This window comes from Polyodon spathula, chromosome 1 (genome assembly GCF_017654505.1).
Source record: "Polyodon spathula isolate WHYD16114869_AA chromosome 1, ASM1765450v1, whole genome shotgun sequence".
Taxonomy (NCBI): Eukaryota; Metazoa; Chordata; class Actinopteri; order Acipenseriformes; family Polyodontidae; genus Polyodon; species Polyodon spathula.
Window position 1 is genome coordinate 65286939 of NC_054534.1, and position 72089 is coordinate 65359027.

Sequence of the window (72089 nt, forward strand, 5' to 3'; positions counted from 1 at the left end):
GTTCTAATTTGAGCAGTCACTTCTTGGGCCTAGCGGATTGTGTCTGAAGTTCTGTTAATTAAGATAAAAACAGTGCACAACACATAACAGTGCATTAGCAACCTCATTAACTCAATTTCAAAGCATTAACAGATTGATTTAATGAACACATTTCACCACTAAGCCACACAATAAATAAATAAATAAATAAATAAATAAATAAACCCCACTAGTCATTTGCTGTCATTCAGGGGATATATTGCCACAGCTTACTAGATACAACTATTTTAATGTAACCATTTTGAAATCTTGTTTTGGTTAACATCTAATTCTGTTGACAGCTAATTTTGTATGTGTTTTAGCGTGTATGATTGTAGGCTATAGATAAACACGTTTGAAGTGCCATTGGTGTTTGTAATTGTTAGTTATATTATACACGTACACCATGTGTGTAACACTTCATTATATATTTATGAAGCTTTTAAAATTTACTACAGAACTCCCAGCCTAACCCAAAACACAATTTTTTTTATAAATAAACTCATCATGAATTAGAAGTAGCCACCGAACACTTACAGTATTAGAAGAACGTTTCATATGCATACAGACGTGTGAAGGTGAAAGTGTACGTTGTACATAAAGTGTGGAGGGAGTCTGACAACATAAATTCCATGTCAATGATCTCGATCACAGTCATAGTGGATCTGTGTGTCCTTGACGCCTGTTCCTTGTTCTTGTGTGAATTAGACACAGATGCTAAAAGCCAAGGACGCATTGCAAATCCTCAATCACCTAATGAAGCTTTATTGTAATATCTAATACGTTGTTTTCTATACCAAGATTTCAGTTTTATAATTAAAATACAATCTACAGTAGAGGTCAGCTGTCATACCTTTGCAGAATTTAAATAGGCTACAGTTGCATTGATAATTTCTTGGTAGTCACTGGGTGCAAAGAACGGTATATCATTTTAGCAATACAACAAACGTTCCATAAGGTTACAAATGGTTAAAACAAGTGAATAAATCTCATTCATAACCACAAGTATACAAAAGGCTAAAATATTTTCATAACTACAAATAAGAAATTAACTCTGGTCTTCTTACTCTCTCTGTATTGTCAGCATCACAGCTGCGGTCTGTTAAATTTCTATTTCAATGTGAGTTATATATGCTTTCGTTAATTAAAACCCTCCGTTTCCAAGTGCAAATTAACTCCTAATAAATTATGACAATTAACACGCATTTGCTTTTAAATTCCTATGTAAACAAAAGAAATACAGTGCACTCTGTTTATAAGAATCACATTCGTCCCGGATGATTTGATTCCTATAAGCGGTTAATTCTTAAAAGTGAACCAATATCATTGCTGTGGTGAAGTGCTGCAGAATCAGTATGTTAGTGTGGAAGGGTGGTGGGTAATTCACTGACACAGGAGACAGACAGGTGAATTTGGCAACACCGCACAGGTGCCCAGTTTTATTTTGGGTTGCTATTTTTTCTTCTCTCCTGCAGATGGCGCTGTGGGTCCGTGGTCTGATTTACCAATGATGGTAAACAGAACCACGGGCATACCAAGCAATGGTACACAATACCGATGCCCTTGCAGGTGCTTCGAAACAATACTTCAAAACAGAAGGCACAAAGAAATAAGGAAAATAAAACAATAACAAAACTATAAAGAAAAGGTGCTGCATGTGATCGCCGTCCTACACTGCCGGCTAACTAGCCTGCTCTTTTACAATGCTTCGGGGTCTGCCCAAGGGTTCCCCGCTCTCACCGTCTCTCTGTGAGACTCTTTCTTTTTTTTTCCCGGCTGATTCCCAGTCCTGGACCAGCGCTTCCGCACTCTCTGCACGTTTTAACAGGGCAGACCTGAGGAAACAGCAGAGCATTTTTTTATAGGGCTAGCAATCTCCCAAGACTCGCCTCTCAGCCATTCAGAGAGGGGGAAAGTCCACACACCCACTTTCCCACCTCCCCGTGTCACTGCCATGACTCACAGGCGGTTGTTGGACGACTGCCGCCCTCTTCCTGCAGCCCATGAACACGCCAGCAGAGTCAGCACAGATCTCTCCCTGCTACAGTTAGTTTGAGAGTAAGAGCTTTGTCACTGCAGTGCAATGGGTTGACCACTAGATGTCATGAGTTCGCACATGTATGCACGCCTCCGGAAAATCCATAGCTGTTTCCTTAACGAAGTAAGGGTAGTGGTCAATTGGTCAACTGCTTGTTAAAGTTGATGACACCTCGATAAAATGGGCTTAACCTATTTTGTCATGGGGGTATAGAGGAGTAAGGAAGTGGAAGCATGCATGCATTACTGAAGCAGAAGTAAGAGAAAGAACCCAAAACCAAAGAGCAAGTAAGATCTGTTTGTTCCAGTACGACACTGTGCAAATAAATAAGTAGTCACAGTATATGTGTAGTTCCGTGGAGGAGTATGAACTGTTTTGATTTGTATTTGTTTAGTTGTGTAAACGGCTTATCTGTCATGAAGTTAGACAGGGACAACACAAAGTATAATTTAATTAGTGCTACAACTGAGAGCTAGATTTATTTTATTTTATTTTATTTATTTCATTTTTTTGTGGTTGTTTCCCCACCGCACTGTAAGAAAAATAAAACCAACACCAGTTTTACACTGTAAATCAGACCTGCTTCCAACCCCCTCAGTGACGCATTCACACACAGGCAGTCTCTCACCTCTCAGTCACACAAGCACCAAAACACATAGAGAGCACTGCCAGATCTGAACAAGAATAACACAGTTTCCAAACACACAGTATTCACAGTTATTTACAGGGTACTTCCTGTTTCCCAGTCATTAATCAGGTCCATTCCCACATTGTCTTGCAAATCAGCTGAACCAGCGCTACATATGAACAATCTCTCATATGAACAGTAAACCATAAATGCAATCATTCTTTTAGCCAGTATTACTGAACAGATGAATCAACATTTGAATGTATTTCCTTTTCTTTATTAGCTCATGAACTTTCTGTTTGATGTGCTTTGTTGTGTTCAGTAATATACTGAATTATTAAAATGCATGGTTGCCTTCATCGTTAACTGGTCATAGAAGACACTGATTATTTCGACCAGTGGTGGCTAAAGAGGCAAATGAAGATTCAGTTAAAAAATAAACACTGACTAAATCATAGCTGTAAATAAGAAAATGCCACTTATGCTATTGAAGCAGCTAATCTGACCCACACTACGATATTTTCCATTTTTTTTTTTTTTTTTTTAAGTTTACAAACAAGAGGAGGCCATTCGGCCCATCTTGCTTGTTTGGTTGTTAGTAGCTTATTGATCCCAGAATCTCATCAAGCAGCTTCTTGAAGGATCCCAGGGTGTCAGCTTCAACAACATTACTGGGGAGTTGATTCCAGACCCTCACAATTCTCTGTGTAAAAAGTGCCTCCTATTTTCTGTTCTGAATGCCCCTTGTCTAATCTCTATTTGTGACCCCTGGTCCTTGTTTCTTTTTTCAGGTCGAAAAAGTCCTTGGGTCGACATTGTCAATACCTTTTAGAATTTTGAATGCTTGAATTAGGTTGCCGCGTAGTCTTCTTTGTTCAAGACTGAATAGATTCAATTATTTTAGCATGTCTGCATACGACATGCCTTTTAAACCCGGAATAATTCTGATCGCTCTTCTTTGCGCTCTTTCTAGAGCAGCAATATCCTTTTTGTAGCGAGGTGACCAGAACTGAACACAATATTCAAGATGAGGTCTTACTAATGCATTGTACAGTTTTAACATTACTTCCCTTGATTTAAATTCAACACTTTTCACAATGTATCTGAGCATCTTGTTGGCTTTTTTTATAGCTTCCCCACATTGTCTAGATGAAGACATTTCTGAGTCAACAAAAACTCCTAGGTCTTTTTCATAGATTCCTTCTCCAATTTCAGTATCTCCCATATGATATTTATAATGTACATTTTTATTTCCTGCTTGCAGTACCTTACACTTTTCTCTATTAAAAGTCATTTGCCATGTGTCTGCCCAGTTTTGAATCTTGTCTAGATCATTTTGAACGACCTTTGCTGCTGCAACAGTGTTTGCCACTCCTTCTATTTTTGTGTCGTCTGTGAATTTAACAAGTTTGCTTACTATACCAGAATCTAAATCATTAATGTAGATTAGGAATAGCAGAGGACCTAATACTGATCCATGTGGTACTCCACTGGTTACCATACTCCATTCTGAGGTTTCTCCTCTAATCAGTACTTTCTGTTTTCTACATGTTATCCACTCCCTAATCCAGCACATGTGTTTCCTTGAATCCCTACTGCATTCAGTTTGACTCTGGGACTCTGTCAAAAGCTTTCTGGAAATCTAAATAAACCATGTCATATGCTTTGCAATTATCAATGTTGCATCCTCAAAAAAATTAAGTAGGTTAGTTAGACACGATCTCCCTTTCCTAAAACCATGTTGACTGTCTCCCAGGATACTGTTACCATATAGGTAATTCTCCATTTTGGATCTTATTATAGTTTCCATAAGTTTGCATATAACAGAAGTCAGGCTTATTGGTCTGTAGTTACCTGGCTCAGTTTTGTTTCCCTTTTTGCGGATCGGTATTATGTTTGCATTTTCCAGTCTGTCGGTACAGCCCCTGTGTCAAGAGACTGTTGCATGATCTTGGTTAGTGGTTTGTAAATAACTTCTTTCATTTCTTTAAGTACTATTAGGAGGATCTCATCCGGCCCAGGGGATTTGTTTAACACTTCTGCCTCGGTTATGCTAAAGTTATTTAAAACTGGATAGGAACTGGATGACATGTGGGGCATGTTGTCCGTATCCTCCTTTGTAAAAACTTGTGAAAATTAATCATTTAATATATTTGCTATTTTTTTTTTCTTCATCTATGATTTTGCTATTTGATCTGCTATCTGGACTTTTGTCCGGCTTTTCACCATGTTCATATTTTAAAACACTAGACTCCAGATAACTTGTAAAATACAGAGTTGCTCAGAATTAACTTACTATGAGGGTGCAGGTTTCATTATTGAACGTGCATGGTGTGACATTCACAGTATAACCAGTTAACCCTTTACATTTGTTCTGTGTGCATATTATCTATACCTGGAAAACATTTAATATTTTAAACTGATCCTGGTACTTCAAATAGCACTGCTTACTTCAGTAAAATGGATGCCCATGCAAACCCATACATTGTACAGAGACAGTTGAGTATAAAATCCAGGCAATCCACCTCAAATAAGACAATGGGTAAACAATGCCCCTATCATTATTTTCTGTTATACACTACTTGTTCATTTTTGTTACTATCTTAAGTATTAAACTGAATATTCAGAAGAGTAAGTGTATTCAGTGGTCATGATAAAATTAATGACTAGAATAAAATGCTGATAAATAATTACCCTGGGTAAACTGCACGAAGCAGTGTACGAAAGTGCTTTATAATAAAATAACTCAAAAACCCATTCTTCTTCAAACAAGAACCTAAACGGCCTAATCCTAGTTTTGCTACCACATTAATTAGTGTGTGTTTGAATAACAGATTTCAACTTGTAAGGGTGTATATGGAAATTACTACAGTCTGCATGGTATTGTATTTTGCGTTTATACTAACAGTCCTTTACTAAAGTTGTGCTTAGTGCGTTTTCTTCCTATAATTCCAACCTGATAGATGTGTGTTTTATTGTGCTCTAGAACTTAGCAGTAGATCGAGGTGCAGGATGGACATCACTGTACATTGAAGTCCTCTGGTCATCCTCAAAGCAGCTTTAATAAAGCACAAGCAGCTGCTGGGCAGGATTTCCCACTCACTGTGTTTCAGAGAACACTTTTTGGAGATGAGAAACTTATTGGGTGTCTATACTGGTGCTTTTATTTGGCTTTAAAGAGAAAGCTAATAAAAGTTCCAATAAATGACTGCACACATCTCTCCACAAAGAACTAGCTGTGAACTTATCAAACTTTCTTTAATGTGGCTTCACAATCTAGTCAGTTTTTCTTTTAAAAGGATGTAATAGGGTTTTAAAAATTATTATTCTACCCTTGTTTGGCTGTATTATTTGGCCCTTTATACCGGCTCCCTAAAACAGCCTTATAGAAGTTAACAAAATCCAGTTTGGTATACAATTAAAATGTATTTTGCTCAAAGTAACATAACAAAAGATATCTCAACCTGTCACTAAAGTTTGGCACAACTTTCTGTTTCATGAACGGAAGGCAGTGGTAATTATGAGGCAAGCATAACTAATGTGGGACAAATAGCTTCAAATATTGCTGTCCATGAAGTTATTACTCAGATCTAACTAACCTTAAGGTTGTAAAATGGTTTAAATGCCTGTACGATACATGTGCATTTTAGAAACAGACATACACCTGCTTATCTGCATTTATCTAACCAAATTATGATAATAAAAGCCTTTCAAGAGCTTTAGCAGTTAATTATGCGCAGGGTTAATTTGCTCCAGATCATACCGGATCCTAGATCCAATATCTTTTCGTCTGACAGGAGAGAATTATACCGTTTGCAAATGATTAACTGTATGATAAAAAAAATAAAAAAAATAAATAGTTGCAAAGAATAACAATATATAAACATAAGTACAATAAAAATAATTATCCTGTTCCGTGAATTAAGCGACAAATGTAACAATATATTTTAAGAGTAAGAAAATGACTAGTTTTTTACAACTCAAATGGCAACATGCCAAAAAAAAAAAAAAACTAGCACTCTTAACAACAACAGTGTCATTACTCCTGTTCATCAGATGAGTCAGCCCACCACTGGTAATGTTCAAATCTGAAGTTTATGTTACAATATGGCTTGGCAAAGGTCGGCATGCCAACACCAACAAGGCACGAAACCTATAAGCATATGAGAACTTGAAGCATACATGAAAGCTACCGTAAATCAAGGTCAGTACATTAGGTCTAAAAAGAAAAATGCTGTCCCGCTTCCTAAATTATAAGATCCGGTACCTTTTTTGTTTACAGATGAATCCCTGATTATGTTTGTAAATCTGTTACTAGCCAGTGAGAGGGTTTACAGGGTTTTGGGGGAACCATTTATTCCAACAACCTGCTATATTCCCAGTCTCGCTCCAAGTAAGAGTTCCGCTAACTGTAAAATGCTTGCAAATTTCTTTAACCAAGTGTAGTTCCAGATATAATATATTGATTTATTTAATAATACAAGTTTACTATGTGTTTCTTTCAAAACTAGACATGTGAGACCTGTAGAGCAGACATTTTGAAGAGCTTTGAAACAGACTTTAAAGTTATAGGTGTAAAAAGTTGTCAGGATGTTAACAATGAAAAGAAAAAATTATAAGTACATTTATTTACAGTTTTATCAACACATGGGGATGTCTAACATTATATTTTTCAGAACCCCACTACTTACTCTTTAAGCAAGTGCATGCTTAAGTTAATAGGCATAATTGTATAATGTTTAGCTAAAGGATAATAGTGGGCTCATAGCAAATGATTTTATTTTAAAGAAACAATACATTAGGTCTGCTATTTTATTTGAATGTAAAATAAACTAAATCAACTTTAGAAATGTTTTGCGAGTGCCTTCATTAGTGTGTTTTAATACTTGCATACCTTGTTAGGCAGGCTTAGCAAACTTTTTCCCCATGAGCGTAAGCAAAAATGTATACTGGATCTGACGTCACCTAGGGAGGGATTGTGATGCAGAGTTGTATTTGAACAGTAACAGTTGCCAAAAGGTCTTTGAACTTTCAGAAAACTCGAGGTTTGATTGGCTCACTGACTCTCACACCCCTGTGTCTCCTCTTAATATCACTGAAGGAAAGAAGGATAGACAAACGCTCATTAAACTGGTGCAGCAACCAGACATCACAAAGTCCACATTTTGCATTGTAGTAAGATAAAGAACCCACCTTGTTGCACCACACAGTAACACATCCTTTGCAGTATTGTCAAAGCATTAGAGCACCAGTACATTTAAAGGTGGAGCTTCAGACAGTACCCTTGTATCACTGTGAAATTGAAATATTGATGTCTAATACATCTTTTGCCACTTCAGAAAGTCTTGCATCCCTATCCTTATTACAAGACAGGACTCCAGCTAATTCTGTGAGATCCTGCATCGTTGGACCTGAATGAGACAGAGTTCAATCTAGTACCATACTATGCTGAAGAAAGCTCTCAGATTGCATTCTTCAAGTAGTGTATTATGTACTTTCTAATGATACCCTAATGGCTGATATACTGCTGCTTTGCAGACATGGAAAGACACCGCTGGTGAATGACCAAGGAAGTGTAACAGATACTCAGTTCCGGGCTGTAGCCCTTTTACTCAAACGCTTTCTTATTATAACGTTAAAGCAAAATGAATAACCCTTAAGTGCTTTATAAACATGTCAAGTAAAACAGGTATGTTAAAAAGGAGCAGCCGGTGCTCTGGGAGAAGTACATATTAATTCTGTATAAATTGTTCTTTTTGTATAATGGGAGTGTTATTATAGAACTGGAGAGTACCAGAACAGTTTCTTTACGACACGCCAGATATTGAAATACATTGACAACGTGCCAAGAATACATAAGCTGAAGCAATAACAGAAACGTACGACTTCAAAATTAGGAACCAGCTTTGATTGTCTCCCTCTAGTGGAAAAATACTGGAGTTATTTACTCATTGTGCTGTAATGCGATCGTCCACCAGGGGCCGGGTTTTCAACACTATGTAATTTGGATAACGGTGATCCTGTATTTTGTGTCGTGATTACTTTGATCTGGATCGTTTTGATCCGGTTTTTCAGAAAATGTCACTGCTGGATTACATTTATCCGAATTACATTGTCTATCTAGTTTTAGATTACATTTTTACTCTGTTTTGTAAGCATTTTGTGAATATTTATGAAAGTCTGAAAACAATTTAATGTTTAATGTTGGAAAACATTTTAATGATAGATGGATCCAATTTCCAAACTGGGGGGTTTAATCTCAATTAGTTTGGATGGACATACCCATAGTGTATGTTATTTATATTTGATTAGTATTCTAATCATAATAAACTGGAACACGGAACATAATATAATTGTTACTTAACTAATACAGAAAAAAAACAGTATACGAATGATGAATTTATGTTGTACAGACACAGAACAAAAAACAAAACAACAATAACACTTCACAATTGTTGTCCATTCAGCCTAAGTCGGCATTTTCTTTTTTTTTTATTGCAGTGTATTTGTCATTATTACGATCCACTTTTACTTATAAAACAAAGTTAATTATAACTACAACTAGCGTGTATAGTGACACATATTGGTGAACCATGATTTAAAACATTTCAGTAGAATGCAGCATCTCTGCAGAGGCATCTGTGGTTTCTGTGATAATCAATTTATAATCAAACTATTGTAACTCCTCAGCAGGCACTGTGCTTTACAGAATTAAAAGTCCATCCTAATTGCCTGTTAGATTGTCACTGTTTAAATTGCTTTTGCTATATGTAGAGTACTGGTCAAAATTACAAGAATACACTGATATTGTTGTGAATCAATTAAAAACAAAAAGCTTTTTTTTTTTTTTTTTTTTTTTATGTTTCTAAAAGTTGACACTTGAACACCCAGTCGCTAGGAAACAGTCTGTCAGAACCATCTGAGGAGACGAAAGGGACCAAACAATACTAAGATTGCAATTCTTGAGTGGCCAGTTATCCGCATGGTATTTTATTTAACAAAAATGAACTCCCTTGCCTTTAAATGTTTTGTTTTTAAATGTACCAGTGCTGTTACATAAATGGCCTGCCGGGACAAATCAGGGTGCTTCCGTCATGCTCCCCTAACGCCTTGCAGGTGCCGACTGCAACGACCAACACAGCTGTCGAATGGCCCCCCCCCCCCCCCACCCCCCCCCCCCCCCCCCACCCCACCCACTGCTTTTTTTTTTTTTTTCTAAACAGAAGATCCAAAAAACAAAATTATAAAAAACAAAGAGATTCAGTGTAGAACACTACGATTTAAAACTATGGTTTTCTGTTAATGGAAAGCAAATACTTGAACTTCTAACATGCATATCAGATTTCAATTTCACATTATTATGATAATAAATAAAAATAACTATATACAATTTAATTTGTACTTATGGTTGTTCATTTTTGTTAACTAACATTTTGTGTTCAATGCAAAGCAAACCATTTTGTTTAATCTCACAAATCCTGACAAATTTAATTACTGTTTGACTGGGGCAGGACTGCAGGTGGTAGCTGCTAGCTTGTTGTCTTCAGACGGTTGATCAACAGTTTTCTGTCGTTTAGACAGATTAGGACGACCAAAACAAATAGCGAATTTTTTAATTATGTTTTCCTTTCCTCTACTGCCGTCAAGCCATACTTCATGTCTCTCACTCAATGTTATGTCACGTTGCACGTCCCTGTTTGGACTGTAAAGTGTAAAAGCTGTGTGCATTGTACAATCAGAAGAGTTCAAGGTTGAATCTCTCACGAATGACAGTAAATAGCCCACAAACAGAAATTTGAAATGCACGCTTTGGCAGACATCGGTCAGTTGTGAATGGCAGTTCATGTGTATACTAATTGAAAGCGGTACTGATTGAAGCATATTGAGGCCACCAAAAAAAAAAAAAATCTTTTCAGCAGTTATTTTTCTCCTGTAACGCAGTGGCTAAGCTACTGCATGGCAGAAATCTGGAGGGCACGTGACCAGGTGTAAACCCCCCCCCCCCCTACTCGTCACCACTGCCCCAAATATTGCTGTAACCGGGCGTGTGACCGGCCCGGGGGCCCTTTTCAAGCTACACACTCGTTGCAGCGCCGGTTGTTGTCTTCAGTGTCCTGACGGCAGAGCTTCCCAGTAGAAAGCTTGTTGGAGTCGTCTTAGTGTTTTAGTGACTCCAAAGTGTCCCGGGGTGCCGTGATTAGGGAGCCCAGTACCACCTCCTGCCATCTCGCCACCCCAGCAGATCAGCACCAGTTATGTGGGTTTCTGGGTCTCACCTCATACCACCACTTGCCATCTCAGCTCCGCTAAAGTACTCCGCTCTGATAGCCAGGCTGCTAAACTGCAATCACAGCCCTTTGGTGGCTGCAGACTGAAGGTCAATCTCATCCCAGGGCAACCGCTGGTACTCTTCCAGGCTGTGTTGCAGTGTCGCAACACTGGCTTCAGGTCAGGATCCTGTTCTATCTGCTGCCTCCACTCCTCCACGGTGACTATAGACAGTAGGTCTAGCTGTAGGTCACAGAAGTTGCCTGGTTCCCCCTCACTGGCTGGTTCAGCAGTACTATGAAGGCTAAAACCAACTGCCATTGATCTGCTGGGACAGTTCTGAATAGTGCTCATCTTCCACGGCTCAGTATGGCTGCCCTCGCCACCCACTCTTTGTTCCAGGATAGAGACTTTTCGCTGCATGAAGCAACACTTATCTGGGTGGAGCTTCAAGCTAGTCGCCTCTAGCCATTGCATCACCTCGTACAGCGAATAGAGTGCTTCCTCGAAGGTTAGTGCATGTACCAGCAGGTTGTTCAGGTACACTAGGCTGTGTTACAGCAGGATCCTGTTCAGTACTTTCACCTTCAGACGTTTGAATGTGGCAGGAGCATTGCAGAGACCAAAGGGCATAACTTTAAACTGCCACAGGCCTTGAACAGTGGAGAAGGCAGTCTTTGGCCGGGCTGTAGAGGCGAGCTGAGCTGTCAGTAGCCACTTTTCAGCTCCAGCGAGCTGAACCAAGACGAGCCAGCAACCAGCAACTAAAAGGTTAAACAGCGCACAAAAGCTGGCACACAGGCCACTTATATAGCCCCAGACTCTTCAGTGCTGGCCAATCAGGGTGCTTCCATCACGCCCATAGCATATGGGACATGGGTTAAATATTTTACGTAACGTGATTATACCGTGTAACAATTTATTATTTTTTTTTGGTTGTTCCTGGGTAGTAAGTGTTATTTCTTAACTGTTTATGCCTCAAAAGTATAGAAAATGGCTAGTATTCCCCACAAACTTTGCTTTTGTGACCAGGACAGGTAAATTTCAAAATATCACTATTTCCAATGAGAAAACAAGTGCTTTTGTGTCTTTTCGTTCACATAAAGTCAGAAAAAAACAACATATGAGTAAAGATTTAGAAGTGAGTAGTTTTTCGAGATTTACAATTATACTGTAAATTTACAGTATAATCGTAAATCTCGAAAAACTACTCATGTCCGTTTTCTCATTGGAAATAGTGATATTTTGAAATTTACCTGTCCTGGTCATAAAAGCAAAGTTTGTGGGGAATAATAGCCATTTTCTATACTTTTGAGGCATAAGCAATTAGGAAATAACACTTACTACCCAGGAACAAAAATTGTGTTACATAGTGATATCTATTAGATTAAATAAAACATAAAGATTAAACTCCCTAATTAAATTGTTGTATATACTCTAGTGTTCTTTTGTCATGATTTAGATTTTAGTACTTGATGCATGGTTGCCTAACAGCTGTCTCTGCAACAATAATTAGGGGTGTCACTTTCAAGAAAGGTGCAGTGTGTCTGTACAAAATTCTGGTTTTGTCACAAAAGAGACACTAATACCACTACCAGTCCATGACCTTAAATGTAATAATCACTTTTGTGCATTTAGACAATCCTCATGAGGCCATTGTGCTGGCTGTCACTTCCATCTGCTAGTTTACTGTTCACATGGACACTCGAGACACTTTTGGCGTCTGTTGCTGCAGTCAGCTTTGTGTGCCATTTTTTAGTTTTAAGGACTAACTGCCCTGTTTTCACACCACCTGGTCTACCTTCTTTTCAAAATGTGGGAAGAGGATTATGACACAGAACTGTAAGCATTTATTTGACTTTTGTAGCTGATTGAGCAGTAATTAAAGAAAATGGCAAAATTTACATGGCAGTGCAATATATTTTTCAAAATTAATGTATTGTTTTTGCAGAGGGGGTTTCAAGTTTCATTCGTATTATTTTGAACTTGTTATTGGTCTCTCCTGCTAAATTGCAAACACTGGAAGTCATGTTACTTAAGGCATTCAGTTGACAGTTGCTTCATACTGCTTTGTAATATGCATAATACAAATACTGTAACTGAAGAAGAACTGAAGTAGAACCATATTCATTTATACCAAAATTGTTGGAAGATCTTCTGTAGAATAACTTTTTTGTACTCAGAGGTACAGTATTTAGAATCTGGTTTGCATTAATTCAAATCCGAAGACAGGATGACCAGGCAAATTGTACTGTTCCAATCTATAACTCGTTGCTAAGCAGATTGAGAGCTTGATACAAAGAAAAAGATTATCTGTGTTCAAGTTTAATTTTAGTTTAAATGTAGTTTCTTTACTATACAATTTGCTTGTTAAATACTCTATTGAATATTACATTGAGTGCTGTGTTTATTTCACTCAAGATGGCTGTAGATTTCAATAATAATCACTGTACTGTTATAAAAGTTTATCATAGTAACAGCATGGTGAGGTTCAGATAAGCACTGTAAGAGAGATAAACGGTAAAGCATATTAAAAGACATGGCAAGCCGTGGTTTACTAACTGTAGGAAAAGCACAGGAAAACTGCCACATTACCGTGTAAAACTACTGTGGTAAACTTTCAGAAGGATAATCCATGAATGTTCATGAGGTATCCACTGTGTGTTTGTTTCCCTGACAGCCATGGTGTTGGTAGAAAAAGAGACTACTCTCCAGTGTCTTGGAGTGAATATTTTGAGATGATGGATGACGTGGTTGTGGGATCAGGAGAACACAAAGATATATCCTTTTTAAAAGTCTTACTGTACCATGGGTTTACCCAACATTTCTTAATCAGACCGGTCAACAGCAACACTGCATATAATTAAGCTTGTATTTGTTGGTCCATGTTCAAATTTTATGTAATCCTGGAACTATTGACATTGAAAAATGTCTGAACTCCATGTATTTACCACACAGAACCCATTAGACCTCAATTTAATATCTGTTTTCTGTTTCCGGGGTGTTTTTAGGTGTATTATAGCCCAGCAGTACTTTTATTGCAAATGCAATGAAAGATGGAAAACCTATGTGTAACATGCAAACACATTCACCCTGTGATTTAATATACATTCAGAGAGATTGATAGTAAAGGAATAAATGTAACTAATGGAGGCTCCAAGTTTGCCTGGAGCTGTGGGTGTTAGGTCGACACCGCCCCTTCCTGAAGTAAAATAAATATTATATGTGTATTTATTTTCACAATCACTTGCAGTTGTCCATGAGCTTCTTCAGTGTAACCCTTTAACTCCTCACACGTCTATCGAGTTTATAAAAGTGGGTTGGAAGGTCCTGTACTGGTGCTTCTGCATGGCGGGGGACATTCAGCACTCTCTTGGGCAGTTTTCACAGTATGGCCTCTTTAAATCTTGTTAAGATTGTTTTGCATGTTAACTGAAGAAAAGCTAATGTAGAGATCTAATTAGCTCTGCAGCTTTAGAGACCCAACAGCCTGATTTTAGAAAGACATAATTCCTGTCCAGTAAGAAGGGAAGGGCTACTGCTCTCAGGGGTTTCAAATAGATCCCAGTGAAAGGACAAAGGAAGGGGTTTAAAGGGGACTGGGTTGAATTAAAAAGACTAAACCCAGGAATCAGCTGTAAATACACTATATCTAGTTTGTTTAGTCCTGAATTAGTTGTGAAAGGAAGTTTGTAGTTTTTTTGTGAGAAATTTCTTATTGAACTAACCATGTCTCCTCAGGCTGCTATGACGAGCCGTGTTACCTGCAGAGTTTTAGCAATGGATCTTAGAGGTCATGGTAAGATAATATTAGTATTCTTTTAATTAATTTTCTTCAATATCTAATACAACATAATTAGTTTTTTTTTTAAGTTTTATGACCAGGGTAGACAAAGCATCCCTTATCAAAGTTTCCTATAGTAAAAGCACAGCAAAGTGTATTAAAGCAAGATAAAAGCATAGGTAAGCATTGTAAAGCACAGATCAGTATGGTCAAGCATATTAAAACTTTTACATTTTAGTAAATGCATACTATAACCATGGGAAAAGCATGGCAAAGTTACCATGTAAACTTGTATATGGGATGTCAAGCATCTTTTCATTTTTTTGTGTCTTTAAAAACATGCAGGTCAAGGTACTACTGTACCTAAAAAGCACTTTGTTCTGCTTTACACGAAAGTCTGAAAAGAGCATGTGCTAATGTCTACAAAACATAGTCCAGACACCCTAAAGCACCCACAAAAAATCCTGAGCAAAATGTATGTCCTTCAGATTAACTCAGTTTAAACCAGTTGTAAGTTGACATTTATATTGTTCTGTTAATATTGTATTCCAAAGTCTTTTTCATAGAACAAATTCTGCTGCTAACATGCATGTCCTCCTCCTCAATAACCTCCACAGGTGACACTCAGGTTCGAAACACAGATGACCTCTCAGCACAGACAATGTCCAAGTAAGTGTGGGGAGCTGTCAATGTACCTAAATCAACTTTGTTCACTTCTGTAAACTAAACACCCATGAAACTGAACATATCTTGTGACAGACTGTAATGCAGTCCTTTTCTCTGACCAGGCAACTAGGAGTGCAATAATACCATCACCATGTACACACCATGAGGAGTATCACATAGCTTATAGCAAAAGAAAACGTAACCATGACAACATTGCACGGCGTTTATTTATCTTTCAAGAGGGCTAATACCAGAATGTGTAATTCGTTTGACTACTATATCTAAATATATTTGCTTCCCCATAAATTGGGTCAGTACCCAGAAGTGAGATGTTGCTGTCTTTAAATAAATATTTCTACCATATTTTTCAAACAGTGGCATCACAGGGGTACATGTGAGGCGTGCTCCTCTGCTTCATTTTTGTTTGAATGCTAGGTTGCTTTTTCCTGTTGTTCGGGTGTATTGATAAATTGTCTAAGAGCGTTGAATTAACGAGATTTCAGTTAATGATCCCACAGAAATAGTATTCCATTGATACTACTGCTTTGATATACGCACATACTGAAAATCTCATGCAGGTTGCAGGATATCAATGACATGATGAGGGAATGCATTCTATTCAAAGACAGGCAAACCAAGAACTCACAATATTTTCTAAGCTTGGTGTCTTCCTCTCTAGGGATGTGGCTAGTGTGGTGAGAGCTATTTATGGAGAGATCCCTCCATCTTTGCTCCTGGTGGGACACAATATGGGCGGAGCAGTTGCAATTCACACGGCAACTGCCAATCTGATACCTTCAGTGGTCGGCCTGGTCGTCATTGACGTTGTAGAAGGTGATGAGATCATTGCCCTTTTATTAGACTCTGCTAATGAGGCTCTGCTTCTGTGATAAAGTCACCAAGCGGCAGTATCGGGCATCTTTGTTCAGTTATATTCTGCGGCTCTGCAGTCTTAGAACACAGGGAGATGTCAATCGTGTGTAAATACACAATGTCATCTCTACTAGCATTTATAGTTGCTTTGCCTTCAGCAACGTTTTTTTAATATATTGTGTCAGAGTGAAGATTTACTCTTACTGTTTATATTATATGTTAATAGCAATAGAAGGTCCACCCCCATATTAAAAGGAATTCAGCAGTGCATAGTACAACAGATATAGAAAGAGTAGACCATCTTCCATGGATTGTTTTGGCAAACATTAGAATATATTTATTGTAGTATTTAAGAGAATGCTGTATGAGGATACTATAGTTACTACAGCTTTTTACTGACAACTGTATTGTGTCTGATCACAATCCTTTTTTGTGAGAAATCTAGTAATTAAATAATGAATGAATGAATAAATGAACAAATTAATTGATTAATTAATTAATTAATCAACAATTAATGTTGCAAAACTAGAATGTTAAAAGCAACTCTGGAGCTTATTTTTTATTTTCCAACTCACAACTGCCAGCTTATTGATTTTCTTTTTTACATGTTTCACATAACACGTTACGCATTTATTTTTTAAAAAGTTGATGCCTCTACCAACGTTAATATTTGCTTATCGATGATAACCATGGGTCATGAAACCCCACAACCCTTGTGCCTGATACATTTTATAGAGTATATTTATAGCATTGTAACAAAGCGAGGTGTCATTATTTTTGATGTATTGCTTTATTTTTTTTTTAATTATTTCCAGGCAGTGCCACAGAAGTACTACACAGCATGCAGAATTTTCTCAGAGGGAGGCCGAAGACATTTAAATCTATAGACCATGCCATAGAGTGGAGGTGTGTTGGGTGGACATCAACATTGACATTAATCCTATTGCCAGGATAACAATAACCTCTGAAGTTATTGTGTTTTTCTTTTACTACACAGTGTAAAAAGTGGCCAGATCAGGAACTTGGAGTCTGCAAAAGTATCGATGGTTGGAGTCAAGTAAGAAGGTATTACTTTTTTAAATGATATATATATATATATATATATATATATATATATATATATATATATATATATAGTCATGAACCAGATGTTCAATATTTGTATGTGGTAGCCAACTGGAGGTGTGAGGGACACTCAACAGAAGATGTAGTTGAAATCAGGCAGTTTTATTAAATCTTCCATTTCTTTATTTCTTTCTGGGTTTTATGGGTGCCCACACTCACTGCCACCATATGTGAACTGGAGCTTCCTCTCTGTGGTTTGCTGCCCCTTTAAAAGTAGACCCAGGAAACAGGAATGGAGTTTTAAGTGCTGAGGCACTACTTTCAATAAATAAAATAAACAAAAAAAATGAAAACAAAATCCTAGCTCCAGCTTGAAGCGCTGACTACACACATCAGGAACCTGTCTAACAAACCGGACAGCTAAGCTGTTTATCGGCTGAAAACACACAGTGTTATAAAAACAAACAGCAACAAGAACACACAGCACCTTTTTATGTTGATACAACACACAGTCGGGCTCTCCACACAGCAGCCCCTACTAAACTTGCTGCTGACTTTTTAAACCCTGCACCTGGCTTCAATTTACAATACCTGCCATGTGCAGGTGACAATTTAACGATTAACAAATTAAACATTTGTACGTGTTTTTGTCAGGGAGGATTTTAACTCCCTCCCTGCTCCGTTACTATATATATATATATATATATATATATATATATATATATATATATATATATATATATATATATATATATATATATATTGTTTTTTTTCTGATTTCCCATCAACATTCACTTTTGTCCTTTTGTTTTGTGTAAACTTTTCACCATTGTTTTTTTTTTTTTCAAAACAGGACACGCAAAGAAATTTGTTTTGAAAATTAGTAGCACACTCAAAATTATCAAAACCATGTACAAAGTGTATTTACAGAAGCTGAAGTACTGGTACCTAATCTTATTTATTTCAAAACACTTTTAAGTAAGACTAAGATTCGAACAGATGTTTTTAAAATCTGGTTTCCGTCATTGCATTTTAAAAGATTAATTGATATAATTAATTGAATTAATACAATGGAATTATGTTAAATTAATAAAATAAAAGCAATACCATGTATTTAATATTCGCTGCACTGCAGGTGTGGAAGTGTGGATTTGGCTCAGTCGGAACAGCTTCACCCTATCTATGATGTCATAGCCGAGAGACACGAGGAGTTCTATGACCTCAACTATGTCACTGATAAAACTGATAATCCAAGGACAGAGGTGAAGATAACAGCCATAAAGGGAGTATTTGTCTTTTCAGTTGTATTAGGGTTAATTGTGGCTTTACAGTATAAGCAGTGCTTTATTAAAAGTTCTTATATCTGCTGTGTGTAGCAGGGCAGAAGCTAGGTGTGAACCAGTGACCCCACTTACCACAAGCAATTGTCATAACCACTATGCAAAAAACTGGGCTCTTCTGCATATGTGGTTAAACAGCTTTTAAGTTCATCTCATCTCATCGACAGGACAGAATCCATAACAGCAGTACACAACACTGCCCACTACATGTGCATGTATAACATTCAGTTTAATCATGGCAGAATCTCACAAAAAATCACTTAATGAAATTAGAAAATGCTAATGTGTGCAACCTATGAAACACAGCAGATTAAATGTGTATATTTTAAAATCACTTCAGAGACACATATGATCCTGCCATGGTCTGGCCCACTGAATTGGTTCTAGGCAGCAAGACCGTATAATCTTGTGTTTGATAGTCTGATATCAAACAGACGTATGTATTTTTCCAACCGTTTTCTATCTTTTTAATACTAGATGGCACTATCAACGTTGCACTGTAAAGTACAGATAGCATGGGGAATGTAATCAAAGTTGGCCATGCCTGAATGATATATTTTAGTATTTCTCAATAGTTGAATTTATGCAGCTCTAAAAATCCTCAAAGTCGCTTGTCTTATGATTAGATTAACATGTCAGCCAGTCTGAGTAGTAAGATGCATCACTCCAGTCTTTTAATGCACATATTTTGGTTATTTCACGTGAAGCTGCTTGAGAAATTAGAAATTCTTGATTTTGTGTTTTATTAGTCAAAGACGTTGAGTAATTACAGCTGGAGAATCGACCTCTCCAGGGCAGGAAAGCATTGGGATGGATGGTTCCGGGGCATCTCAAACCTTTTCCTCAGCTGCAACGTGCCAAAGTTATTACTCTTGGCGGGTATGTACTAAAGATATCTATGTGATCTATATCCAATACTTTTCCACACTTAGTTTTGAATTACTGGGTCCTATTCATTAAGCTTTAACTCTTGGGTTACTGTATTGTATAGCTGTTGCTTTTTTTCAAAGTTGTATTAAATATAGTTTTTTGTTGTTGTTTTATTTATAATAATTACCAATATTTTAAAAATCACATTCTTTAAATAACTACAAATATAAGTTTAAGTTTTGTGGAGAGGCCCCATAAAGTGATGGATGACTGTAAACATATGTTTGCACTACAATACAGAAATACTATTTTCTTTTATAAATATGGATATTACTACAGTACTGGTACTGCATATTGAAATATGACCATTTACTAAGGATTGTATCAAATAAATAAAGTATATCTTACTGGTGTACAAATTGTCTTTCAGAGGGTAGTGGCTTGTTTACAGATCTCTCTCACTGTATGTGGAGACTGGCAGTCTGATTCTGGAAGGAGAATATGAATGTGGCAGTCTGGCTTTGAACATGTTATTTAAATGTTTAATATGACTATTCTGTGACTTGCAGGTATAGACAGACTGGACAGAGATCTCACGATTGGCCAAATGCAGGGTTAGTTGAAAACATTTTTTACGCATTATACAGCTTGAGCTATCAAAAGCTAAACCTAATTAACAATCAAGTTCCTGCAATATTATACATCAACAGAGGGAGAAAAGCAATAACCCTATTGAACAGGAAAACATTTTACTAGCCTAGCATTCGCATCTGGTTTTATCATTGAAATGCATTGGATTCTGTGTGGCTGGGCCCCCCTTTGTTTGTTGTTCCACATGACTGTCAACAATCATATGGGTTTCTTCAGTAGCTAGTCTGGCTATGATAAAATTAATCACAAGAGCCAAGGGCAGAGCAGGACTGCTCCAGTCAAAATAGACTGGAGCTGACAACTTGTGTGTTATGTGGAAAGTGGGGTTCACATCCTTAAATGCTCAGTCAATCTCAATTCAGCAAGGATATCAAATTTGTTTAAAATCTGTACAGGTAACTGCAAAAGGATTGATATAAAAAAGATAACTGCATACTTCTAAAACAGAGCTACAGAAAATATTACAAATAGAGGTATTGTTATGAATAGCAGCTTCTGACTGTGTGTTTATTTATATTTTCATCAGTGTGTCTGTGGTGGTCGTTATGTGTGTGTGTGTGTGTGTGTGTGTGTGTGTGTGTACTTCAGATGTGCCTCAGTTTCACACAAAAGGTTTAAATGGTCTTGAAATTAAACATAGACACACAACATTGCTTCAATCATTGCTGTTCTAAATGCTAATTTAGTGCAGAAATTTGTTTTTTATTTTCAGTTATGTTTTGCTAAGCCATTTTGATAGTACAAAAGCATAAAAGTACCAAGTTTGCCAAGATTCTCAAGCAACTCATTTGATGTCTGTTACAGGAAAGTTCATGATGCAGGTACTTGCCCACTGTGGACATGCAGTACATGAGGACATCCCAGATAAAGTAAGAGCTTGGGTGGAGAACACAGCAAACACAATCAGGAAGATTAGTGTTTTCATACAGAGCTTCTATGGGCTTGATTTTCAAAAGTCACGAAATGGGATGCTCCTGAGTGGCGTATCCACTCCACATGGATGTATCCTGTAGCCTGGGGATTGCAGGTTCAAGTCCAGGCTATATCATAGCCAACCATGACAAGGAGTCCCTAGGGGGCAGCATACAATTGGCTGAATGCTGCCCAGGTTGGGAGGGCTTAGGTCAGCAGGGGAATCCACTGTGAGCTCAGGATACAAATAATAATTAGGCATACCAAATTGGAGAAAACTGGGGTAAAAAATTGGAGACAACAAAATTTATATATTTTTTTAGACGTGCCGGATTACAATTGGATTTAGTTTACTGCAGCAAAATATGGTGAAAGCAAAGTGTAGTAAAGTAAAAGCACAGTAAAGAATAAGCAAGCATGAAGAATCACTGAGAACTGTGGTAAAGCAGCATTAAAAAAAAAACAGTAAATACAGTATATAGCATAAGCATGGGAAAAGCAAGGCAAACTGCAAAAATACAGTGCAAATATATTACGATGATCTACAGTACAGAAGATGAAACAATTGTATGCTTTTGAATATGTCTCTTACATTAAACTCCTTCTAAAACCTGTCATAATGTTTTGAAAATAAAATCCATTGAGCTACATTATATTGTACGGTACATGTTGTAGAACTGTCCTTTCCAGAATAAAAAGCAAAAACATTTTATAATATGTGGAAATGCATGCATCTAGTAATAGTGGCTTCATGTATATACAAATAATAATACATAACTTTGTTAATACTTTGTCTTAGGAGACTGAAGGATGGGTGTTTTGTCCTCTTTTAGGTGGCCGAGGCCCTAGCAAGCTTCATGATCCGACAAAAGTTTGCTGAAGCTAAGAGTGACAATAAGAGGTAGGCATTCATTTCAATTAGATTTTTTTTTAAAAAAGTCACTTAATGAACTCCCCAGTGCTGACACTAGATGAAAGAGAGGCATATAAATTGGCTCCCATCAACATGCATGTTGACTTATTCAATCATCCATAACTATAAAACTACCAGGGGATTAAAAAAGACATTTCTCATTGATGTTTTAAATGTAAGTATTTCTAAATGTAGCACTCTTATAAAAATTACCTGTAGCAAAAGCACAGCATAGTGTTATAAAGCATAGTAAAAGCATGATAAAGCAAAGGTAAGCATTGTAAAGCACACAGAGTTATGTTGAAGCACATTAAAATACATTGTAAACCAGAGTAAACTATGATAAATGCATTGTATAACCACAGTAAAAGCATGGTAAAAGTGCAAAGAATACTGTAATACTTTTATAAGGGCGTGTTTTTAACGTCTACGTCTAACCTCTTTCTCAATAAGAAGGCTTGTCCGGTTCCTAGTAGGTGGTTGGGATTAAAGGATTCAAGTGTTTATGCCTTTAAACATGAATTGGTAGCCTATTTCATATCCTATCCTAGTCTAAGTCCACTTAATTTCCAACTGCGTCCTCTGGTCCTGGTCTCTTTCTGTGCTTAAAGTAATGGTTTGGGTCAACTCCTATTAATATTGTAAAGACTTCGATCATGTCTTCCTAATTTTTCTTTTTCCAGGCTAAATAGTTTTTTCAGCCTTTATTGGTAACTCAGTCCTTTAAATCCTGGGATTAATCTGGACGGTTGCTCTTTTCTGGACTCTCTCCAGGGCAGCAATGCCCCCTTGTTGTGATGACACAGTAGTTCCGTCTCACCAGTCCATTATAGAACCTCATCATATCCTCCCTGGGTTTGTACTCTACACTTTTGGCTATAGCCAAGCATTCTGTTTTCCCTTCTGATTGCTTCCCACAGTGATGAATCTATTACAACACTGAGGTATTTATCTTGGTGTACGTGTTCTAGTTTAACCCCCCACCCCATCTGGTATTTGCATTTTACATTTTTGTGACCGGTGTGTAACACTTTACATTTGCTGACTGTCTTGAGTACAATGTCTTCAAGAAATTGAGAGACTTATTTTAGAATTACTACTGGTTTATTCTGCCTAACTGAATTATTGGTCAGTCATCCATAATTACAAAATAAACTGAAACAAATTCAGAACAAGTTATAACATGCTAAGGATAAAATGCAGGGTAGAGGTCATGATTGCTTCTCTAACTGATCCCTCATGGCTTATTTAAACCTCAGGTAATCTCACCTGGATGGTGGGCCTGTCCAATCCCCCACCTTCCCAATTTCCATTTACTGTAGAAGTTACCTTTAGCAGGAGGGTATCTTTGTCTCTTCTTGCCATTCTCTTTCAGAGAAGAGGGTAAGGGCTGTCAGATTGGACCAGTAGCCACATTAAACATCACTATTACCACCTATACTCTAAAAGAAGTGAACATGGGTCAGAAATGTAATCATATACTTCCTTTTCTTATGCACTGGCTAAAAAAAGCATTTCCTATTCCATTCATCAGCAATCCATCACATCCTTTTCACAAAACATCAAGTAATGCTTTATTTGGAGACTGGTTAAAAGCCTATTTTGTAATTAAAGGTTTTGTCCAGTGTTTGTTTGCACTCTTTACAGTAACATACTAAAATGTGAATGGTAAAAGTGAAACACTATTTTGATTTCGTTTTGATATTATTCATATTGCTTTCCACAGTTCCTCCTATCCATTCATGAGGTGAAAAGCAGGTTAGTATTAATTTTGAAATTTCTACAATGTACAGTTATATGCAATATCACAGTTATATGCAAATTATAGTAGAGAAATGCTAACTACAGTACGGCAATGAATGTACACTATCTGACATGCTTACTGTTGCTATCTGTGTAATTACACAGACAATATACTATACTATACTACTATTGATATGCATATATCAGTTGCTTTATTAATGTGTATCTGTAATAAAAAGAAATAAAACAAATTTTGTGAAAAATAAAACAAAAAATTATAAAAAATAAAAATAACTTCATGGGGTCTTAATGTCAGTATCCATGGCAGTGAATATATCTAGCACACACGTACCCCTATATAACCTGTGCCCATGGCATGTGCCCATGGCATTCATTTTGTCTTGGATAGACTGAATAGGAATAAAAAAATACAATGTGGTCAGGGGGTTATCCCAAATCTAAAAAACCAAAGCCACATTGTTTTCGGTTTTGGTTGCCATTTTAACAACACCCTGTCTCGACTTGCGCTGCACACATTTAAGTTTTTAATTAGCAGATCTAAGCTCTTTCACGTGCGAGTCTTGAAAAAGTGATGTCTTGAAAGAAGCTAATGAGTAAGTATTCAGAATGATTGCAAACAAAAAACTTACATTTATTCACTTTTAATTTCCTTACAAAGTATTATAAAATCACTGGCCAAGTGGAATAGCTGCATATTCACATCACAGTTAATCCGATGCGACGTTATTTTTTTTGCCAGAAACACTTTCTGCATTCATAATCTTGTCAGATATATAATCACTCGCTGAATGTATTTAAGATTATCAGTGAAATACAAACAGCTTTTGGATCAGCCGCCCAAATGAAAGTGTTATTGCACGAAAAGGAGCAGAATTCTAAAGCTATATTAAATACTATCTTAAAATAGCATAAGCTTTTAAGACCCTCTAAATCATATTTTATGTAGATTAGGACTGGAAACCTTTCCATTAACTTTTTTTTTTTTTTTTTTTATTATTTTTATCCAATATTCAAAAAGTCGCTGGAAGAAAACAGGATATCCCCTCCAGATCTAAAGAACATCAAACCAGACGACGCCATTTTCACCATTTTGATTGTTCATCATGTAAAATGAAATTATTTGTCAAGATTATCAAGTTTATCCTCAGTGTTGAAGAATAACTTGTAAGAGCTTGCTTGTCTGTGAAATATTAACACAATTATGACTTTTAGATCCGAGATCTAGCTATTTACCTGCCTAACTTAGAAACGCTATTTATATCTGTCATAATCATAATGGTATGGTGTTCAACAAAGGTAATCTGTGCTTAATGTGAAGCATGTATTGTCCTATTTTTAACATATTCCAGTTACATTAAAACCAGTTTGTTCTGTGGCAGAGAATATTCACTGCTCTGTCAACTGTGGCACGAGTGCTAAGAAGAGCAATCCATAATTATAGACAACCTTCTGAAGAGATCATTACAAATACTACCCCTTTCTGATTTCAGTAAAACATGACAATCGAAGCAGATCTCTGTACTGGCAGAGTGCTTGATTGCTGCAGGACTATTGCAGTTCTTTGGATCTGCAAAATTGCTACCAAATTGTTTAAGTCTACAACCTTTAGTGATAGGACTCCAGAGCAGGGGTTCTTGGCTTCACTGGCCTGTGGCCCTCATTACTTTTGTCTACTTGACTGAGGACCACCCAAGTAATCCATAGAAGCGAGACATTTTGTTCTAGTCACAATCAACCCTGTATAACTGTTCATTGTAGGGTGTTAGGCATTGGAAATTATTATAAATGCACGTCAAGGCACTAATTGTTGGACTGAAGATAACCCCAGGTATCTACAGTAACAACATTGTTGTAAAAAAATATTTCTGACATTAGAAAATAAGGACAATACTAGTGTGTGCTCTGCTAAAGTGCTGTCACAAGAGTTTTAATGTCAAAAGGCAAAAAAGCAGACTAAAAAAAAAAAAAAGATTTCACTACACAGACCAGTAAATTGTGAAACATTTCTGTGGATTTGGGAGTTGTTTATTCAACATTCAGATTTTTGTGGCTTCACCATGAACATAACATTTAAAAAATAAAAACACTGCAGTTTAGTTCTACAGCAACAACATAAAAACAACAATATAAATAATAACAGTGATTAATAAGATCGGCTATTTTTGTGTGTATACAGTATTCAAATATCAGGAATGATTCTGTACTAAAAAGCAGAAAAACAGTCCCTGTGTGGACATAAAATATGTTCTGAAAACAAAGCAATCAGCAAATCAAAGTGCAGGTGCTCCAGAAGTCAATTCAGCAGCATAATTTCAGTAGACCGCTAATATAGTAAAGCTATATAAAGTGACATTACATTACGTAATCAAAACACAGAAGGACAATTCAGATTGGATACAGTCCTGAACATACACTGTTAGGTTTAATCTGCTTCTAATAGGATAACAGGTGTAGATCACTACATAAGAATGCATTGCCTTACATGATCTAAGAGGTTATTAGTAATGTACATTATTCCATATAAAGTACAGCAAGCTGATTTTGTATAGTATAGATAATAACAATTTTCAACTGATGGCATTTCCTTCTCTCCATAGATAAACATTAACCCTGTGGCGGAGGGCGGGGATTATTTGGTTTGGCAGGGATGGGGTTAATTCCATTCATGCCGAATGCTCATGTGGAATGTGGCTGTGTCGTGAATAAATGTTAAAGACCCAGCCACATGGTATAAAAGCAAGGGTGTTTGGTGGAGTAGTGTAGGGTGAGTTTATGAACTGTGCTTTCTGTACTGTTCAGTGAAGGTGAATGTCCAGCCTGACCGACATGTTTGTGTTCAGTGTTATTTTGTTTGAACATTTTATTTTGGCCCCCGTGCTGTGTTTCTCTGTTTTGTCTATTCGGTTTTGTTAAATAAAAGTGCGCAACAGTGCTTTAAAACTGCTGCTTCTGTCTCTGGGTTTGCTTTCCTGTGGCTGACCAGCCTTGACCGCAACACTACCCTGCTACAAACATTCTACTACCTTTCTTTCTACATGGGAAATAGCATTTCTTAAGATTGGATAAATATTTGTTAACAGTCAGATAATACAACCTTTTTCCCCACTTAATAAAATACAATGTCAAACTTTTTTTTTTTTTTTTAATCTATTTAGCATATAAATAAAACAATTAATCACTTTCAATACAATAACCAACATCCAGGCTTTCAGTTGTCTTACAGCAGATGACACACCACACCCACTGACAGGAAAATACCAGTGCCTGCATTTGTGTCACACTCACATCTATTTAGAAAAGGGGCATTTCCTTTTACCAAGCTTACAGTTATCTTTTATCCAGAAAGGGTGGAGATCTCATAGTTGCTAGCGGACAACACCTGTTTCCTAACTTTCCGAATGTTCTTGGCGTTGGGGATTCGAGTCATGACGGCCACAGGCTTCTCAAAGTAAAGGACTAAGGCTTGCTCAGTCAGCAAGGAGGCTAGAAACTGCTCGAAGGTAATGGCCCAGTCCTTGTCGATGCTAGTGCTGTGGGGCAAGGAGCTGCCGTGTTCACCGCGCACCAGCACAGTGTCATCAGCAATGTCCTCGCACTGCAGCTTCTCGTCCAGGTCATGAGAGCCGGCACTCAACACCGAGTAAGACGACATGGAGGTATCGTCCTTGGTCTCGTCGTCCGAGATGAGCATGGCTGAAGACATGCCGTTGTCCTTCGGGGATGAGTCCTCGAGTTTAATGTCCTCCATCTGGGAGCACAGAGGCTGCTCACTGCCACTGCAAAGCTTCACTTCTGTTCTTTCCTCTACAGCCAGGCCAGGGATGAAGGTGTCTCTCTGCTCGCCTGGGATGAAGGTGTCTCTCTTCTCGCCTGGGATGAAGGTGTCTCTCTTCTCGCCTGGGATGAAGGCGTCTCTCTGCTCGCCTGGGATGAAGGTGTCTCTCTGCTCGCCTGGGATGAAGGAGTCTCTCTGCTCGCCTGGGATGAAGGCGCACCTCTGCTTGGTCTGCTGGTTGTGAGGGTTCTCTTTAGTTGAGCACAGAGGGGGGTCTTCCTTGTCCACAGGGATACAGAACAGTTTGCCCACCTCGCCAATCTCCAGCAGCAGGCTGGTGACAGTGGCAGTGGCATGATACAGCTCCTGCTCATTGGGGTCCTCCCTGAACATATTGTAGAGGGTCTTGCACAGTTCAATAAACTGCTCCTAGAGAAAACCACATCAATACATCCTTACTAACGAGACTCTGAAAGGTTGGAGAAAATACTTAGTGCATCACTGTAGGCAGTAAATAACCTTGTGCCAACATGGTAAAAAGATACACTTTTTGAAAGAAAACAGGTACTTTTTTTTTTTTTTTTTTTTTTTTTTTAAAGTGAGACACTCTCTTCAATGGGAACAACTGATTTAATTCCTTATCTTAAGGTGAAATTAAAAGGGTCTTATATTTATGACCGGTCAAAAATAAATATTATGTTGAAGATGTAGGTCGCTTTCCGGCTAATCGTTTGGGTGACACAATCTGTATGGATAACAGGGTAGCATTTTTTTACTTTTAACTCGGTACTACTGCTTGCAAAATAATAGCCAGCATAACTTTACTTTCATGGACTGCAACTGTACACACTCACCATCTCTGTAAGTCAAAACATTACAACCAAGTTATAGGGCAAGTCACGTTAGAAATTACCTGGTTTAGTTTAGGCAGCTCCTTCATATTTTCTATTTTGGACTTAGCCTCTTGATTCCATAATTTTAAGTAAGTCTGGTAGTCAGGTGTGTGTGTCTTCTTAACTGTAGAAAGAAAAATACAAACTAATGGTGAAATGCAGTAGAGTTGCCATTTCATTAAATATAATTGCAGTTATAGTTCATGTTAAATGAGTGTTGTAGAGATAATTTGTGTATAATTTAGCCATTTAAATAAATAAATAAAAAGCTTCCTCAAAAGAGCCAACTTCCCAACCCTTCGGCATATTTGACATGTCAAGGTAAAGTGTGTTTGAAAACAGTGGTGGTACTAATAGATGTCTATAATTATTTATTTCAGCATTTTTTTTTTTTTTTCAAAACAAGGAAAACTCCTGACAAGGAAAATTAAATTAATAGCTAGCTGAGGCTACCTTTAGCAATAATAACCTCTTTTAAAAAATTTGCTTTTAGCATGATTCTTTAATGATTTTTGACCATTCTTCAACCAAAACTGTAAGGCTGAGGTGATACATCGATTTATTGATGCATCGTATCGTTTGACAACTATAACATCTTACCTTTCTCTGTTCTGAAGGTGACGGTTACAAAACCATCATCTTTATCATTCTTAGATCTGGAATCAAAGCCTATAAAAAGGAAAAATAGATTTTGTTTAATAAATGTGCCAAGCAATGTGGCATACACCCTGATCCCCAATAGTATCCTATACTTGTAGAAGAGTAGCCTATATACGATTAAATGTGATTCCATTTATAGATGTTTACATAAATATAGTGGATTCGTCAAGTTAAAACCGAAAATAACATACAGTTCAGTGAAACAACATTTAGCTGAAAAGACTCAACTTTCAACAATTATATAACAAAGCTAATTTCGATATAACTACATTAGAAAATAATGGACAAAGTAAAAGGAAGCTAAGAAAACATAATGCTAAGCTCAAGTTTATTGCCAACAGATTCAATATGAACAAAGCAACAATACATCTTGCCCTGCAAACATATAACACTGCAGATAATTATGAGCTACTGTTAACTTATAAACAGCTAAGAGGCAAAGCAAAACCTGAAAATACAACCCTGTGGAAACGAACCAATGTAACAAATCACCAAGGAGCTGAATAAAACAAAGGTGGCATTGAAGTAGTGAATACAAACTCCTTTCAAATGGAGCTACGAATGGCGCTAACATTTATCTTCAGAAAACACTGACAAATATATACCCACCGTGTGAAGTCTCTGGTGTGATATCTTCAAAGAAATACTGAGTAGCTTCAAAAGCGGAATCAGGTTCCTCGTGTTCAGGGGCTGGCTCTGTGGCACATGAAAAGAAGCACCTAATTACTATACATCAAACCTGCACATTGCTGAAAGACAACAGTACATACTGGCCTCACTTTACACCTTCAATATCAAAGGTGGATCATCAAGGTTTTAAAGGACACAGAGCAAATAAAATAACTGCAGCAAATCTAATCTTATTTGAATTACTGTCACTTCGTAGGCCTGACAGTTTAGATGTACATGTGTATTACATCTTTTTATTGCATTATTTTTTCATAGCCATTTAGAGAAAAAAAATGTCCAAGCACTCCTACATATATTTCAGTTGTGTGTTTCTGTAGTAAGTTAATTTCTTATCCTTCCAAATTTAAATCAAGGTCACACGATGGAGTACAGAGACATTGAAAACAAGTGAATCACAGGAAAACACACTGATCATAATTTGTGCATCCTTCATACAGATGAATGTGTCATCTAAATGTGCACAGTGATGCTGATGCAATTTACTGGAATTATTTTGCTAGCTTTTTTCTTTAATGATATTGCACCCCGCAGAGCCACATATACAGTTGTATTCAAAAGTTTACACAGCCCAATTTATAATTTCTAGAAGTTATAGGAAAAATCTTTTGTAACAAAAGTTTAGCTTTTGTGGATGAGGAAAAAAAGTTACAAGAAACAGATTATGAACTACAGTCATTTCAGCAATTTGTTTTGCAAAACTCTGACAAGGAAATCTCCTGACAATGAAAATTAAATTAATAGCTAGTTGAGGCACTTTTAGCAATAATAACCTCTTTTAAACAATTAGCTTTTAGCATGATTCTTTAGTGATTTTTGACCACTCTTCAACCAAAATTGTAAGGCTGAGGAGATACATCGATTTATCAACGCATCGTATTGTTTGACAACTATCGACAGTCAAGCCTGTGCATCATTTTTGTGTAAAGGATTTAAGTAAAAAGAAAGCTTTTATTTTTTGTAAAATTCTGAATCAGCAATTATGTTTTGCATGAAATGCTTCTCTGCTCCTCTCTGGTCTGACTCTCTGAATCTGCATGCGATTAAGCTCACCTTCTCCCCTCTGCCCCACACCCTGAGTGTTTACTGATGGAATTGCATCTGTGCAGGAGCCTTCAAAGTAACAGAGCCAATTAAGAGCGTTGTGCTAGAATTAAAAATACTGTATTGACGAGCTACAATGCCTTCTGATGTTTGGCAATTATTTTCTAAAGTAAGATGGCAAGAAGGAAAAGTAAAGAAAGTAATGTTTGGGATACTCCAGTAACAACTAATTTTGTGACGTGCACAGTGCTACATGGGATACTGAGACCCCAGCTGCTTGCTTACTTTTATTTTATTTATTTATTTTTACACATTGCAATGCATAAAATTACTTCATAATATAAACACAATTATTGAATAGGGATGAAAAGGGGATATGTGGTCTTTCACATCTGCATTTTTTTTTTTTTTTTTTTTTTTTTTTTGCATTTTATCACAATGTCCTGCGTATATAACGCAGAATTCTGTGTAAACGTGATCTCTGGAGATGGCACCCTACAAAACTTCAAAGGAAATCTGAATTTATTCATTTGAACTACCCCTAAGTAAAAATCAAGAAATGTGTTCTTTTCTTTGTACGCCCCACTAGACTTTCTCCAAACGTAACTATCAGCATGACCAAATAGCTTGATTTTTGTTTCATCAATCCACAAAACCTTTGACCATATCCACCATTCAAATGCCGTTTTGCAATCTTTAAGCGATTGTCTTTGTGACGTTTTTTTAAGAGTGGCTTTTTCCTTGGCCTATGACCATGGAGACAGTCACCACGCAATACTTCACTTATGGTTGATATGGAAACCCCAATCCCACTTCCAGCCAATTCACTTTGAGTATCTTTGACAGTCAATCTCGGATTGTTGTTAATCTTCCTCGCAATTCTTCTATTTGTTCTTGGTAAAAGAACCTTCTTTCTTCCAGACCGAGGGAGCATTGCGACAGTACCATGGAGTCTTATACTACTTGATAATAGCAACAATAGTTGAAATTGGGATACTCAAATACTTGGAAATCTTCATGTATCTTCTCCAGCTTTAGACAATAAATAATGCCATTTTATATAGCGCCTTTCATAGTGGACCACCATCACAAAGCGCTTTACAAAATACAGTAAAAAACAAAGCATAATATATTAAAGTACAAGGCTAGGATGTGAAAATTCTAAAACATTGTGGATGCGTATGTCATATAGATTCGTAAGAAGGCAGTGAAAGAGCAGAAGTAGCAGAGGCACAACAGCTAATAATCAGGCTTAAGAGCACAGAAAGCAAGAGATAACAAGTGGGTCTTGAGAGTTGCAAGACAGCAATCATCTTATGCCTAATCCTTTTATACTCTCTAAGAATGTTCACCTACAATCCAGCATTTTCTAGGATTAGGTTCTGCATTACCATATTGTAATTTATAGCACCTTGTAGGCAATACTATCATAGCATCAAAGGGTATGCAAACTTTTGAATTAGCATTTTTGGAGTGTTGCAAAAAAACTGCTGATGTAAATAATTGTAGAAATCTATTTCTTGTAACTTTTTTTCCTCATCCACAAAAGCAAAACTTTTGCTACAAAAGATTTTTCCTAAAATTATTTGTTTTTCTAGAAATTTCTAGAAATGACAAATTTCCATTGGGGTATGTAAACTTTTGACTACAACTATACATTGTACACTAGAGCTAGACTACCAAATTTATAATACACACCAAGAACCAGCCACAGTAATCTGATGTCGTCTGATGCCAAGGAGGGTGTGATATGCAGTTCTTTATATAACTGTATGCAATGATGGAAACCTTCCTATTATCCGAAGAATTCAACCCTTAATATACTTTTGTTAGCTGCTCAAATGCATACCCATGATCCTGAAATGTATAGGATTAATTATTGCATGCTGTAGAGTCAGACATGAATTTGGACACCAGTCTCAAAACAGTCAAGTAAGTCAGCAAGGATTTTCAGCACACATTAGCTTATATCACACCAATGAGATGTGCAGGAATATAACACCTAAAGCGAACACACACATGAGCAAGCACATTTCCACTGGCACTACTGTATCAAAACACAAGAAAGTAATTGACCTGTTATGGCAAAGTAATTAACAATTCGATTTTCTAGTTCAAGGTTTCCCAGATTGTGTTCTTGTAAAGCTCAGAATTACTCTTGCTCAAATTAACACAGGCAGCACAAACCAAGTTCTTCATTACCATAAAAAGAATCCTCACAATGTCTTAACCAATCTTCTGTTGTATGGCTTTGATACAGTTTATATTAAAATGTAAAGCATAAATTTATTAGGCCTAAATATGTGTACAGTGTACATACCAGCATATTCTCATATTTTTTACTGTCTGCATACTGCATGGAGGATAGGAAATGATGAACACCCGTTTTAACCAAATAATAATAATCTTTATTTTTATATAGCGCCTTTCATAGTGGACCACCATCACAAAGCACGTTATAAGATACGAGACTACGGTGTGTGAACTATACATCAGCTGCAGAGTCATTTACAGGAACGTCTCACCCGAAAGACAGAGCACAAGAAGGTTAAGTGACTTGCTTGAGGTCACACAACAAGTCAGTGACTGAGCTGGGATTTGAACAGGGTACCTCCTGGTTACAAGCCTGTTTCTTTAACCACTGGACCACACAGCCTCCTATAGAGCCTCTAAACCAAACATCTGACATCCACAAAACATGCAGGACCTCTATTTCTAATGAATTCCAAAGAAGTTACATTTCCATTCGCAGAATACTTTAGAAATGTTTTAACCCAAAATAACATACATAAGATCCTCTCTGCTGTCCCACATGTGTTGTCAATGCAGTCTCACTTCAAAATACGCTGAGGTATTCAAAGAGGAGGCACTGTATACTAACCTTATCCTCGATTCAATAATTTAGGAAGGGAATACTGCATCCCTTCCGAGTTCTAGTTACGTTTACCAAATTTCTCAAATTTTTACTTACCAGTCAATACGTGCATTTTATACAATAGTTTTAGTTTTTCAGTCAGATCTCCATGACACAGCACACCTACAAAATACAGATACAAATACATTTTTTTTTTTATGAATAAATAACATTTGAATGACCAATTCCTTAAAGAATATGCATCAACTACGGTTTAAAGAATACCAACATAACATGCCAACTTCCTGTACTAATGTATACTCAATAGCGAACGTCAATGTGAGTTGTAGACTTTACCCAGGGAGGAGTGTTAGGAGTTAGAGTATTGTATGTTATTGTATACGTTGGCAGAAATCTGGGAAAACAAATTCCCAAAACATGTTTTGGATTAATTCTAATGTAAAATGGATTCCCCAGGTGTTGCAGCGGTAGTATTTTAAGGCAGATGAAAATGTAAGATAAATACAATTAGCAGGAAAAACAAAATATTATACAAAACCAGATTTACACAGAAGGAAAAAGAAAACATCAAGTCAGAAGTATAAGCGGCAATATCTAACATACTTAAACCAGTGACAAACTCTCTGAAGTTGATGAAGGAGTCGCCGTTCTGGTCCAGCAGTCTGAAGAAGCGCACTGCGAGCGAGTTGGAGTGCACCCCACTGGCCCATGGGAAGAGGAGTCTGAAAAGGCCCTTAAACTGCTCCAAGTCAATGCGGTATTGCTCCAGGTAGGGCAGGCTGGGGTCGTGTCTGTCTGTAGGATTGCTGTTCCCACCCCAGTAGCAGCTTGTCAGGTGTTCAGCCTGCCCAAGAAAGGAAACAATATACAGCAAAATGTACCAGGAAAAAAAAAAAAGAAAAAAAAAAAAGAATGCTATGCACATTTCTGTTTTTAGAGAATACATAATGGCACCCCTAACTTACACCAATAGACACAGAGGTGTTGTTTCAGTTGACTATGTTAAAATATTAAAGTAAAACTTTTTTTTCAAATTTATTAACTATAGAAAATGAATATGTAGTTAACTTTAATTCAGGAAAATTCACATTCAGGAAAATGTTAACTTAATATCCAACCCATATTTCTGTGAACAGGTTATATTTACTGTTGCATCCAAAGATTTCATTTTCTTCACTTAGTTACATTCAAGTTTTTATTTTTCATCAACACATTTATTTATTTTTTTTTTTTTTAATAAAAAAATGTAATAATCTCAGTAATGTTGACACACAGTTTTCAGGTTAAGTCTGATTGTATGTACTGTGTATCAGGTGTATATCACACTGTTGTCTGCTGCATGGTATACTTCCGTATAATTATTTTTTAAAAACTAAAACTTGAATTAAGCTTTTAGACCCTTCATAAGCCCCCTTCATGTAGACGTCTTACACCACTATGTAAGACCAGATCACTTGACTGACTGACACACACACACACACACACTTATCAATCAGGCGTAGTACAAACAAACACACAACCTCATCTACCTCTTGAAATTCAAGAGAGTAATTACAGTGCTTACTCATTGTTTCAGAATAGACCTCAGGGAATGTTTCAGCATGGTACGTGTCTCTGCACCCTTATTGACAGCACTCAGTATGATCATAATTCAGTTTATCCCAGATTGTGAAATAATGTGGGGGCACAATGTGTCTGCACATACCTTACACTTACAGTAAACAATGGTAGTGAAAGATATGTTTGACTTTACAGGACGTCTGTTAACAATGTGCTATGACTCCATGTCATGCATGCATGAAAGCTACAATTCCTAAATTCTGCTATGGCTGACCTTACTAGATAGTTTTACTTCCCACTGCTCAAACTGCAGATGCCCTCCACTATCACAAGCACTTGCAAAAGTGATCGTCTACTGCAAACTGTTCCATTAATTGGTATTGCTAGTGCACTGAAAGCATACAGCCTGTTTGAAAGAACTCCAATTACAGAAAGAACTCTCCAGCACTCTCCTAATTAAGGAAGGTACTGTGAACGGATTACATTCCAGTGTAACATGGCGAATCAAGAAAGAGAGTCACTCAGTTCTATTTGCCTAATTGTCCTACATTCATCCCAGGACCAGGAACGATAATCAATGGGTTGTGAAATGCCAGTCTCTTTGTTAGAGGTTAATGCAGCATTTTCATCCCTGCAGAGTACACAGGGTGTTTATCGCAGCTCAAGGAGGGAAAAAAAAATAAAAATCCTTTAAGTAATCAGTTAAAAGAACTTATTAGAAGCAAAGAAAAAGACACAATTACTAATAGAGATATAATCACTTTAATGATGTAAAACTATCAAGAAGCTATTAAGAACAATATTCCAACAGCTGGTACTGGACCTTAGTTATGCCTAGTTTCCACTGCCGTGGCCGTAAAAGGTGTTTCCACTGCTGGCCACAACAGCCCCGGCCAGCCGCGGACAGTTTTTCTGGCCTGCTTTGCTTTATCGTACCAGAGTGCTGACAAAGGAACTAAGTCTTCATGTAGCAGGGAGCCGTGTGATTGTATAGGAAGCCGACAGGGGAACAGAAAAGCATTTAATCCTTTACAACGGCTGCCGTCAAACAAATTTGTGTTGGCATGTGGGAAAATAAGGAGCCAAAAATGTTTGTTGTCTGTATGGGCTGACTCGGAAATACAAAAACAGTTAATGATTACCTTGAAGAGGACATACAGTTCTTCAAGCTCATCGATACTGAATGCTGTTTCGGTCACAATAGTTCGTACCTAGAAGTAACACAATAAAAAACATTATCACCCAAATCTCTTTTGTTGAGTTTTGCACAATTCAATCAGACAATCAAGTTGTTGTTCAGACTCACCACGCTGCGTTTTGTGGTGTCTTCGATCGTCTGGATCACCCTCAGCCTCTGTTTAAACCGCATCTGTTCAATGACATCTGCCCTGATGGTCCCGAATTTCTAAAAAAAAAATAAATAAATAAAAAAAAATAGAGTATTGATTATAATTGTGGGGGTTCATTTAATATAAAACATCATCACAACTGCAGTAACACAAACTCTGATCTAGCTAACGACCCTGCTGTGTGAGTGTGTGGAAGAGTTCAAAATGTTGCCACAAAAAGCACTGCAGGACTGATGCTATTTTTGTCATCCTGTTTGTCATATTTTGCTTCACTGTATCGGTTAGTTAGATATAGCATTTCAAACAATTTCTTCGCCTGTTTTACATGAGGTATTTGTATTTGCGTATGGTAAATCGTGATCAGATTATCAGCATCTCTCTCGACAGTTCAATAGATGGACAAACGGAACATATTTTACAAATTACCACTTGCCTGCATTTTTCAAACAGGAAAAACGGCATCAACTATACCAGCCTAACACTATGTTTACTGACAACAAAATTCACTTTAGTGCAGTGTAAAACTCAACAATAAACTGGTAATGCAAAATAACCAGCAAGAAATACTCGTGATTAAAATGAGTAGCTTAAACAGTCATACTTTTTTATAAGTTGCTTAATTCCGTTAAGAAAAAAAAGGGTAAACTGCTAAATTAATCTGGCCCAGTGAATCTTAAAAACACACTTTGAATGCCAAGAACTAAAGAATGCTTTGAAGCATTAATCAATTTTCCACAGTTATCTTTCCAAGAGTTGCAGTTAATACAGCATCTGCATAAATGGAAAGCCATAATCAAATTTATCACCATCAACTGCTATCCATCTACCTATGTCTTTTTACATTTGGGTAAATTTTATAATATTTACAAGTAACTCCACGTGTCCAGGATCTGCACTGTTGTATAAGAGATTACTGAAAACAGCATTCAATATCCAACTGCTATCATCTGCTCCAAAGAACCCTGAAGCTCTGAGCATGTGACTAATGCCTGTGGTCAGAAAAATATCAAAAGATTAGTGGGTTTTCCCTGTTTTTAGTTATAGCGGATAAAAACTTAATGCAGCCCATTCAACTGATCTATAGACTGACATGGTTTAAATCACTGAAAGAAGGGGACTTGTGTAAGACCTCTGTAACAGTGTGCGAGTCACTTAAGGGCACTTCTGAAAGCATGTAAATTACCAGGCTTGGTCTCATGTTAAAATGTAAACAGTTGTTGTATTTAGATCTTCCGCTGTTTGAAGCAATTAAATATATGTATTACAGATAATTTAAAACATAACATTATATTCATATATAACAATGTATCTAATAAAAACAATCAATTATCAGTAAGTATAATCGTGATTCTGGCCCTGGTCTCAATTTGGGTATTTGGGTTTTATAACACAAATATTTACCAGTAAAAATAGTTTGTATTAAGTACAAAAATACATGTACTTCAGTATAAATTAACTTTTTTTCACATTTTGACAATTGACATGGATGATTAAAATGTAACAATTAAAAAATCTGTTTATCTTTTTATAAAGCAAATAAATACAAGGCAAATAACCTATTTTTCAGATAAGTCAAAAGTGGTGCAGACAAATCTGTAAAAAAAAGGTGCAACACATTTACTCCCATTATAGTGGTTTGATGTTCCTTTAAAAAATAAATGTTTCATTAAAACAAGCAGTTTTTAGTTTTTTTTTTAATAAAGTTATTGGTGACTGGCAAATTGGAGGGAGAGGAAAATGAATGGTGTAGCCAGTATATAGATATATAGATCAGGGTTCTCCCCAGGAATTCTGTACAGCTGGGCAGCAGAACATTCTAGCCGGGAGCACATTTAACGGAAAAGTAACATTAAATATATAATAGAACAAATAATTTGAATAACGTGTTGTCTTTCGTTGAGTATATCTGGCTGCGCTTTTTTATATTCTACAGTTTCTTTTTCATTACTGTGTTTTATTATGGTAAATTACCGTGTTTATTTAGGCACTCTGCGATTTGACTGAGGAAAGATAACGGGGTTATTGGAGTTCACCAAAAAAAACACGGTGACCTTTTCAGCTTAATTATTGAGCTTACTGCTTCATTTAAATTGTTTTCTTTGTTAAGTTTTCAGAGCATTTTGTTAATGCACATCTGTTTTTGTTTTCACAGTTCTACATTTTGTTCTACAGCTGTTCATTTTAACCATTTGTTTTTTTTTTTTTTTTTTTTACAGAACAGTACTCACACACATTTGGTCACCATCATAACTGTTCCATGAACCGGAGTTTAATAATACAGCACTTAAGCATCTGTATATCAACTGGCAAGTGTTCAGCTAATATCCCATCATGCCTTTCTTGAACATGAACCCCCAATATCTCGCACAAGCACTTGTGGGTACATATTTTTACAATACCACAACAAAAGGAAAACGCTTTTTCTTTTGGTGCATATACTGTATATATATATATATATATATAGCTATTATGTACTAATATACCACCTCACAGTACAACAATACTACAAAAAATAGACAATGATAATACCCGAAAACAATCTTTAATGTTTTTAATAAAGTAGCCGATGCAAATATAGTATCAGCCGGTGCATTGTGCCGATCCTCAGCTTATTTTGAAAACCCTGCATTCACTGTCACTATTTTTTTTACTTTGAAAAGAATTGGTTAGTTGTTTTAGCAGTCATTTTTAACATTTTAGCCTCTCAAACTGCTTAACACAGAAAACCCACCCCTTCAACTCTCTGACTGGTTAAATGTTGTGTCAACACTTAACACAGCCGTCGTGGTTCGAAGATGTTTTTTTTTTTTTTTCACCCAGCAATGCACAAGTGATCTAGTCTGCTAGAAGCACAATCAGTCCTTTTTCTTAAAGGCACAGTATCACCTGGAAGACAGGCTGATCAGGTTTTTTCAGCTGAGCAGCGACTGCCACTTTGCCTGTGGAGAACCCTGTAGATATATTTATTTATGTATGTACCTTTTCTGTGAGCAGGCCAGTAAAATACTTAAAGCAACAGGTCTAATTAAATGTGAAATTATTATTTTTGGACGTTTTAAAAAGATCCCCACTTCGTATGAATTCCTCACGAGCTTGAAGATGTCAACCTCAGGGTGTGGCTCCCCGTCGTCAGTAAGAAGGGAGTGCAGGTGGGGGATCGGTGGCAATGTGCTGTCCTTGTTAGTCACACTGTCCAGATACCTACAGGAAGGAATCACAGTGTCCCGTTATGTAAATAACAACACACCTGCAACACTCCGTACATACATACTGTGTTACACAGACACCTGGGGTTCAACCACTCGAAGCTCACACGTTAGAGTTTGAAATTACACCTTGAGTGGGTAAGTGCAATGTGTCGTTTAGTGCCTACAGTACTTCAGTGTTCACTGAGAAAGATACTAGCCAAAACGTGTGTCTACTTGACTTACATTCGTATAAGGTTTCCTTTTTTTGATTGAGTGTTTGGAAGTTATGACCAATGTGTTACTGCAAACAGCGAAAAATAATAAACAGCAGGGACTGCCTTAAGCAGACTCCCCACTTGGTATACCTCGCAGGTTTTCCATCTACAGACACAACTGTGGGAAGTCAAATCCTTACCTTCCCAAAACAGTCATGGCCTCCCCGTCATCCTTGCAGTTGAGCAGCTTGTCTATGTTGGAGTCGAGCACGGCGAGGGCCAGCTGGAAGATGACTTTGATCCCCTCGTAGAAGAAGCAATCCACCACCACGACGGCACTCTCAAAGGGCATGACGCTGAGGAACATTGTGAGGAACCAGGACAGGGAGATGGTGGAGATCACACCCAGGTCCTGCATGCAGTCGTACAGCTGGGGCACATACTCCCGGGCCAGCTCCTCAAACACACCCTGATCCACTAGAGCGCCTGAGAGACAGGGGGAGGTAGGGAGGATGTGAAAATCACCCCTATACTGTTAACACCATGGTACTAAGGACATAACACAGGCAAACTACATTCTGTTTTGCTACATAACTGGAACACGTGGTTTAAAAAAAGTTATGCAATGATGAATTATGGAGCTGTACTTGCCAACAACCCTTGTGTTGTAATAGTCTGGCAGCATTCTTTCACAAAGAGCCACAAGCAGCCAGAATGCCTCTTCCTCTTTTGCATATAGCAGCAGCACAGACGTCACGATGTTCATGGCCTGTCAGGTACACAAGCAGGGGTAGAAGAGGAGAGGTTACACAAGAGCACAGCATCTGCGGCAAACAGCAGCAACTTTCCTTACCGGAGCGTATGCACAGGTGGACGGCAAAGGTGTATACTCAATGGTAGAGGAGAAGAGCAACAAAAAAATAAATAAGCAGAAAATGATGGTGTCTGTATCCTCTTCACGGGACTGAAGGTTAGATTCTCAAAGTTCTTTATGCAAAATTGTCAATCAGCGTGCTTTTTTTCAGAAAGGAAGAATGCACTGCATTTGATTTAGGGACTTGTAAGTAGGCAGAAGATAATCTGACTGATTGTCTAATTAGAGGATCCCATGGGGGTGATTTTTTATCCAGGGCGCCTCCATGCTCATGAGCGTTAGTCTATTTGACAACTAGTTATACCTCAGAATTTATGTCAGAGTGTTTAAAGGTATGGCTGTATTTACCTGACAATATCCAATGTTGGGGTTCCTGAAAGCATACGCCGTTAGCACCCGTCTCAAGGCAGCGATCCCCATTTCGTTCTGGAAGGCGGGGTGCTCAGGAAGCGAGCGGTGCAGGTCTCTCTCTATCTCCTCAGTGGCCAGGTTATACTTGCCCATGGACTTCTCTACCAGATCTTCATAATAACCAGGGTGGGTGGCCATCTCATTGACAGCACCTGCAGAAACATCAGGATGAGCCAGGCGTGTTTGAGTGCCAGGAACAGAATAAAATTAAACATTGTTTTAAATTACTTAAAAGACAATGAACAAGATTTAAACAACCAGCACATTTTAATATCAAGTTCTGCTTTCCTTCCTCAGCTTTTTATTTTATTTTCAAAAGCTGTAATTAATGATTCCTAGCGTAACTGGCACAGGTGTTGCCAATGAAGTACCCCTTGAGATGCCTTTTATGACACAAAGACGAAATGCCTGTTTACTTCCCAGTGATGCATTCCTTAAATAACAGGTGAGCACTTACAGCTGTCAAATGAAAACATCCTTAACATTCACTCAAATGAAAAATCATTCTATTCAAAAAGGCTTAAAATAAACACCCATCACTGAGACCAAGAAATCAGCTACCATATCACAGATGGCTTCAACTGAGGTGCAAAGAAAAAAAAAAAAAAAAAAAAAAACAGGACTGCTCACAGCCAAGCAATACAAATACTAAATTCTGAATCTAAAAATATACATTTGACTGCAGTTAGAAGCTGCACTGTGATCATGTGAAGGTAGAAGTTTATAATAGCCACATTTTAAACACCTATGCTCTTCAACCCTTTGCGGTCCTACCAAACCAGTTCTGACATTACAATTTGCCCTTTCCAGTCCGATATCATCAAAAAGACGTAAAGCAAAGGTCTATAGTCGTTTTTTTTTCTCTGGAAAAATGGCAGATTGAGACCGATAGGCGCCGAATGAAGCCAAAAAAAAAAAAGGGAGTGTATCTGATATCTGCACCACGAGATAACACAGACATAAATAAAGGCGACAGCTGCTTCTGCATCCAGCGCTCAAAGAATATCACAGACAATTGCAGAGCTTTTTGAGATGTTATAAATAAAATAATGACTTGGATCGCATTATTGAGGAGTTTGGTGATAAAACAAGTGATCAGGAGAGGATTTATCAGTATGCACATCTATGAAGAGGTATGTGAAAAATACAGCAAACAAGGGGTGGAGCTTGGCTGGAGATGCAGTACTGAATGTCCTTTTGTGATTCAGTGCTTTTTAAACCTGTTTTACTCTGAAAAAAAAACAGCGTGTAATTTAAAACAGCGTGTATAAAATAAACAGTACCTGTGAAAATAAACTGGACTGGACGCGTCTGACAAGCGCTGAATAAATGGACCGCTAAGGGTTAAGGACGAAACCATGGAAATGGATGCATCTGGGAAGTATGTTACTCTAACACAGTACATTACAAAAAGGCATGCAGGGTGGTGTGTGGGGAAAAAGACTACTGCATGCAAACGAGCATTGAGCACCCATGCCTCTGTTTCGAGGGGCACACGGATGTTCAGAGAAGACGTTCGGCTGCTTACCTGAGAAGAGAAGCCAAAGATCTCCCCTCATGTTCTCCGGAATGCCTTTGAGTACAAGCTCTTTGGTCTTCTCTGTCCGATACATGCACACGCCCTGGCCATACTCTGCAAAATGGTTCTTCCAGGCCTGTTCTTTCAAAAACTCTTTTGCCTGTAATAGCACACACATGAAGAATAAAAAGAAGGGTTCTGCACACAGCAGCATTCCTGCACAATCACAGCTGATCAAAATGAAAGATTCTTTTCATTAAATTCTCCTACAGTACTTAGGTCAACTAATACTAGAACTGCTTTCCACTGTGAGCAAGCACTACGAGACAACATTTATCATTGGCCTGGATTTAAAAGTATGGATGCACTGATCATTCAGATACAGTGGCTCTCAAAAGTACTTTCCACATTTTATTGTGTTACAACATGGAATCAAAATGGACTTCAAAAAGTCTCTACCAGCTTTGCACATCTACACTGCAATTTTTGCCCATTCTTCCTTGCAAAATTGCTCAAGCTCCGTCAAGTTGGATGGGGACATTTGGTCTGGGCCACTCCAGGACATTGACATTTTTGTTTTGAAGCCACTCCAGTGTGGCTTTGGCTGTATGTTTGGGGTCATTGTCCTAATGGAAGATTAATCTTCTCCCAAGTCCCAGGTCTCTTGCAGACTTCAGCAGGTGTTCCTCCAGGATTTCTCTGTACTTTGCTGCATCCATTTTGCCCTCTATCTTCACAAGCTTTCCAGGCCATGACGCAGAGAAGCATCCTCATAGCATGATGCTGCCACTACCCTGCTTCACAGTAGGGATGGTGTTCTCAGGATGATGTGCATTGTTAGGCTTGCGCCAAACAAAGCGCTTAGCGTTGAGGCCAAAAAGCTCTATTTTGGTCTCCTCAGACCATAGAATCTTCTTCCACTTGGTCTCAGAGTCTCCCACATGCCTTCTGGCAAACTCTAGCCGAGATTTGATGCAAGTTTTTTTCAACAATGGCTTTCTTTTTGCCACTCTCCCATAAAGGCCAGTTTTGTGAAGCACCCGGGCTATTGCTGTCTTATGCAGTCTCTCCCAGCTCAGCTGTGGAAGACTATAATTCCTTTTGAGTTGCCATAGGCCTCTTGGTGGTCTCTCTGACTAGTGCCCTTCTCGCCCGGATACTTAGTTTTTGAGGACGGCCTGTGCTAGACAGATTCACAGTTGTGCCATATTTTCTCCATTTCTTAATAATGGACTTTACTGTGCTCTGGGGGATATCCAATGCCTTGGAAATGTTCTTATATCCTACCCGATTGATGCTTCTGAAGAACCTTATTCCGGATTTGCTTTGAATGTTCCTTCATCTTCATGATGTAGCTTTTGTTAGGAAATGTACTAACCAACTGTTGGACCTCCCAGAGACAGGTGAAGTAATACAAAAATGACTACAAAAGATTTAGAAGTGAGTAGTTTTTCGAGATTTACAATTATACTGTAAATTTACAGTATAATCGTAAATCGAAAAAAAACTACTCACTTCTAAATCTTTTGTAGTCATTTTTGTATTACTTTAGTATAAATACATGTTAATTTGGATTCATATGTTGTTTTTTTCTGACTTTATGTGAACAAAGACACAAAAGCGCCCGTTTTCTCATTGGAAATAGTGATATTTTGAAATTTACCTGTCCTGGTCACAAAAGCAAAGTTTGTGGGGAATAATAGCCATTTTCGATACTTTTGAGGCATAAGCAATTAGGAATTAACACTTACTACCCAGAAACAAAAATTGTGTTACATAGTGAATCAGGGTGAGGAAAGGGGACCAAATGGCAAGTTAGTTCCTCGACTGTCATGTTCCTCTTTCTTACCCGGCAGGAAGGTCTTGTGGATTGCGTGAACTATGCATCAGCTGCAGAGTCACTTACAACAACGTCTCACCCAAAAGACAGAGCACAAGGAGACTAAGTGACTTGCTCAGGGTCACACAGTGAGTGAGCCAGGATTTGAACTGGTTACATGCCCTTTTCTTTTACCATTGGACCACACACCCTTCTTATACAATACTATGCCACACCTCACGTCAAGTGTGTACAATTCGGTGCAGGATTCAGTATAGTACGCCAGATTGTAAGATCAGGCCATTGACTGGTGACCACTAGCTACTGTAATTCTCAGTAAAAAAAAAAAAAAAAAAAGGATTGTGGGGGGAAAAAGGAACCAGGGTCCAGGGAGGAACTGAAACCCAATGGTTTTTAACACTCCCTTCAGCAGTCATGTCAGGTTTTTATAGTTTTGTTCTTGAGTATCTGTGTTTATGCAGGAGTTTGTATGTACATACTCCTGCCCCAGATACTGAAAAAGACACTTGTTAACATGTTTGTCTCCAAGTTTCTCTTCTTTTACTCATTTTAGATGTTGAACATATGGATGATATATTGAACGCCAAAATAAAAATAAGGCAGAAATAAATCACTGTTTCCACAGCACTGTGAACTAAAGTCTTGTATCTTGTAAAGAGTTTTGTGATGATGGTCCACTATGAAAGGCGCTACATAAAAATAAAGATTATTATTATTATTATTATTATTATTATTATAATAATACATGAAATGCACTTCAGTTATAACATTGGACCGGAATTGCCAGGAACTGACAAATTATCACAGCTAATAAGTGTAGTAGAACGTTACGCACACCTTGAATGCAGTGTGATTCACTAAGGTAAAATGTATTTATTCATTTATTTTACCAATTTGGGGTTAAATTCCTCAGGAGATTTTCTGCGGTACATTGTCATCAGTGCCTGCGTGGCCGTCGGGATGCTGTTGTCGTTCAGGTTGAACTGGCGCTCCCCATCGGTCTCTGAGCCCAGACTCTGCTGAGGGCTGGAGGAAAGGAGGCTACTCTGCCTTGAATACACCTACAGCACAAGACAATCATCTGTCAATGCAGCAACGCTCTGTTAGGGTTTGCTATCAAAGAAACGGGAGTGACATCTGGGAAAGCAGCAGGCTGGAGTTGGTTTTGAGAAATCTGTTGCTCTGTGGCACAGATAATAAAAGTAGTAAGCAGTATAAATGAGTCGGGGGCTTTACTTTTAGAAAATGCTCTGATTAAATTATCACTTTTGGGATGATTATTAAAGCAGCTCAGTTATTTATTTTCTTGATACATTTTTAAAATACATTTTTCATTTTCATATGCAAATTAGGGGATTCCCCCCCAAAGAGACTTTTATTAACTCCTGATTTTTGAAAGGAGAAAAACAATTCATTATTTTGCCCCTATGAACCTTATGAAAGAAAAAGTACTAGATTTTGTAACCATTTCCACTTTACTAACTGCTCACTGCATTAGTATAACAGCACACATAACAAAACCAACACTTTATTTGTAGGGTGCTCTGTACTGAAGGCAGATGTTACGACAGCAGGCTCATTTTTTAAGGGGATAAAAAAGGGTACGATTGTGGATACCTCATCATCTGAACTGTTGTAGCTCCCGGCGAGCTCCCTCTCAAAGTAGATCTTCGAGGTGGTTTGTTGCAGGAAGTCGGAAATCCTCTGGACAAGGAAATCTCGGTCTTTGAGGTTGGCGAAGAGGAATGTCATTCTGTTTTTGGTGCTGATGGACAAAGGACTGGGCAACACATTTGAACTGTCAGCCTTCTCCACTATTGTCACCTGGTGAAAAAGAGCAATGGCAATCAAACTCTGCAAAGAAAGCAAATCTACAGTGCAGCAGCTGCAGTAGAAGGGGTCCTAGTAGTATAAAAGCATCTGATAGCCAAGCAACATTAAACAGCTTTTGTCCTCTTGGCAAGTTCACTCAACCCCTTTTTTATTCTGAGGCAATGACAAAAATAGTGTAGCCTCCAAGCACACACTTTTAAATCCCTTGTCTTGACAAAAGAAAACATTTGTGCATGAACTGTGTATTTTAAGATGAGTATGGCCTGTTTCTCTAATTCATGTAGACATTCTGTCACTGATGACTAATGGCATTGTGACATATTAGATTTCTCTTAATAGCTTCTTCAGATACAAAAACCAAATATATATATATGGCTCATACAGTTTAGGAAAAAATTGTTTAAACTTTAATATTCCCCCTGTAAGTTTTAACCCTTTGCAGTCCATTTATTCAGTGCTTGTCAGGTACTTCAGGTCCAATTAATTTTCACATGCATTGTTTATTTTACATGCACTGTTTATTTATTTATTTTTTTTCTGAGTAAAACAGGTTTAAAAAACTCACTGCATGGCAAAACAACATCAGTACTGCATCTCCAGCCAAGCCCCACCCTTTGTTCGCTGTATTTTTCACATAACTCTTTATAAACGTGGATACTGATAAATGCTCTCCTGATCGTTTTGATCACCAAACACCTCAATAATGTGATCCAAGTCATTATTTTATTACTATAACATCTCAGAAAGCTCTGCAAATGTCTGTGATATTCTTTGAGCTCTGGATGCGGAAGCAGCTATCTCCTTTGTTTGTGTAAATCTTATCTGTGTGGTGCAGCTGCTAGCGCTATTGCTCACATGCCCCTTTTTTTTCGGCTTCTTTCGGCTCCTCTCGGTCTCACTTGGCCATTGAATGGTTTTCTTGGCTTTTTTCCAGAGAAAAAACGTCTACCGATCTGTGCTTTACGTCTTTGTGATGATGTCGGACTGGAAAGGGAAAATCGTTATGTCGGACCTGGTCATACATAGGACCACAAAGGGTTAAACTACAAATGATATAACAAGCCCTGGTTGTTTGGGATATTTGTTATATACCAAGATATTCAGTATCAGCCCAGGAGTAAAGCAAGCAATCTCCCATTTCTACTCCTTAAATTCTAGAATATTGCTAAGATTTTGGAGTAATAGGGCCACTGCTGCTCCTGTCAGACAGCTTTCTTATTAAAATCTTTTCATATATCAGCAGAGGGGATTCATCTTTCCCCAAACGTGTTGTGGATTGCATACACACCTCTCTGAGCGGAATGATGAGGCTGCACAGGGCCTCCTCTTTGCTAGTGAAACAGATGTAATTAGTCGAGACAAACATCTGGCCCAGAATGTGCATTTTGTTGAAGGGGGTCCAAAGGGTGCAGCCTGTGTGCCCGTCAAGCTTCTCGTCTTTGGGCAGTCGGAACAAAGCCTTGTACCGTTCACTCTTGGCTCTTGCATCAAGGTCCCTGTAGAAACAGACAATGAGACTAGTAAAACATATAACACTCCAACTGGTGACCCCAAAAGTGTTTCTTTGAAGATCAGTGCAGGTAACCCCATTATATGCGGTGCAACACTGCCCCAACAATTAAAGTGAAGCCAGACCAGGGAGAGCTCCCCTTTCATTTACTGTAGGTCCCAAATTACTGTCACTGTATGCATTTGATTGTTTACCACCAGCCAAATATGCCTATATTAAACAGTACTGTAGGAGTGGATCTGTGCTAGAACAATCCCAGCATCTCACTCGCAGTGTAACCTGTGCAGGTTACTAAACCTGTTCCTCAGTTTCAAAACCTCCTTACTGTAAATAAAAGAAGAAGCTGGGCACTGGTGGAAATAGCATATAAGTAGCAGTAGTTTCCAATACATTATGAGGAGCAGGAGTACACTACTCTGTGCTCAAGAATATGGCACAAGAATATGGCACACAGACACCAGCTGGCCACTGTCACATGACCCTGCTGCCTAGTTTCCATGGTTACCCACCTTTTGAGTATAGACACCTTCTTGGGAGATTTCTTCTTCAGTTTAGGCAGAGACCTGTCCTGTTCAAAGCCCTCGTTGTCGAGCAACTGTCTCATAGCAATGTTGGCCAGCTGCTCCATCAATTTGAATGTCTCGTTAATGTTGAGGAAGACGGAGAATATGTGCTCACTGGACCTAGTGCTGACTTTAATGATTTCAGGTAGGAGCAGGGTGGCATTTTTCTCCAACTGGGTGATGTCTGTCCACCGGATCACTAACTTTGCTAAAACACAAAACAGACAAGCAATCAGAACTTTCCATTATTATTCCTGTTTTACATATGTTTTAATTGAGTATAAACTAGTTATAAAGGAGTGATAAAACATGTTTTAAATAAATACAAAAAATGTTTCTTATTATTTTAACTTTAAATTAGGGGAATGCATTTTTTGTTTTTCTAAGCACCAGTACTTGGATTTCAAATGCTTAAGCCACTGGTACCTAATATTAATGTCGTAACCAAATTTCCTAAGAATTTAATAAGCAGCTCTATAATTAAATCAAAAGTTGGACCAGCGTGCGTTCCCCCAGTAGGAGATAAGAAACACTACAACAGCCATTAACAGCTGACTGATGAAAATAGAATAGCAGTATATTGTTTAGGCCTACAGCAATCATGAGAAAAAAAAATAGCCAATGTGCACAATTTTCTCTAACAATTTAACCTAACGTTTATTTTTCAACAAAGGAGAACAGCCCCATGTGCTGAAAACACTGGTAGCTATAATATAGTATCAACAAGCAGCACAAGTATTCTGTCCAGGGAGCACGGTGGGGGTGGGGTCCAGTTACCTTCTTTCCCCAGCAGGAAGGAGTAGAAGCTCAGGTGGTTGATGCTGAGATAGACCCAGCCCTGCCGCGGCACCTTGCCCTTCCAGTAGCTGCACGAGTAGTAGTTGACCAGTTTCTCCTCCTCCGGCATCCCAAACAACTTGCAGAACTTAGCGATGGCTTCCTTGAACTTGTCAGTGTCATCATCCTCCTTGATATCATGGTTCTTGTTGTACTCTGCTATGATACCCTGCAGAGAAAGAAAAAAAAAATAGTGATCAACGACTGCGATACAGCTAGTTTTTGGTTTTCACTGTGCCGCTTATTTTCCAGTATTATAAAATCCAGCTTTTTAACCTTTTAACTCTCTGGTACTTTCTATCTCACTCCCTAATACAGCAGGGATTAAACTTCATGAACAGTCCAAATAGATTTCCAACCATTTTGGGTGGTGAAATTACCTTGAATGCAGCGCATTCTTAATGGAAGCCTGTGCTTTATATTTTTGCTAATTTATATGGCAAAGTTAATAGCCAATGAAAATCACACTGAATTCAAAATGATATGATGATTTATAAAATCATATTTATAATTTACAAGGATCTTAAATATCAGACTACGGTGTTGTCTGACATTGGAAGATGTAATCCCATCCTACACTCACTAGGTGACCCTGGCTGTTCAACCGCACTGCACCCAGCGAGCATTTTACAGTTATGAGCAAGGTTTAATATACCTGAACTTTTCCTTTAACAAATGTAGTGATGTCATTCTCGTTCTCAAAGATAGACAGAGTCTGCAGCAGGTTCTGTTCTAGCCATTCCCAGTGTTCTAAAATCTCCTTCCAAGAGCCACCTGGGACGAAACAAAAAAGACCAGTTAGAATTCCTTTTGTAACTAATCTGTGACTATCACACTGGGATTTATACAAGTATTAGGATGAGGCTTGTAGCTTCAGACTGTACAGGCAAGCTTACTGTATTGTGACCTATGTGATATTTTAAATTCTGTGAAAGGAGTGAAAAGGGGTGAAGTGATTTTTTTTTTTAATTAACTGTCAGTGGAGAATAAAAATATCTTCAAAACACTTTTGTTCATTTTTTTATTAAACTTACAGTTTGCCTATATTATGCTCAAAGAAACAGAAGGTCCAAAGCCAAACAAATCCATGTGTTTGGACATTTCCTTTAACTTTTTTTTTTGTGTGCCCTCTTCTTTTTAAATGTTTTCCAATACAGCAGACTAATTTTCTCACTCAAGTGAAACAGCTGTAACTATGGCTACTGTGGACCCTTTGTTCCACTGTAGACCAAGGGAAATACACATCCATGCAAAATTAAAAAAAACAAAAAAAACAAACACAGGTGCATTTCAAATCTCTAATTGAACTCTAGTGGACCGACTTCAAAGAATGCAATACATTAAAGAAATCCACCAACCCCAGGATTTACTTACTAATATGTTCAGATCTCTGGGCTCGCAGCACGCGAACACATTAACATGTATTTCGTTGCACTGCCAAAATTCCTGCTTGGCGGCTATGTCTTTGTTCCAGCACTGTAGATAATGTTTCATATCATGTAGCAGGGGAAGATGAAAGGGTTGCCGGTTTTCTTTATGCTAAAGATTTTTCTAACACCCATTGCCTTGCTGGTTTGAAACTATGAAAAGGAGATTTTCAAACCCTTTGCTGAAGCTGTACTGTAGCCCCGCGGATTTGTGTGCAAGCACTGAAACTAACAATCCAGAACCCAGTCCTATGATCATGACCTTTTTTAAAATGCCCTCCTGCTGTACCCACTGAACAGTCCAAAATGCATGCAATCATTAACCAGAATCAGCTTCATTTTTAATTTATAACTTTGAGAAAGTGCAAAGTACATGACGAACATAAAACGTGCATTATAATTAGTGCTCATAATTCAAATATTTGTTTGTGTATTCCTTAATTTTTCAAAAAGTAATAAAAGCCATTATATTGTTCTGAACGCAGGCAGAGACAGCATAGTAGTAGGGGCAGGGGGCGTGACCCCTGTGTGCACCTTTATTTTACAGCAAGGCCTTACAATATGTAACAAATTAAAACAGAAAAATATCCCAGGAGTAAAGAATATATTGTGTAAGCTTTACTTTACCCCAGTGAATTAACTACAAAACAAAGGATGCCAAATAGCAGTTCAAGCTAAACATTGTTTTGTTTATTCCTGAAGTAAATAATACATACGGTTGACACCACGTTTTATTTATTTTTTTCATTCCTTGCCATTGCTGTTTCTTCACAGTAAACACTGGCCATCTGAACATTTTCATAAAGTAATAAGATGAAGTTTACTTCTGCCTTTTTGTAGCCGAACAAGCAAACAAAAACTAAAATGTAACTTTAAACACTTCAAATAAAACAAACGTGAAAATGGCGTTGTAAAGTAAAAAAAAAAAAAAAAAAAAACGTTTTGGTTCTCATTTATTACATTCCACATAACAAAGTCGTAAAAAAAAAAATATATATATATATATATATATATATATATATATATATATATATATATATATATATATATATATATAATATAATGTGCGTGTAGTATATATAATCTACTACACATTTTCTGGAAGTTGGGAACCTTGACAAGCAAGGTATCTTACTAATGAACGGAAAAAAGACTGGCCTTTTTCTGTGTCCATGAGATTCTGGCTCGCTCTAAAGCAGCACAATGTGTTTTTGTCCCAGTTGGCTTTCCATAGAGATCACTATGTGTGTGTGTGTGAATAATCTGTCTTGTTTACTTGTTGCTGTCTAAAAGAGCTGCTGTGCTGATCCTGTGATTTTACCTATCACAAGGAGCTCATATTTCCGGATTTGCCCTTTTCTGGTAACAAACTGTCAAATTCTGGTAATTAGAAAAATTCTGGTGAGACGGTAAATAAGTGCAAGATATATTTCTCATTTGTACCGAATACGAGCATCTGATTTTTATATCTGCAATACATGTCACAAAATATCCGTTCAAATACTTGGATATTTGTCCCAGTGCTAATTATAATTTATGTTGTGATACAGACTGTGCTACCCACTGTGATAGGAGGAGACAGCACCAACACTTGACTATGATAGTGTGCTGATTTTTACCCATACAGGCTTTTTTCAATTTTCAGCTCCTGGTTTCATTCTTTAAAAAAGCACAGATATTTAGCTTAGGTCGATGATGTACCTAATTAGAGTTTTTATTTCCCCCGTTCCTGCACTGAAACTGCCAGCATAAAGGTTACAGAACCCCACCATTGCTCTAGGTGGAAAGCTGCAGTATTTTACAGTATAAAGGAAGATGCCTGGGATTTAAATATATTTTTTCTCTAGGGGGTTATAAGACAAAGGCATTTAGTACATTCACAAAATGTTAACTTCCTATTACTATTGTTTTGAAAGAATGTTGTGACATGGGGAATGAAAGGCTCACTTTTATTAAATAACAGATACTGCTCCAAGGCCTTGCACTTAACACCGATGAACTTGTACACCTTCTGCAAGACGCTAGCTCACCACACGCCTTGCTTCCGTCTTTCACTATGCACACTACAAGCGCGCAAGGGTATATATGCAAGTTTAAAGCAAGAATTGTACAAGCATGATACAAGAATAAGGATTGAATTCATGCTTACCTTGCACAAAAAATACCTAAGCTGTACTTGGATAATGCAAGGAATGCAGCAATTTACACAAAAGAAAAAAACTGCAAGGATTATGCAAGTTGTACGCAAGGCATGCATTAATTTCTTTCTTATCCTATCATATTTTAATAGTTCTTGCTTTAAACTTGCACAATCCTTGGATTTTATTGGTATGGGTAGTACTGAGACCAAAGTGTTTTTCTTTTTCAATCTGACCCAGTCACTCTGATGGGGTATGCATATAACAAGTTCAAATGCAACTGACTCACAGTGACATAGGGCGAGAGGACAGTGCAAGTGTTTTTTTTTACCTTAAAAAGAAAATCATTCTGTATTGTATTATCTTTATTTAACATTGCAATTATGTCACAGTTAATGTGTGTGATTCGTGGCAATCTGAGGTCATTAGGGAGACAGCTTTTGACTTTTTCTGTAAACGTCCAGAAGTAGATTGAATTCTTCCTTGCTGATAGAAACGGTGCAGGTTGGGCTATGGACATAGACCAAGCTGAGATTGAGTTTTTGAACTCGATTTCAGTGGAAAATTAAAATTGTCATTTAGGAATAAAGCTTTAATCTTTTGGTATTTTAAATAGCTTGTGAGAAAAGTGAAACAAAAAAAAAACAGCAGTTACAGAAATTATCAGAATATGACAATCCTTACCGCAGGCAATTGTCCAGTATACAAGGGAGTCAGGGGTTTGGTACAGGATTCTGTAGGGAGCAACTCTGGCACTGGAGTCCAAGACGACATCAAGGGTTCCCACCAGCAACCCTGCAGAGAAAGACACAGTACAGGGCTCAGTTCAGAAGTGCGAGGGAACAATAAACTGTTACCTTGTTCTGTAAATTCAAACTGCTTACAGTAATCATGTCTGCCATGTAATTCACCATAACCAAGCCACAACAAAAAAGAAAAGCTTTTTGTCATTCTCTGAGCAGGGCTGTTCATTTTCCCCTCACCGCTGAGAAGCTGCTCCACTCAGTAATCCTGTTTTCCTCCCTGTTGTTATGTGACTAGTCCATAATAAAAATCTCTACTGACTGTCACATAATGCCCTTACACACTCATTGCAACAGTAACGAACAACAGTTTCAGTATTATAGGACGTGCTTAACAATCTGAAAAACATTTAAAAAAAAAGGAGTTTCCACCATAGGATGTTTTTGTGTCTATATTAAATATGAAAAAAAATAAATAAATAAAAAAACGGAATTAATAAAATAAGGAATAAGCAGTACTGTGTTTACTTTGAATAAGTCCTTTTAGGCTGTACACTCCCCATGTGATATTCAGTCTACAATTGCACTGTAACGGATCAGTTTTGGTATAGGATTATACTGGTTACTCTTTCATATATTTTTTAAGGAATTCATCTCAGATGATCGCACCTGATTTCCGGTGAGGAGTCTTGAGGTCTTAAATCTCCTGCATACAGAACTGCTGGACAGACAGCTTGGTTTGCTGTTGTCCCTTTCTCTTCAGTGATATCACGCTGCAATTTTGCACAAATATTTTGGTGGCTCAACACTGCTGCCAAGTATGACAGTGTGTGTGTCAGTAAACAGAATACATCTTTGAGGTCACAGTGTTTTGTGAGCACTGCATACAGTTCTTCGTTTTAGACACATCTGGACTGTTTCAGAAAACATGCTAGCTCAAGCACTATTTAAATGAATAAAAAATGGAAATAAAACCCATTTCAGCACTCCTTTCCTTCTTTATTTTATTTATCTATTTAAAATGTGCACGTACACACCAGGAAAACCTCATTAAGTTGGCACAGCCAGCTTGTTTTTCAAGAGGGACCCAGGAAACACTGTAGACAAATGCATTCTTGCACACATTTCTTGTTAGTCAGTGATTACATATACTTTGAACAAGAAAGTAATTGAGAACCAAATGTTTACATTTGCCCAGTGAAGCTGCATTTCGAATACAAAGTAGGAACTTATTCTAGAATTCAGGAGCTCTTTACATAAAACACACTCCCCTCTCATACGTTAGTTATTAAATATCACTCAAAATGGACCACACTTACAATTACTGTACTGTAGAGTTGATACATACAGTAAACAGAAGACACTGTTGCAACCTGTGTGCATTATCAAATGCGATTTGAAATTTTGCACGCTGGTTCCTTTAACATGTTTTTTTTTTCTATTGCAGGTTGAAGTTACATTATGCCAAGGGTTTTGTGGTGGCCAAACAGACTAATTAGTTGTCTTTACGCAGCGAAGATGTCGCCCACTAAGCTGTGTGGTTGTAACAACTTGGTTAAGGTGTCCTTAAAGAAAGTCTGAGTCATGTTCCATTTTTTATTTTTAATTGTTGTATACCTCAAACGGAACATGCAAACATACAGTACTGTACATTTTCCATCAACCTCGCAGCAATAAAAGAAAAGAAAAAATAAAACACCTTCCCCCTCTCACTATCATTATAGCTATCTTTTAAAGTTTACCAGTAGGGAGTCCTATCTTGAACTTGAACTGGTTGGAGTGGTACAAGAGAATAAGTCCCTAGTTATCTAACCTATACTGCATCTAGGTTCTGTCTGTGGGTTTCTGTACCCTGTGCACCCCGACAAAAAAGGGATTCCACACCTCTTCAAACACCTGCATTGTTTTGTATATCAGTCTTTCATAGGATGCTGTTATTGAAAGTGAGAAAAAAAAAATACACATTGAAAGGTTTTTACAGCCAGGCTACCTGTGAACAATTCTACTCTAATCATAAGGGATGAATTTAAAAATATTAGGTTTTTTCAGTTGGTTACATGTAGGTCGTTTCCAAAAAAACTAGTGAATATTCATCATAAAACTGTGAGATGTGTTTTAATATTTTAAATGTGTTTATCATTTTCAAATCATTCCACAAATTCTGAATCTACATTTAACCTATCATCTATCATCCTGTTCCCGTTTTTTTTTTTTTTTTTTTTTTTTTTTTTTTTTACGTTGTTTTGTTGTAAAATTCCTGATTAGAAATGCTGTGGAGTGTGGCGAGTGAAGGTAACAAACTGCAATAAAAATGTACAGCAGTGACCCCAAATTGTATGTTATATTTTTTACAAGGCAGCAATTTCAAGCTGCCTTGTAATATTATATATATATATATATATATATATATATATATATATATATATATATATATATATATATATATATATATATATATATAGTTGGCAGAGATATAGGAAGCTTGTGTGGCTCCATCTACAATTTAGGAATGTAAACATCCAAGGCTTTAAATAAGATAGCAGTTTGCAGAAGTATAAACTGTTTGTGATGCCCTTGTGAAGGCTGATTATGTCACACAGGCAAGGAATCCAAATAATCTAGAGTATTACAGGAGGACAGAGTGGGACCGTTATGCAACCCTCCACATGATGTTACTTCAGCTTTGGACTTTCCAAAGTAACACCATCCTTGTTTTAATCACAGACACACAAGATGAGGAGTCTTTGACCTCGATGTCCAGCCATTTTGAATCTCAGAAGAGGAAGTTTTATCACAAGCTATAAAAGATGAAGAAGAAAAAATACAAGAGCTGAGATTTCAAATGCCTTCCTGTCATAAGGTCCTAGGGTTTAGTAATACACATGCATACAAACTGCCATTCTAGGGTTTTTGTTTATTGCTTGTGATTAATTTCTAATAAATAATACTTTATTTCTCACTCACTTTAAATAGTTATTATTTTCTTCTAATTATACTGTATTCCTCCTAATTTAAGATGCACTTTTTTCACTTCTTAAAAATAGCCTTAAATTCAAGTAGAGTAGTGATGTGTGTATTAAAATTGCCAACAAAAGACATGACTACTTAGTACACAAACAGCAACGTGACTGACAAACCAAAACATTACTGCCCAATCTCGAATTATCCATGACATACAGGCCGCCTTTTTCAAAGCGTCATTAGCTTCCTGAGGAATTCAAAGAGAAGCTTTTACAATTTCAGTGTTTCTAACAAACAGTACGAGCTTAGACAGTTCATAAATGCTGATGAGACCCCTATATTTTTTGACATGCCAAGCAATACCACAGTTCACAAATTGGGTGAAAAACAGGTGTGAGTAATCGCGACTGGAAATGAGAAGCAGCACAGAACTGTAATGCTCTGTGTGATAGCAGACAGCCCAAACTGCCTCCACATGCGTAACTGAAGTTGTATCTTTGTAAATGCCTAATTATTTGAGGTTTTGTTTTTTCTCAAATTGAGGGTGTGAAATTTGGTCTCCATCTTAAATTCGAGGGGGGTCTTAAATTCGAAGGAATACAGTCAATCTTAATTAAAACTCACACATACTGTGATTATACTCAGGAAGGGGGAACTTGTGTTGTTAGGAGCTCTATTGTGTCATTACGAGTAGGAGATAATCTGCCTTTGTTTTTTGTGTCAAGCAATAACAGGAATCTGCACACTGTTTTTAAAAAAAACTACCTAAAAAACAAAAACACATGAATCAGCTGGATCACTTGTCAGCTGTTAACAATGTACATATTTGTTTTATCTCCAAAACAAATAAACAGTGTTGTATAGTTCTTCTGGGCAACATTCTAATAATTGTAATGAATAAATCAGTTACAATTAGTGATATGGCTAGGGTGTGACATTGTACAACATACCATGGATTAGAGCAGGGTAGCAGAATGTCCAAAATCATTGGGGCTCCAAACCTTCCAGAACTAAAGAATTATACATTTATAATTAACAAAATACAAAAGTTATGGGCTAGTCTTAATATTTCTATTTCACTTTGAATCTGTTAAGAGATTTGATTAGCTATGCAAAAAACAGAAAGGGGTTTCCGGCAGCCGCTGATGGTGAGATGCGAATGTTCCTGTTGGCTCCCAAAAAATGATGGCTAGATAAAAATCTTTAGGTCCCGACCAAACCCTTTATTGTGTGTATGCGCAACTATTCTGAAACCCTGGATTAGAGTAACCCAATCTCTTTCCAGTCAATGTAGAGACAGGGTGCTAGTCAAGCTGACCCTCGAGACAGTACACCATTCGGATGAAGGATTGGACAAGTCATTGCTCTCTAAAATTGCAATGGTGATTGCCAGTTGTTAATGGATAAGTGTACGACCCCTCCATGACTTCTCCCCTGGGACCGGCCCTGTTACCCATATGCCATAGGGTTCTACAGTATATTCCATGAACTAATTCTTAAGATCTTGCAAAATAATAAAAGAAAAGTGAGCAGAAGTAATTTTAAGCTATTTGTTTACTTTAAAAGACCTGCGCCAGGGTGGTGCAACCACTATGCCAATGCTCCTAAACCACACAGAGTCTGCTGCACAGCAGCAGCTGGCAGACTGTAGCAGGGAGCATGTGCCCTGAGTGCCCTACAAGGGATTTGCATAATGATGACATCATCCTCTGACCAGTTTTCTTCCATTCAAATAGAAGCAGTGAAACCTTGCACTGCTTTCATCAAAAGCCACTGTGGAGAGTACAGTAGACGTCATTAAGAGCATATGGCAAAACATAGGATTAGATTCAATTTCCCTCCTACTGCAACACAAAATGTGGCTTGGACTGTTCTCGGTATTAGGAAGCAAAAATGTGGGAAGTGAATACTAAAATTGCAGAACATGCATTCATACTGTACAACAACATATGTTTACTTCCTTAAATTCAGTCTTGTTTCGTTGGGAAGAGGTGGTCCTCATAGAGTCCCAGAATGGGAAACATCATTTCAGAAACCAAAGACAGCCTATTACAGGAATAATCACCTCTCAACATCCAGATACTGCATCGTCACCACAATGCCCCAAAACACAGCACTGCCTGTTCCTACTGCACAGCGGTCTGATATGCCAAGTGAAGAAATTCACAGCCAAAGCTGTCAAATCATAGTAACAACTAGTTATTATTTTTTATTTGATAACTGTCACACTAGTATTTTATATTACACTGCATTTTCTTACTGCATGTGAAAAAGTATTGGCCCGCCACTGTGCCACTAAATGCTCATTTACACAACACATTTACTAAATAAGTTAATACATACTATAATTGAGTGTATTAAACTAATGTCAGGTAACTGTTGTAAAAAAGTAATAGGAAAACCAAACAAACAGACACTGTACATGCAGGGCTGTGTGTTCAGACTGCATGCTCACAGCTCCTGCTGCCAATAAGGCTTATTGTACAAACATACAGCAGACAGACATTGTTTAGAAAAATAAACAAACAAACGCATTCAAAGCCTGCTGGCATTTAGATTTATGAGGTTTCTGCTGACTGGAACATTTGCTAACTTTTGTATGGCATACAGTTTTGAGTAATATTTAATTACTGTAGAGACTGTGGATAAAGGCTAAGACTGAGTGAGAAAAAGCCATGCAGCTCCTGTGCTGCAGATCAGAGAAGACATGTTCTGGAACAATGGGACAAGGGTACCAAAGCCAGACATTAAGGCAAATATATATATAGACACACACACACTTTTCTTACCACCTGGTGTATTCTCGTACGTTGTAATTGTATCACAAAAACCTAATCGCTGTAGAATACAGGCTGCAGTGACCCATGTGGATAAAGAAAGCCACCTGGGTTCAACCCAGCACACTGGTTTTATCTAAGTTAATTTTGAATGCTGGTGATAAAATGTGTTTTAACAATTGATTGTCATCAACATTCTGCCCCAGTGAATTGGCATTCTTACTGTGCGCCTAGGCATGGTCACAACAATTCATTTTCAGCAGCTCATACTGCAGGGCACAGACAGTATAATTAAATAACGTATTATTTAATGTAAAACATGAAATAGTAAACTAGTTGGTTGTGTGGTGTATTCTTAACTCACCAGCGAGCCCACCTCCTTCTCCACGTCCCTTTCTCCTCTGCAATATGAAGTAGGGATTTGCTCTCTCGGTGATCCAGAGAGCGTTGGCCAACAGCACTTCGTCAGGATTAACCCACATCGTCATAAAGTCACAGGGTGTAGCATATGTATATATATATATAGTACATATATATATATATATATATATATAGATATATAATAAAAACTAAAACATGCGTAGTTTAGGTTTTGCTTTAGGCTCAGGCCGTCAACGGCAGCACAGCATGAGACGACGAATTGTTTTTAACTACTGCTCATAAATATAAGTATGTGTTTATGTATAATTTATTGTGGCAACCATAACCAAATCTGACAATTTTTTTTTTTCACAACGCTATCAAAAGTATTGTTACACGAGATAAATCCGCAAGAACGACCAATTAATTAAAAAATAAATACAATTAAAAAAACAAAAAAACACTTGTATTTCTAAAAACAATACATTAAAACGCTCAAAGTACGTTAAATCTGACACTACGCAATGTATTTTTCTGAACGCAATCCAAAGTTATTGTTACACACTTGATTCAGTTAGTGCAAATTTCAGATGTCCTGTCAAACTCAAATTACAGAATACAAACACGACTGCACAAAAAAAATTAAAAATAATAATAATAATCCTGGTATTCAACTAGGAAACAAAGCGATTCAATGGCTTAGCCTTTGTTTCTTCCCCGTGGAGAATCACTGGCACAAGCCTGCTGCAGACAGGATAGTGAATTTTCTTATTATCGTTTCTGATGGCAGCGATCGGTCACGAGTTTGAACTTCACTGTAGTACATTACAAAAAAAATAAAGCTTACGCCAAGGTGCCTTTATTTTACTTCGTTCTCCTAGTAATGTAGCACACCCACCAAACAACATTTTCCGCAAGCAAACACAAACAATAATTGGGCTCTTCACATCACAACCGCACACTCTACAGCGCCGCCGTGCCGTGCAGTATCAACAAAGTGCGCGTCATGGGGCGGCCGCACGTTGTCACACGTGACTGGTTTTATTATTTATCAATGTAATTTGAAGAAAGTGTGTATGTTAACCTAACCCTTAACAATTTTTAGAAATGAAGAATGTTTGGTTGTGCTTTGTTTTTCTGTTAACCTAACATACCCTTAACGTTTTTAGAAATGAAGAATGTTTGGTTGTGCTTTGTTTTTCAGTGTCCAGTCACAGTGCACAGAAAATGTCCAAACACCATAGACGTGTCATAGTTTCTAATCATGTAAAACTACAATTATACAACATACCTGTCAACACTGAGTTTTCAAAATAAGGGAGCATTTTTTGTAAACTGAAATCTTAGTGGCCTGAATTGAAGTGAATACCTACATATGATAAAGGCATACAACTATTCCTCTTTATTGCTTGGTAGAATGGTGGAGTGTGATATATGCTCCATATTATTGTTTTTAAAAAATAAAAATGATCAAACAGAAAAACAACCATGAAAATCTTCACAATCAAATTATCTCTTGGCCCCTGGAGTTCTTACTGTACTGTAGTTTATGTTCATTATTATTATTATTATTATTATTATTATATTATTATTATTATTATTATTATTATTATTATTATTATCTCAATCCTAAAATTATAGGTGTATAAACCCTCCTTTACTAATCCAGTACATGGAATTTAGTGTCAGGTAAATATATAAATGGATGCCTGTACAAAAAGAAAGTTGCATTTTTATTATATCAAACATATTTAAGTAAAAATAAATGTCATGTCTTTTTCATGCATATTTGAAACTGGCAGATCATACTGTTTTGCATTTGCAGAATGAATAAAACTTGTACAATTTGTAGAACAGTTACATTTTACACATCAAGGATACCTTATTAAGCTGCTAAAAACAACTAGCCACCAACAACAAACTCACAGAATACACCACAGAGCTCCATCCCCACCACAGCAGTTCCCCCCACAGACAGTGGTGTGAAAAGTCATTCCTCTCCTCCGCCCTATAACACATAACACCCCCACATCCCGCTAATCGACCCCCAAACCTGTCGTTTCCCCCTTAGGATCCACAAATTCCCCTAGGATTAAGGTGACCATCATGCTCTACATCTGTATTCTGTATTAAATGAGCATGCTGGCTAGCCCAGCATGCTTTGCTTCAGCTTAATAGTGCAGGGGTGCAGCCCGTTGACTCATGCACTGCGGGGCAGAAGTTTGGTCCCAGTCCCGTTGGTACACACACTGAAAGACCTCAGATTTGAAATTCCTACCCTGATCAGCTAGCGGGAGAGCTGACCTTATGGGAGCTTGAAGTTGAGCAGCCACTGGAGATAGGCATGGTCAATTCCCAGCTCAAGCTGCCACCCATAAAAGCAATGGTGGTAGTGTTCCATAGCTTGGAGAGCTGCCAGTAACTCCCACTGAGTGACAAAATAGTTCCGGTCTTCCCTGGAGAGTGCCTGGCTGAAGTACTCCAGAACCTTCTCCCCCTCGGTGGTGTGCTGGGACAGGACAACGTTGATTCATACATTGTTGGCATCTATGTCCAGGATGAACGGCAGGTCATGCTGCGGGAAGAATAGCATGAGGGCGGTAGCCGGGCCTGCAGCAGCTGCTGGAATACCTGATCACACCCCGTGGTCCATGCAAATCTACTCCCCTTCTCGGGCAGCTGGTGCTGCGGCAGAGCAATTGTGTCAAAATCCCGGATAAACAACTTCAACTGCATGGGCACTGGATTTTACCATCTTGGACAAAATATTCTTCACAGACTGGACACTTCATTGGAAACACCCCCATTAAAGTACCCACATTATAGCATAGTGTTAAGCAAATGAACCACCACGTAGGACTGCATAATATATACAATTAAGAACCATATTCAGAAACAACAGTTATTTCACACTTACTGTAGGTGTGCTTTGTTGGCTAATGTTAAGGGCTGCACTGTTGGCTAATGTTAAGGGTTCTTAAAAAATAAGCACATTCCTGCGCGTTCACAAAGGGGCCGAGGCCTGGCAACGAGAGACCCGAACGGGGTGGGGGTTGCAGCTGGAGCGAAGGCCTGTGACCCGGTGGCTGGAGCCTCAGGCAGAGGTGTGACACCTGGAGCCAGCCCAGTGACGTCTGATTCAACAGGGGGAGCAAAATAGGCAACAGGGGGACAATTGTGATGTCCCGCCGCCAGCACACCAACATGTGGTGCATCAGGGGAAGCACCTGTGCCATAGATTCAGCGACCTGGGAATCAGTCCCAGAGACACAAGGTCCAGACAAAACAGCAGGGTGTTTAGGAGCATGGGTCAAGGGACCTGACCTATTGAGGCTGGATACTACAGTAACTGTAAGTGCTCATTGAAATGACATTGGCGGTGGCTGTTCATTTGAGATAACCAGGATTTGTGACTAGTAGAAAATTATAAATCACATATAACAATCTATCACAGTTATGTATTTGTCAAAATGTAAGTACATCTTATCTTGTATACAGGTGCCATCCTATGGAATATACAGTGTAATTCTAAAGTTTAAAAAAAAAAACATTTTTATGAGCAGTTCTGTTTTATAGCTAATTAATACATTGTGTGCAGGGTGTCGCTTATTATAAGAGACTTAATAAGAAACGTAAGTTAAACAGACAGAATTTGCAGCTCTCCTGGCAAAAAATGTTCAAGTACAATAAGATACTACACACAAGATACAAACTTTTATTAAAGCCTTAGACTCAAACAGGCATCCCAACACTGATGCAGGGTCACAGGAACAAAAATAGTGCTGTTGTCCAAACAACAGTCTAAAGTCAAGCAGTCAGTAGCGCCCTATGATTCCAACCAGTGGTGAGACACATTAAAACAATGGTAGGTACATTTTGTGCTGTGCCAAAAATAATCTAGTACAATATGCAATTAGCATATACATGTTTACAGTTTAGAGAGTACCCTGTTTTCCAACCTATACAACCTCTATCAAGTGCCTGTAAATACTGCTCCTCTTCTGGTTGTATGACCTTATTTCATCATTAATATTTGTTTGGTATCTGCATTTAAAAATACCAACACGTGTTCACTGATCTAACATGAAAGTGGGTGTTAAATACGCCCCTTCTTAAAAGAAGGTAGTGAAAATATAAATGTAGCTACTTTGATGGCTAACCACACAGGCTCATTCGGCTTAGCATCATCTCGCTCTTTCCTGTTTATCACAATGACCTATACAGGTAGCCCAGTTCTAAAAGTCAGTTCTAGTGTGAATGGCCTGGGGTGTTTAAACCTTATCTCCGACGACCACATGAGATGGGTGGGGGGCTGGTTGTAAGCGAGGAATCTTGTTTGTCTGAGGAGAGTAGGCTTGTACGTCATACAGGACATATAAACATCCGTTCATGATCTGTACAGACACATGTACTGTAGGTGTGTTCATTTACAAGTCTAAGAGCGGCGAAGGGGATGAAAACTCAGAATTAAACGACAAAAAATCTTTGCTTGTTATTTTCCAACACTACCGCAATCCTTAACCACAATAACTGTGTCATGAAAATAGGGCATTCAAATTTACAGCCAAATCTTAATCAAGAGATCATTTAGGGTGGTCTGGAAAGTTCATCTGAGGCGCAAGATTAGCAAAACAAATTAGTTAAACCCAGCAAACTGGAACCTTTTCAAACAAACACAGCATCCACCAAAGTTCATATAAAATTTAAAACATTCTCTCCGCTTCTAATTTTACAGAACCAACACAGTTTTGTTGCCTACAGTTACATCATAAAAACCCTAAGTTTATAAATTGGAACATTCCTATGATTATACACACATGTTACTTAGCCATGTTTTGTCCAGCCCATTTCTAAAATAACTATTTAGGTTCAAGCAAATTCAGTTCTGGAAACCCTACACTTGCTGTTATATCATGAAGTTATATTATGTATTTTAGGGGGCATATAATGTGTCTTGTTACAAAGGCAGGCGTGGCAGTGCATGGATGGATCCACCAGGTTAAAAATGGTAGAGGAATGCCATTTCAAATGTTTTTTAATGTTGGAAGTTGGGCAATAACGGAACCCCTAACCTTAATAATGAGTTTCGTTTTTTTTTTTTTTGCGAAATGAAAATGCTTTTGCTCGACAGTGAAACACAAGCGTTGAAATTTCTAAATGCAGACCTTTTGCTCTTGTTCATCCTTATTGTCAGGTTAATTAGCCTAAAGACTAGGAAATACAAGAGTCCAGTAAGTAATTTTTAGTGTGGAACAAAATGGAAGAGAGTTCCATTCACACGCAGCGTGAAACCACACATCTGGGTCGTACCCGGGTTGACCCGGGTCACAATCCCACGCAGTGTGAAACCACGCACCTGGGTCGTACCCGGGTTGACCAGGATCACAATCCCACGCAGTGTGAAACCACGCACCTGGGTTGTACCTGGGCTACCCGGGTCACAATCCCGTGTAGTGTGAAACCACGCACCTGGGTCGTACCCGGGTTGACCCGGGTCACAATCCCACGCAGTGTGAAATCACGCACCTGGGTTGTACCCGGGTTGACCCAGGTTGCAGCGACCCACCTCAGGATGTGGGTTGACACACTTTGACCAGGGTTGAGCAAGACAAAATACATGACAGCCGCTTGTAAGCCGACGAAATAACAAGCAGCCATGCCTGCGTGAAGGTTTCACTTCCACAAGGAACTTTTCTTTTATTCTGTTTAGCCATATTTTTGTTGATTGAGACACACCATGAGCCAGATTGCAGCAGGGATGAAAAAAACAATTTGCTTTAATTAACATTTGGGCCGACGGTTCAATCCAGAGAAGCTTGGATGGAAGCGTCTGTAACAAGCTGTTTCCGGGGATTGTGAACTTGCTCTGTCACCCAGGTCAACCCTTTTTTATCAAAAGCAGTGTGAAATCTCATACCCGACCCGCATGACACCAGGTCCTGACGCGGGTAGGTTCCGACCAGCTAGAACATGTGAAAGGGACTTAACATACTTGTAAATTCCACTATAGAATTGCATCTATCTGTAAAATTACAATGTAATTGTAGCTAAACCATGGCACACCTGTGCAATTGTGATTGTATTTGCAATTGTAATAGTAATTATGCCATATAATTGACCGATTACAGTTAGATTACACATTTATTTGCCATTGAAGTGTTAGTCTTGGATATTCAACCACTTTTAGTGACCCCATTTGTTTGAAAAAAATAAGTTATCTAGTATGTTTCTGTGCTTGTGCCTGTGATTATTGCTTGGTTATTTAGAATATATAGAGCAATATGTAGTTCTGTATGTGTAGTTGTGTAGTAGTGTATTGTAATTATAATTGGAATTACTGTAGCATAATTGTAACTGAACACAATAACATTGTAATTGGAACAATCCTGCTGTAATTGGAATTATAATCATAGTTGACCCCAGGTCTGGTTATCTGGACCATTGCCTATTACACGGGCCTTGGTTATTCATCATATTTCCGTGTTGATGCTGAAATTGCAGAAAATTTAAAAGGCAGTTTTAGGCAATAAAACAAACTGACACAAAACTGAAATGGCTCAAGAAAATACTTGAGCTCCTGTTGCAGCTTTGAGCTGTAAATGAGCAGTTCCAAGCAAACCACATGTTATCTGTCTGAAGGACAAGTTCTCCGAATTGAATCATATGCAGATCTTTGTTGGGCTTACTGTCAGTTTTCTTTCTTATCATCTTAATTGACAGGACCAAATTACTGTTACTGGAATATATTTACAATCTCTGGTAGACAGCTCTTATTTACAAGGAACAATGTTTTAAAAAAATAATAATAAATATATAAAGTAAATCCAACTAAAACCACACAGTGGTTTACTGTAAAATGTGACTACTTGGTACTACTGGGTTAAAAATAAAATGTTCTCTTTAGTACTGGAAAAACTTTTCCAGTACTTCAGAATATTATCGTCAGTCAGAGACAGGTTTCTGAGTATATTAGGTATGAAATCCCCAGAAATTTGGAGCAATGCACAAACAATACTATCACTAATGATTTCTCAATATGGTACATGTTTCCAGGTATTACTGACATTTACCTTGTTTCTTTTAACTGTACTTCCCTTATTTACTACTTTTGATTTTACGTGTGCTTTTCGGTTCCCTGCTTGTCTTGATAAATATGTACTTTCCAGAGGCATGTCATTGAAGCCTAGTCGGAAAGACCAGAGCAGATTGAAACAGTTCTGTGGCACAGTGTTCAAATTCCCCACTGGTGGGGGATTGATCAAAGATGTCGAAGATGGACCATTCCCTAAGAGGGAAATCTATCCCAGGTTTCGATATGCAGCACCAGAGAAAGAAGTCTTGGTCTTGTACGTGCATATTTTCAATGAGCAATAGCTCAGACCTGTTTCAAATTGCCTCCCCTACTCAAACACACTGAAAAACATTAAACTTCGATATGTGACGTCACTTCTGGGAAATCATATTTTTCTTGAGAACAATCTACAACGTGGCTCACACGCATACGTATGTGTGAATAGAACTAGATTAAATCACATCATCTGGATTACAAATTGAACCCTGGGGGTTAATAGTGACACAACATAGTGAAGTGACACAACACTTTGGTGAATAGTAGCAGTAAACATACAGTAAGCTTTCGCCATCACAAGCCATTTACTACAGCTGTGTGTGATTTTTGTGTTTTTGTGCACAGGTCTAAAAATCAGAAGAAAACTCATAGGATAGAATAGCAAAGAGGTAATGTTAAAATAAATTCATCAAGGTTGTATAGCTATAGAAGAGTCGATTAAGGTTGTTCAGGTAATGCATCTTCTGATACGTGGCACAGTTATTGCTGTTACCTGTGGGAGACTACTGTAAAGCAGATGATTAATAGCGAAAGAGCTTTAGGGGCGATGGGAAATCCCACTTCAGTAAATATTCTATAAATCAATATAGACTGGCACCATTGTGGCTGAAAGTGAGTGTAGGGAGAAAATAAATCATGGTTAACATTTAAACCCTGTATAGCCCTACTGCAAAAATGTATATGTTTTGTGTTTTCGTGACTCTATTTTTAGCTGACAGATGATGACTCACGAGATGCTTTGTGTTCAGAACCTTTGCAGGTTGCTTACAGTTATCAAGCTTGTCGTTTATTACTGTAGCTCTGTCTATGAGTGCATCAGTACGGCGCTAGAGGTTCTGTTAAACCACAGTAACAGAAAGCCATCTTGGAACAATCTATTCCAAGCCCTAGGCAGAGCTCACTATTGGCAGGAATCACATTTGCAATTTGTAAAAATGTATTAAAGCATGCAAGTTACCTTGTGCTTGTAGAAACGGAGAGGTCACTTAAAAGTAATCTGCTGGATTGTTATCTGGCTGCAGCAGAAGGACCAAAGGTGCCGTACTCCCAGCATCCAAGATGTGGAATGCAACTTCAACTGATGATTGAATGCAGTGACTATACGCTACTCTTTTTCAATAGCCAACTTCTGTATGTACATTAATGTGTGGACTAGTCTGTTGATATCAGTTTCCACTTCATTGCACCTTTCTCAAAGTTATTATTAGGTAACCCACTTGTGACATGTGGCTCAGGGGGCTGCCTTGTCTCTGCATTGGTGTGAAACTGGTAGACCACTCACTAAAATCACCACTCTTAAAAAACTTTATGAAGTGGTGAAACATGTAATACCCTGTGCACATAAAAAATGCAGTGTGGTTGACACTATTATTATTTTTATTACATTATATCAAAGTTTTTTTTCACTTATTGGTATTTCAACTTCCGCCTTTCAAATGTGTGATCACAGAAATGCAGGTTGTCAGTTTGTCTGGTGAAAAGTGTGCCACGAACAGCTAAGGCCCCAGGAGCTTGTACAGGAATATTTAAACTACCTCGTTGGGCAGCATTATTTAAAATAAATATATGAACCTAGTCTTAAGACTATTAATATAACTACCAGTATCCCTTTTTCAAAATGTAAGGCTTTCTTCAGCCCTGATGTTATTTAGTGAAACTCTATCCAAAAAATCCACTAGCACTAATCACTTTAAAGAAGACAAATAGCATTTCAAACCTGCTCAAACATTGTTCTACACTTGATGCTACCCCTTATGGCTTTCAAAGGTAGCAACAGTAAAACCGCAACCTAAAGCTTCAATCTATAAACCCACCCTGTACAGAAATTGTGACAAATAAATACCACAAACCCCAAGCCAAGTGCAATCCTATATAGAGCAGCAGCACAAGCATGTGAAGAACAACATTTAAGTAAACAGCTTTTTTTCCTCGACCCAGCTTTGTAAACAAGATGAAATATAACATACCAGTGAACTTCAGTTTAGACCTTTCGTGTTTTTATTATCATAGTTATAACCACATGAAGTGATCTATTGTTCCTCCTACACTCTTACCACTGTGGTTTGCATGCTGCTTGTTTATCACCCAACGGAAATTACAGGGTAAGAGAGGAAAGAATGGAACTCCACCAGCTAAATTAGATTACAGAGTCAGATTAGTTAGTTGTTCCATTGTCTTTAGTGAAGGTGTAAAGTTAAAGCAGCAAGCAGAATAACGCTTTGCCAACACAGAAGACATGCATATGACTAATATGTGATTTCAAAATCACATTCCTCATTTTTTTAGTGCATTTTTTATTAATAGCAAGAGGGTTTACAATTCTCCAAGAAAGCAATAATACACAACAGGGTTTTCAAATATGGTCCAATATCCTCCTGTCTAGTGTTGTTGCTCCACGGCCTGCAGATTTTGGATTGTATTTGAACACACCTGAGTCTGTTATTGTGCTTGTAAGTTATTTGGTTGCCATGTGAATCAAGGAATGATTCTAAAAGTTCCTAGCTTTTCCGGTATGGTGACATATCTCAATGGGTTTTAACACTTGTAAGCCAGTGAGATTGTTCCCTCTATTTTTGTTTGTGTTTAAATGTGGCCCAATATCCTCATGCCTTGACTTGTTTAATGACCCTTGGCTTTGTCTCATGCTGAACAGCCTGAAGTGTTTGGATATTGGACCATTTCTGAGCACCCTTTAGTGTTTGCTACAAAACCACTTAATGACAAATTGCAAGTATAAAACTTTTTATCACGTAATTAAAGTTAAGGTTTCTTATTATTCTATGTTATATAACACTGTATTGTTGTAGCCTGTTTTAAAGACTAAGTAGTGGGGTTTCGAAAAATATAGCGTTACTCGTGTTGCTACAACTGTTTAAATAACATACCTGTAATTTTTCTGTTCATTGTTAACATCCTGGCAACTTTTTACACTTATAACACTTTTGTTTCAAAGCTCTTTTCAAAACGTCTGCTCTAGTGCACTGCTTTTGAAAAAAAGCTTTGAAACAGACTTAAATTTCTAAGTGTAAAAAGGTGTCAGGATGTTAACAACGAAAAATAAAATTACAGGTATGTTATTTAAACAGTTGTAGCAACACGTGGGGACGAGAAACGTTATATTTTTTGGAACCCCGCTACTTACTTTTTTCAACCCTTAAGGAATAATTGTGTAAAACACATGCAATCAAGGTGGTAGTTCATTTTCATTCTTTACTTTACCAGACAGGTAGTGAAATGGAGACTTGTTTAACAATTTGTTGCAGTATGGGATTTAGCCAGAGTTCTATTGAACTGTCCTCAGCTCCATTAAGCTCCATTAAGTATACAGAACCTCGGTTTAATTTCTGGCTCATCCCACAGATGATTGCCCCATGTTGGAGCACAGCAAAGCATTCATTCTGTGTATGGGGGTTGGCTATATGGGCAGTTTCTAATTCAAGTCAATAAGATGCCTACAGTGACACCTGTTGGTGCAAGGAGACTGCCCTCACAATGCACTGCTGATCTGGTGCAGAAGAGAACATTTGCTTTAAGTTGTAACTCTTCTACTTTTAGATAGACAGCCTTGTGTAAGAGGTCATGATGATGGTGTGGCTGCAGGGGTGTGCATGGAGGCTGTCTAAGCAGGTTAGGACTTCTTGCAGTGACTGCAGTGCACGGCATAGTGAATTACTCAATAATTTAAAAATAATGTATTAAAGAAAATAGTTGAAGAAAATGTTATGTTTAAAGACAGTTAATTTTAAGTTAGGTTGTTTATTTATTTAGTTAGTTTTTTTCACAAATTAAGCAGCATTTATAGCACTTTATAGTAAAAACCTTGAATGTATTAAAAAGCCCTACTTGCCTACTAGATGGTGCAATGCACTAAAATTCCTTCTATGAAAAATTGTAGTTACAAGCTGAAAATGTTACACACAACAAGTGAAAATCCAATAAACAAATGCAGAAATATATAAAGCAATAGTAATTTTGGGCCATACATTTGTTTTTGTGGGTGTGTGGCTCAGAGGCTATACACAAACATATGAATATCTGAACATATTAATAATCTTTATTTTTATATAGCGCCTTTCATAGTTGACCACCATCACAAAGCGCTTTACAAGATGTGATACTAGGGTGTGTGAACAATGCTTTAGCTGCAGAGTCACTTTCAAGAATGTCTCACCCAAAAGACAGAGTACAAGGAGCTTAAGTGACTTGCTCGGGGCCACACAACGCGTCACGGGGATTTGAATTGGGTACCTGGTGGTTACAAGCCTGTGTCTTTAACCATTGGATCACACAGCCTCATGTTATAATAATGACCCCAGTATAGTTTGTAATTACCAAGATAATAAGAATTGTTTCTACACTAGTGTTTCTTTAGAAAGGTATAACATTAGGTTATTATCATAATCCTGGCTCCCTGAAATATAAATGTAACCAAGTAGGTATTTACCTCCTAAAGACCCGAATCCTGAATATTGTATATCAAAGCTGCTCTTGTGGATTGTGGAACAACCGAAATGCTACAAAGCTAAGCTGAAGGCTTCCTTGTGCATAACCATTCGAAACCCCCAGTAACAAGTAGCTAGGGTGAAAAATTGAGAGTTTCATCTCTATGCCTGTGTTGTAACGGTTGACTGGGAATCTGCCCTTAACACTCTAGTTCCAAAACCAGGGTTTTGAAGATCTATGACATTTAGCCTGTAGAACCTAGTGAAGGTATAGGGAGTAGTCCACACTGCTGAATTGCATATGTCCTTGACAGATGGAATAAAGCCCATGAAGTTGCAAGGCCCCTGGTTGAATGGGAGATATCAAGAGCACAAGCCAAGTTTCAAGAAACCACTGGGACAACCTTGACCTTGTTTTTGTTTCAGATATCACTTTTTTTACTTAATGGATAACAACACACACACATTAC

General features: G+C 37.8%; 1 protein-coding gene and 1 pseudogene across 1 annotated transcript; one reads left to right on the forward strand and one right to left on the reverse strand.

The window, feature by feature from the left end:
• The first annotated feature begins 12765 nt into the window (after positions 1–12765).
• Positions 12766–25697, forward strand: LOC121322804 (annotated as a pseudogene).
• A 100-nt stretch (positions 25698–25797) lies between these two features.
• Positions 25798–59951, reverse strand: LOC121320994 (TBC1 domain family member 9-like). The gene is made up of 21 exons (XM_041259878.1): positions 59834–59951; positions 53673–53783; positions 50079–50197; positions 49364–49592; positions 48533–48794; positions 47802–48009; positions 46298–46504; positions 45571–45741; positions 42850–43000; positions 41259–41473; positions 40688–40805; positions 40237–40522; positions 39705–39834; positions 36591–36689; positions 36427–36495; positions 34328–34568; positions 33821–33886; positions 29728–29814; positions 29059–29127; positions 28479–28582; positions 25798–27994 (listed from the first exon to the last, which is right to left on the reverse strand). The coding sequence occupies exons 1-21, from the start codon at positions 59949–59951 to the stop codon at positions 27125–27127; spliced, it is 3930 nt and encodes a 1309-aa protein (XP_041115812.1). The 3' UTR covers positions 25798–27124.
• Positions 59952–72089: the final 12138 nt, after the last annotated feature.

What these genes read in the sequence shown, in the direction of transcription:
- LOC121320994 (XM_041259878.1), bottom strand. Translation starts at nt 59,951, where the DNA reads ATGTGGGTTAATCCTGACGAAGTGCTGTTGGCCAACGCTCTCTGGATC. An exon ending in AGAAGGAGGTGGGCTCGCTG is followed by an intron (nt 53,784 to 59,833) that starts GTGAGTTAAGAA and finishes CTTTCTCTGCAG; the next exon opens with GGTTGCTGGTGGGAACCCTT. An exon ending in TCTTTGGCTTCTCTTCTCAG is followed by an intron (nt 41,474 to 42,849) that starts GTAAGCAGCCGA and finishes ATGTTTCTGCAG; the next exon opens with GTGCTGTCAATGAGATGGCC.